Below are 72089 nucleotides of genomic sequence, written 5' to 3'. Positions count from 1 at the left end.
GGAACTAGAGAAGCAGGAACAAGCCAAACCCAATCCCAGCAAACAAAGGAAATAACCAAGATCAGAACAGAACTAAATGAAATTGACACAACAACAACAACAATAAAAAATACAAAACATAAATGAAACAAAAAGTTGGTTATTTGAAAAGATAAATAAAATTGACAGACCATTAGCAAGATTAACCAAGAAAAGAAGAGAGAAAATCCAAATAATCTCACTAAGAAATGAAACAGGGGCTATTACAACTGACACCACTGAAATATTAAAGATTATTCAAGGGTACTATGAACACCTTTGGCACATAAACTAGAAAACCTAGAAGAGTTGGACAAATTCCTGGAAAAATACAACCCTCCTAGCTTAAATCAGGAAGAATTAGATACCCCAAGCAGACCAATAAAGCAAGCAGCAAGATCGAAATGGTAATACTAAAATTACCAACAAAAAAAGCCGAGGACTAGACAGATTCACAGCAGAATTCTACCAGACATTCAAAGAATGTCTTCTTTCATTCAAAGAAGAAATGATACCAATCCTTTCACACTATTTCACAAGACAGAGAAAGAAGAAACCCTCCCTGATTCATTCTATGAAGCCAGCATTACCCTAATACCAAAACCATGAAAGGACATAACCAAAAAAGAAAACTACAGACCAACACCCTTGATGAACACAGATGCCAAAATCCTTAACAAAATACTATCTAACTGAATCCAACAACATATCAAAAAGATAATCCACCATGATCAAGTGGGTTTCATACCAGTGATACAGGAATGGTTTAACATACGCAAGTCAATAAATGTGATACACCCAATAAACAGAATTTAAAAAAACTCACATGATTATATCAACAGATGCAGAAAAAGCATTCGACAAAATCTAGCATTGCTTTATGATTAAAGCTCTCAGCAAAATAGGCATACAAGGGACATACTTTAATGTAATAAAAGCCATCTGTGACAAACCCACAGCCAACATAATACTGAATGGGGAAAAGGTGAAAGCATTGCCTTGAGAACTGGAACAAGATGAGGAGCCTACTCTCACCACTCCTCTTCATCATAGTACTGGAAGTCCTAGCCAGAGCAATCAGACAAAAGAAGGAAATAGAGGAAATCCAAATCGGTAAGGAGGAAGTCAAACTGTCACTGGTTGCTGACGATATGATCTTTTGCCTTGAAAACCCTATGGACTCTTCTAGAAAGCCCCTAGAACTGATAAAAGAATTCCGCAAAGTTTCCAGATACAAGATTAATGTACACAAACCAGTAGCTCTTCTATACATCAACAGCTACCAAGCAGAGAATCACACCAAGAACTCAACCCCTTTTACAATAGCTGCAAAAAACAAACAAACAAACAAACAAAAAACTTAGGAATATACCTAACAAAGGAATCAAAAGACCTCTACAATGAAAATTACAAAACACTGCTGAAAGAAACACAGATGGAGCCAAGCACAGTGGCGCATGCCTATAATCCCAGCTACTCGGGAAGCTGAGGCAGAAGAATTGCTTGAACCCGGGAGGCAGAAGTTGTAGTGAGCTGAGATCACACCATTGCACTCCCACCTCAGCGACAAGAGCAAAACTCCCTCTGAAAAAAAAAGACCAAGAAAGAAAAGAAATCATAGATGACAGAAACAAATGGAAATACATCCCTATGCTCAAGGATGGGTAGAACCAATATTGTGAAAATTACCATTCTGTTAAAGGCAATCTACAAATCCAATGCAATCCCCATCTAAATACCATCATCATTCTTCAGAGAATTACAAAAACAATTCTAAAATTAATATGGAACCAAAAGAGAGCCATGTAGCCAAACCAAGGCTAAGCAAAAAGAACAAACCTGGAGGCATCACACTACTTGATTTCAAACTGTACAATAAGGCCATAGTTACCAAAACAGCATGGTACTGGTTTAAAAATAGGCACATAGACCAAAGGAACAGAAAAGAGAACCCAGAAATTAACCCAAATACTTACAGCCAACTGATCTTCGACAAAGTAAACAAAAACATAAAGTGGGGAAAGGACACCCTTTTCAACACATGATGTTGAGATAATTGGCGAGCCACATGTAGGGGAATAAAACTGGATTCCCATCTCTCACCTTACACAAAAATCTACTCAAGATGATTAAGAACTTAAACCTAATTCCTGAACTATAAAAATTCTATAAGGTAACACTGGATAAACCCTTCTAGACACTGGCATAGGCAAGGATTTCATGACCAAGAACCCAAATGCAAATGCAATAAAAACAAAGCTAAATAGCTGCGACTTAATTAAACTAAATAGCTTTTGCATGGCAAAGGGAACAGTCAGCAGAGTAAACAGACAACTAACAGAGTGGGAACCCTGACCCTGACCCCTGACCCCTAACCACTGACCCTGTCCCTAATCCCTAACCCTTAACCCTAACCTTAACCCCAACCCCAACCCTCACCCTCACCCTAACCCAACCCTAACCCCAAATACCTAACCCCTAACCTCTCTTAACCCCTAACTCTAAACGTTGACTCCTAACCCCTAACTCTGACCCCAACTCCTATCTCCAACCCCTAACCCTAAACTTAACCCCTAACCCCTAACCCTAACACCAACCTTAACCCTAGGTTCGTTACTACGTTTGTATTGACTATGACTATGTTGATAATTATGATCGCTGTCTCAGGGCTGCACGGCAGCGAGGGGATTGTGGATCTTATATTAATGTTCTTTTATTGCGGCAGTGCATTAGCACTACAGGTGCTTGTTACATAAGCAATGAGGGTGTCATATTTTGCGTGTCATGTCTGCATTAGGAATGCTGCATTTGTCTTCCGAGACTGCGGTGTGGATCTCGCACTGCGGCCGCCTCGCCTTGGCAGGGGAGAACCTCGGTGGGCAGGATTCAGAAGGGCTTTTGGTTTCCGGTTTTCCACACTGAACCCTTCTAACTGGTCTCTGACCCTGATTATTCAGCGCTGCAAACAGGAAGGATTTTATTCACTGTCGATGTGGCCCCGAGTTGTCCCAAAGCGAGGCAGTGCCCCCAAGGTCTGTGCTGAGGAGAACGCTGCTCTGCCTTCGCGGTGGCTCCCCCGGTCTGTGCTGAGCAGAACACACCTCATCCTGTGCTGAAGAGAACGCAGCTCCGCCCTCGCAAAGGCACACAGCGCCGGCGCAGGGCACCGAGAGGCGCACCCGAACCCGAATCCTAACCCTAACGCCGTCCTAAGAGCCCTGGAGAGACCTTAGGGGACAAGCATTAAACTGACACTCGAGTCCGTAGCCGGCTCTGCCAAAAGACTTGGGGTGGAGGTGATATGAGGGCAGGGGTCAGGAAAGAAAGCGTTCTGGTTTTAGACCCACAGGAAGATCTGTGAAGCGCAATTGGGTAGAGCACATGTTGCCTGGTGTGCGCTTGAAAAAAGCCTAAGAAGAGGGGGCGTCTGGAAGGAACCGCGACGCCAAGGGAGGGTGTCCACCCTTCCCACTTCAACACCTGGAAACATTCTGGAAAGTTTCCTCAGAAAGCCAGAAAAATAATAATAAAAAAAAAATCCAGAGGGCGGGGAGTGGGGGGTGTGGCTAATGGGGCTTTACCGGGACTATCTGTCTTAATCCTCCAAACAACCCTGCCATAGCAGCCCATCAGTCCTCTGAGACAGGTGAGGAACCTGAGGTCACAGGAGGACACCCAGAAGGTCCAAGCAGAGCCCCCTAGGCCCCCCACACCTCCCCCCGTGCCAGCTCCAACCCCAGCTTTTTCACTAGTAAGGCACGCCTGCTGCTGGGCCACGCCCACTCCCCCAAGCGGGAGTTTGATAAACAAACTGTTAATTATTATTACCTATATCTGGATGGGTTATGAGTGAATTTTTTTAAATTTATTTTTATTTATTCTTTATTTATTTTTGCGGAGACAGAGTCTTGCTCTGTCACTCAGGCTAGAGTGCGATGGCATGATCTCAGCTTACTGCAACCTCCACCTCCTGGGTTCGAGGAATTCTCCCACCTCAGCCTCCCAAGTACCCGAGACACAGGCATATGCCACCATGCCCAGCTAACTTTTGTATTTTTAGTTAGAGATGCGGTTTTGCCATGTTGGCCAGACTAGTCTTGAACTCCTGATGTCAAGTGATTTGTCCATCTCTGCCTCCACAAGTGTTGGGATTACAGGCATAAGCTACTGCACACAGCCTAAAATATATTTTTATTTTCAAAAATTGTGTGGTATGCATGAGTTTTATAGCAAGAAAAAATTATAATTTATTTTGAATTAAATTCCATTTTTTTAAAATTAAGCAATTGGTGAGCTGGAATTTTAAGCTCCACAAATGACCAATAACTTATTTGATTCCCTTTTAAACCTGTTGTCCGTTTTAATCACTCATATGGAATCATTCATATGTTTTTACTTAAAATCTAAACCAAATAATGAAGTAACTTTAAATTGTTAGATTTTGAATATGGTTCAGTTGGATGTAAAATGTAACTATTAGGAAAACGATCTGATTTTTTTTAGCAAGTGATATTCTTTCTTTCTGAGAGCATTTCAGAAATGTTTCTACCTAACGAATCATATTTTAAAATTAACACTTGTAATTCTTTTTTCTTTTTAGTTTCCTGCCTGCGATGGTTCACATAATAAACACAATGAATTGACAGGACATAATGTGGGTCCACTAATACTGAAAAAGAAAGAAGTATAATAATAATATTATAACAATATTTTCTCATTCTTTGTGTATAGAAAATTTTAAAATGGTGGTCTTAATTATTACTACTGGTTGAACAAATATTTCTTCCAATTTATTTTCTTCCTGCACTACTGTTTGTATTTGATCCTTTGTCTATTCAGTCTCTTAATTAGAAATTAAATTGTCAAGCCTCTTATTCTGATTTCAAAGAATTAATGTATCTTCCAACAATAAAATCACTTCTGATTTTAATCTAGGAAAACCTAAATTGTGGCTATGGATCCAAAGCTGTTTGTTTCTTTGAATATCAATATTTTCAACAGGATCTTGTATTTAAAATTCCCACCTACATTGTTAAATATGTTATTTTTTCATATCTCTTTTGGTTTTGATAATCTGAAGTGTTTTTTTCTCCTTTTGGCCTTCCAAACTGCATTTGTTTAGGTGAATTAAGAAAAATATTGCCATCAAGAATTACTTGTGTTTTCACAGAGATAGACTCTTTGCTTTATAGAGGTTGTTGGGTATTTAATATGAATATCCCAGCTTTAGAAAAGAGTAAACTGGATACAAAAAGTTCCATTGAAGAACAATTATTTACAGTAAAAAAGATTTGTTTACTTTACAAAAGGCTTGTGTCTGCTTCTGTGTGTGTATATTTTAAACTGTTTGACTCAGTGAGAGCTGGGGTGGAATGGCAAGAACACTTACAACCTAACTCATGGGCTGCTGCAATTTGAAGATCAATTGGTAATAAATATAAGACATATTAATTCATATTAAAATAGTTCAATGTTCAAAATTGTGGTTACGTGGACATTTTTCTCTTTTTAACACTATAAACCATTAAAATACAGTCATCCCTTGTATACACTGGGGACTAGTTCCAGGGCCACACATATACCAAAATCTGCCCATACTCAAGTCTCACAGAAAGTCTTGCAGAACCCATATGTAGAAAAGTTGGCCCTCCAATTGACCCTCCGTACACATGAGTTTCACATCCCATGCACAAATGCTGATCTCTATGACCTCACCTGCATTTGATTGAAAAAAGTATGCGCATAAGTGTACCCACCCAGTTCAAACCCATGTGTAAGGGTCAACTGTACGGAAAAGTTTGTGAAATAAATGTACCGGAGAATCTTTAAAATTTTTGTGCTTTTTAATCCTACTATTATGAGTCTTTTTAGTTTCATCTTACATTACTACTCTCATAATAGCTATCCTTAGCCAGGTGCCATGGCACAGGCCTGTAGTCCCAACTGCTGGGAAGATTGAGGTGCGAGGATGGCTGCAGTGCCGGAGCCCAGGAGTTCAAGGCCAGGCTGGGCAAAATAGTGCTCTGCCTCTGCTGGACTCTGTAGGGAATCCTTTCTGTTCTGAAAGAGTTACCATTTAACCCTCTTCACTGAGTACATTTCTGAGACCTTGCTAGGCACTATGGAAACTGCTTAGTTGAGAAAAGACAAATACAAAAGCTTTTATTTAGTCTATTTAAGATACAATTTATTCAGTTCACTTTGCTTTCTTTTTATAAGAAGGTACAAGAGGCAGAGGTAATCCTTCTAGAAATAAAACTAATTGTTATTGAGAACTTGTATGTACCAGACAGTACATTAAGCATGGTACTTGTGTTTTTAATTTATTACATGTAATGTCAGTAGGTTCAATTATATGATCAGAACATCTTCATGACCAGCAGCATGTATTTTAGAGTTAGAAATGTAGTCTGGATTCTGAGAAGTTTTACAAGGTGTATGTCCAAAATTATTGTTCTTTCCTCACATGTCAGTGGGGGTTAAATACAGCATTGCTCTCACTTCTTTGACTCTGGGCACTTTTTTGGATACATTTTCTTCAACACTGTTAAGGGGCCTCACTGTCAGATTAACCAATTATTTTTCCACAGTTGGTCACCAGACTTTGGAAAAAATCCAGCTCGCCAAAATTTTGGATATCCTGGTCTGTGGTCATGAAATTCTTTTCTTTTTGTAAAATCTGTCACTGCATCTCACAGCAACTTGTTTTCACACTTGTTCTAGTCATTCCCATAACTTAGATTTTAGAGGAGACAAATTTACTAAAAATGAGGAGACTAAAATGAATGACCAACTTTGAATTTTGTCAAATAACATTGAAAATGAATTATCTCATAAAAGGTAATTTTAATACCCCAAAAGTAAGATGGTTATACTCTCAGAATAAAGACTTTTTCCCTGCCACATTTTCAGTTGTTAAAATATGCTAAGAGCTATGCCCATATCTTTTCCCACCTGTGCAAATTTTTCAGAAGCCTACAGTTGGTAGTAAGCTGTTGCTTTAATAACTCTTTTAAATAAGCATTATTAGCAGTTTCCATTACTTCTTGTAAATTTACACAATTTTATCTTGTCCATCTTTAAAAAATAGATATCTAATAACCAAATGTATTTGAATTGATACAGTATAAGTAACTTGTAGAACTTGAGGATAAGTGGTAAAGGAAAAAAAAAGTAACTTGACTCTTGAAATACGTCTTGGGTTTCTAGAGCCTTCAAAATACAGCCCTGTTGTTACTGTGTCACATTATGATTGTTTTGAGGGCTACTTCTGCTTACCTAGGAAACTACTCATGCCTTACTCAGCAAATGAGCACCAACATTACATAAACATCAGGTATCCAAAAGTGTTAGCAGGCTTGAGGTATGAATGATTCATTCATATGGGTAATTAAGCAAGTTGAATTATGGAAAGCATCTCACAATTCACACAATTCAGCTTTGAGTTCAATGCCAAATATGATGATTCATTAAGTTGCCTTTGTATTTTGTAACCTAATTTGTTAATAAGTTACAGGAAGCCAATTAAGCCAGCTGCTGATCTATATAGTACTACCTTCCTCATTGTGATTCCATAGTCTTCCAATAGAAATGTGCTATCAGAATCTGTATAAAGAGTTTGTAAATTGCACTATTTAACAAGGTTCTTAAAAATTTAGGTGGATGTTTTATTTGATACCTACCAAAGAAACTTAACTGATTGTATAACACTTAACCCATTTAGAATTCAGTTGTGGCAGCATAACCAATCTGGAGAGACCAGGGGAGATGTTACTAGTGCTTGTACTTTATTCAGAAGTGATTGCCTCATTGGCTTGGTGCAGTGACTACACACCTGTAATCTCAGCACTTTGGGAGGCTGAGGTGGGTGGAGTACTTGATCTCAGGAGTTCCATACCAGCCTGGGCAACATGGTGAGATCTCATCTCTACAAAAAAATACAAAAATTAACTGGGCACCAGTGGCACACCCGTAGTCCCAGTTACTCGGGAGGCTGAGGCACAAGAATCTCTTGAGTTGAGGAGGCCAAGGTTGCAGTGAGCCAAGATTGTGCCACTGCACTCCAGCCTGGGCAACAGGAGTGAAACCCTATCTTAAAAAAAAAAAGGATTTTTTTCTTCATCTAATCAAATTTATTGGGGCAGAAATCAGTACAAAGTTCATAGGACAGGAGGAAACCAATATAAACATCTCAGCATTGTAGGAAATTTAACCCATGGAAAGCAGGGCTGAATTAAAGACCACTTTGAAGGCCAGGAAAAGCAGATAATTTAGATATAGTCAAAGTATGAAATTATTGATAGATCCAGAACAAGGGAATGATGTATGTGTTTACATATTAGATCTACTTTATTAACAATTTTCCCTCTGTTAAACTAATATCGACTAATAGTAGTCTAGGTAAGTCAAGTTCAAATTGAGTGGTAATTGAAAAGTCTTCCTTTTTAAAAATTTTTAATGGTAGAGGCAGCAGCTACGCAGAGTCTACTTATTCTTACTTCACACAGAATTCTAACAAGTTAGGTTATCTGTTTTCTGCTTCCTAACAAATCACAAGTATCGAAAGGGTCTTGCAGAAGGGGTGAACTATAAAATGTGACAGCTGACAGCAAGGCATGGGAACAAAAATAAACTTAAGGTGAACATTAAAAGCATAGCAGCTTGAGACAATTTATAGGATTCTGCATACAACCGTCTCTGAGGACATCACTGTGATCAAATTATATAAGTGATGTTTAGTAATGAATTGGAATCAAGATAAGTAGTATGTGTTACTTAAAAAGGCAGTATATGTGTTGCATTCGGTGGCAACAATTTCCCCTTAGCTATTTAGTTAAAAGCTTAGTGCTTAACATGTTGGAAAATGTATGCGTAAAATATATTGACTTATTCCTTGATGATTGGAGGCTTTATCACAGGAAGTTTTCCCATCCAATTGAAACATTTTTCAAGCTTAATGACTATAATTTACTACATAATTTATTTTGTTAAAGTTTGAGGAAAACTAAATAAAGAAGTAGCAATTTAAGTCATAATAAATTTTGTTAGATGACTTCTTCCACTTTAGGGGGAATTAAAAATCTTGTTTAAAAACCATATGTGCAGCAGTTCTGTGACCGCCTCAACACCTAGTTGGCCATATAGTCCCTTTGCACCACAGAGGTTGGAGTATAGAATATGCCCAAAGCTGTTTTGTTTTGTTTTAACTATGCTGCATCATCTGAGGTTGTGTTAACATAGTTTGTCCTAATAGTCTTTTACTGGAAAGTTGCTATATTTGATTATGTTCAGCAAGTAAACTAATTTTATCTACTTTCATATATTTTGAGACAAAGTCTGGCCCTGTCATCCAGGCTGGAGTGCGGGGGCGTAATTGTACCTCACCACAGCCTCAGCCTCTTGTGCTGAAGTGATCCTCCCACCTCAGCCTCCCAAGTAGCTGAGACTACAGTCATGCTTCATCATGCCCGGCTAATTTTTTACTTTCCTAAGAGTCAGAGTCTCACTATGTTACCCAGGCTGGTCTCGAAGTCCTGGACTCAAGTGATCCTCCCTGCCTCAGCACTCCCAAAGTGCTGGGATTGCAGGTGTGAGCAACCATGCCTGGTGTTTTATCTTTTGCAGAAATCCAATTTAGTTAAGTCATGTTGTAGCAAGCATCATTTTCATATAAAAAGTGTACAGTTCATATTATTAGCAAATGTATTCTGTAATTTTATATTAGTTATGGTCTTGAAGGACATTGAAAATCTGTTCAGAAAGACTGTGTTTTTCAACCAGAGATGACATCACTCTAACTTTCCTTTGGTTTAAATGCTTGATTCTTTGCTTACAAAATTTCTGTTTTGAACAATTATGGTGAGAAAGTATATTTGTGATACTGTTTTCTTAGAACACTGTTTTCAGATGGATCAGCCATAATGTTAACACATTTCTGATCTCTATTATAAGGCTGTAATTTTCCAAAATAAGATAGAAAAGGAGAAAAGGGTAGTACATTTCATAATTACTGAGATGAACCCTGTACTAGTGAGAAAATAAAAATGCCAAAAATTTATTAAATTTTCAGATTTCCTGTAATTTTCCATCACTATCTCTCATACATTTCTCTGCATGATCACACTAAAGATATAAATTAATCATATCCATTCAACAAATCAAGAAACTCAAAACTCACAAGTACAATCTTCAACTCTGTAGAATTCTACCAAGAAGTAAAATAAGATGAAGGTAGAAAGATTCTCTTTGAGGGCCAGGTGCGGTGGCTCACACCTGTAATTAATTCCAGCACCTTGAGAGGCCAAGGTGGGCAGATTGCCTAAGGTCAGGAGTTCAAGACCAGCCTGGCCAACATTGTGAAAAGTCGCTCTACAAAAATACAAAAATTAACTGGGCATGATGGCAGATGTCTGTAATCCCAGCTACTCGGGAGGCTGAGGTGGAAGAATCACTTGAATCCAGGAGGCAGAGGTTGCAGTGTGCCAAGGTCATGCCATTGCATTCCAGCCTGGGCCAGAGAGCAAGACTCCATCTCAAAAAAAAAAAAAAAAAAGAAAAGAAAAAAGAAAGATTCACTTTGAAATGCTGCATGCAACTATATGGCCACACATTGGAAAATCTAGAGGAAATGGGTAATTTTCTGGAAAAATATAAATGACCAAAACTAATCCAAGAAGAAATTGAAAATGTTAGTAGACAAGTTACAAAGAAGAGAATGTAAAGTGATTTTTTAAATCCATAATTTAAAAAGTACTAGGGTTGCAAGAAGGATAATTCCAATGTTATTTAAAGTATCCCAAATTTTTTAAAAAAGAAAAACCAATTCATTTCACATAGGCAGTGCAGCATTAATATGAAAACCTGATAAACATAAGACAAAACTATAGGCCAGGTGCCATGGCTTACACCTGTAATCCCAGCACTTTGGGAAGCCAAGGCAGGTGGATCACTTAAGGTCAGGAGTTCAAGACCAGCCTGAACAATATGGTGAAACCCCATCTCTACTAAAAATACAAAAATTAGCCCAGCATGGTGGTGCATGTCTGTAATCCCAGCTTGAACCCAGGAGGCAGAGGTTGCAGTGAGCCAAGATCACGCCACTGCACTCCAGCCTGGGTGACAGAGCAAGTCTCCATCTCAAAACAAAAAAAACAAACAAAAAAAACAAAATTATAGACCAATCTGACTTATACATGTGAATGAATATTCTAAATAAAAACCCAGCACTGTTATCAATAATTGCAACAACAAAAAAGAGTAATGCAGTATGCAAAGAGCATTGTATTTCAGGAATTCATGGGTATTTCAATATCAGTTAAGTATATTAACACAATTACATAATTGACATCAAAGAAGAGGAAAATGTGATTATATCAATAGATGCTGAGAGGGCTATTGTTAAGATTAAACATCCACTCCTAATGAAGATTCTTGAGTAAAATAGAAATTGAAAGAAAGTGTCTAAACATAGCCATTATTTAGGAAATGCCTACAAAACAAGTATTTTAAATCCTAAAGGAACATTTCAATTAAAACAAGGAACCAGTAGGAATAGCTGCTGTCATTATTTGTTATTAAAGATTATCTTGGAGGATCCATGAATGTAACAAGATTTTTAAATGAAATAATCAGTATAAATATATAGAAAACTTTTTGTGGATATGATTATATGCCTAGCAAATCATAGAGATTAGGAAAAACAGAACTTTCAAATATTTTAAAGAGGAATATTGGTAAGGTATTTGGAAATAAGATCATAATACAAAATACATTAGCAATAAGCACCTTGAAATGCTAATGGTAAAAATATTCACAATAACAAAAATAATAAAGGTAAAATAAATTTACCAAGAAAGAAGATCTATAAGAAAAAAACTATAAAAATGTTAACAAAAGCTATTAAATAAGAAACACATGGGGCTAGGTGCAGTGGCTCATACCTGTAATCCCAGCACTTTGGGAGGCTGAGGCAGGAGGACTGCTTGAGCCCAGGAGTTCAAGACCAGCTTCGGCAAATTGTGAAACGCTATATCTAAACAAAACAAAACAAAACAAAAAACTAGTTGGGCTTGGCGCATGCTTACAGAACCAGGTACTTGGGAGGCTGAGGTGGGAGGTTGGGGCTTCAGTGAGCTGAGATACCACAACTGCACTCCTGCCTGGGTGACAAAGTGAGACCGTGTCTCAAAAAAACAAACAAAACTCTTGTAAAAACATGAATCTCCTAAAATTATATATAAATTCAATTAAATTCACATTAGAATCACAAAAGCATTTTAAAATTGGATTAAATTATCTTAAAGTTCATGTAGAAGAATAGTCAGAAAATTGTACCCAAAAAAAGACTATTGAGAGGAACTTTTCTCACCAGATATCAGCACCTACTATAGAACTATTGGAATTGATCAATTAAGAAAAACAATTGTATTAATTAAGAATAAGCAAGAGTAGTAAAAAATTGAGAATCTACATGTAGATGAAAAATTAATATATGAAAATAAACAATTCAAAGAAAACAAAATTGGACCCTCAATTTACACTGAAGGCTTTGAAGTGATACATAAAATGATTTTTTAAATGATTTAAATACGTACATAAATGGAGAGAGGAAGGGTGGGAGAGAAGCGGGAGAGAGAGAAAATAGAAGACTAAAGACAGGAACACCTATGTGGAAAAAGATAACACTTAATGACAAAATATGTTTTATGTGAATATCAGTTATACATAATAAATGTTGGGGACATTGCATTGTGGGTTACAGTAAAGCATTAAAAAACAGAGTAAGTGAACAAAAAAAGGAAAGAAAACTACCAAATTCCATGTATGATACCCCGTTTTGAAATTACATAAATTAAACATGTGTACACATAAGAAAATTTTAAACATTAAAATTTTGTTAACAAAATGGATTTGATAACACGAAGGCCATTGATGACCTTACCCACAGCAGCTTTGTTTAAATGGGGATTAAGGATGGAGCAAAATTTTTATTAGAACACTTTGAATAATGAATTAGCAAACTACAATAAACTGAAATCTTACCTACCAAATAATCTCAGTAAAGGAAACAAATCTAAAAGAAATGAATAAAACAATTGTGAGCAAAAAAGGATAGAGTCACTGCATATAATGTAAATGAGACAAGGATGGCCTCTGTGTATTGGCGCCTAGGTTATTTCTTCACAGCAAGCTGAAACCCATTAGCTCAAAAACCAACTGGCACCAAACTCAAATTTTTAAACATCCAATTGTGTTAAACATAGCCCAGACATGCAGATTTGTAGGCATTTAGAGCCTGCCTGATTTACATGCCCTGGGAAACTACGTCCAAAATCTGCTTGCCACAGATAAACTCTAGGCTGTAAAGACCCCAAGCTGCTTCTGCTCTTTGGAACTCTGTGAACTACAGACTCCATGCCATGCTGCTGAGTGATATTACTGAGACATGAAAGCCTCCTCTCTGATACTTTCCTCCCTCAGGAGTTCCTTTGCCCTCCTCCCCTTCTGAGTGGTGGCCCCCTTGTCTCAATCCTCTGGTCCATCTCTTGCTGTGAAGGCCTTCCCCAGGATACAAACCTGACAAGAGATCATCCAGATAAAGCCCATGTGTGCTTCTGTCACATCATTTTCTATATTTTTCTAATTTTTTTCTAAACTTTTCTAATTTTTTCTTAATTTTTATAAAATTGTGGATACCTAATAATGTAGTCTCAAAATAAATAAAGCCAAAATTAGAATTGGAAAGAGCAATAAAAAAATCTACACAGTGAGAGATTTTAACATTTCATTTTTAGTAATTGAATAAATAAACGTAAAATTAGTAAGGCTAATCAACAGTTAAAGAATTTCTATTCTTTTCAAGCACACTTGGAGTATTTACAAAAATTGACCAGATATTAGGCCTAAAGGTAGTATCAAATGTTTACATTGGTATCACAAATGTGCAATAGCACTATTAGAAATCAATAACAAAAACTTATCCAAAAGCAATCCATGAATTTTAGAAACTACAAACAGCTTCCAAATGATTCATGGAAGCAAGAAGAAATTATAATAAAAATTAGAACATGCTTAAAATTGAATTAAAATGAAAAGATTACCAATCATTATATATGTAAAATAACTGAAGCAGTACTTAGAGTGAAATTTACCAGAAGTAATTCACATTCATGGGAAGGACAACAGCATGCATTTAGAGACTTGTCCAAGATGTATATTAGTTCTTTGACTCTCTGTCCTAATGTAGTCCAGAGACGTGAGCTGTCTGGACATTCTGTAGCATGTTACATTTGTCCATTTTATTTACCAGTTAAAATAGACTGGGTAAGAAATAGTATGCTGGATGGCCTAGTGAGACACATGCATCCCTGAGAGAGAAAATCATCTGAAGATTTAAGGACCTGTGACATCAGTCGCAGAAGATTTTAGGGGGCCCATTGGTCCCCCTATACTAAGGAATACTGTTCTGACACATTTGCTGAGTGACACAGAAGGCTTCCACCTTTGACAAAAGCTTAGGGCAGAAAAGGCCTCTGCAGCAGGTCCAGGATACAGGGCAAGCAGCCCTACTGTTTGAGCCATACAATCTAGTAGGCTCTATGGTATTAGAAGTATATGCAGTTGGAAAAAGCACCATGTAGAGTTTATAGCAAACCCTAATAGACGATTCACACATAGTCTTGTGGGGTTCACTAGCATGGTCATGCTATCTGCAAGTAATTGTATATTGTATAAATATATAGCATAATTGTGTACTTTAATAGCTCCTAGCATGCTACTGCACCTAGGTAGAGATGGATTATCTGACAACAAATATTAAGTGACCATGTGGCTAAAAGTTCCCACCATGAGTTTGGTTTTGTTAGATCTACCAGATCATAAGGACAGGCTGGCCCAGCAACAAATCACAATAAAATAGAAGTAGCACATTGAATTAGTCCATTTTCACATTGCTATAAAGAACTACCCAAGACTGGGTAATTAATAAACAAAAGAGGTTTATTGACTCACAGTTCCGTATGGCTGGAGAGGTCTCAGGAAACTTACACTTATGACTAAAGGCAAAGGTGAAGCAGGCACCTTCTTCAGAAGGCAGCAGGAGAGACAGAGAGCAAGAGGGGATGTGCCAAACACTTTTAAACTATCCACTCTCATGAGAACTCACTCAATATCATGAGAACAGCATGAGGGAAACTGTCCCCATGATCCAGTCACCTCCCACCAGGTCCCTCTCTCTACATGTGGGGATTATAATTTGAGATGAGATTTTGTAGGGACACAGAGCCAAACCATATCACATCAAGGATTGGGCATGAGAAAGACTAGAGGACACAAGTAAGCAGTATGATCAGGTGATCCAGGTCCCCACATTATCCAAATTGTGACAATAGATTCTCTCCCTCAGCTGGCAACTCTGCCTATGTGGGAGTTCCAATATTGCTAAAGGAGGAAAAAAGCTAAGCTTGTTCATTGGAAGATCAACTCAGGATGCGGATGTAAGTAAAAAATGATAGCAACCTACTTCAGCTATGGAAAGATAGCAGTAGATTAAATCCTCCCAAGGATGGTTCAACATATATGAATCAATAAATGTGATATACACATTAACAGAATTAAGGACAAAAACTATATGAATATCTCCATGGATGCAGAGAAAGCATTTGACAAAATTCAACATCTTTCTGTAATAAAAACTTTCAACAAATTAGGTATCAATGTCCACATAACACAATAAAGGCATATATGATAGGCCCACAGCTAACATCATACTCAATGGTAAAAAGTTGAAAGCTTTTTCTCTAAGATCAGAACCAAGATGGATGCCCATTTTCACCACTTCTATTCAAGTTCTAGCAATTAGTCAAGAAGAAGAAATAAAGGCATTAAAGTCAGAAAGGAAGAAGTGAAATTGTCTCTGCAGACAACATGATCTTAAATGTAGAAAACCCTAAAGAGTCCACCAAAAAAAACTGTTGGAACTAGTAAATTAATTCAGTAAAGTTGCAGGATGCAAAATCAACATAAAAAAACGAGTAGAATCTGTATACACTAACAATGAACTATCTGAAAAAGAAATCAAGAAAGCAATTTCATTTATAATGGCTACACAAATACTTAGGAATTAATTTAACGAAGGAGGTGAAAGACCTGTACACTGAAAACTATAAAACATTGGTGAAAGAAATTGAAGAAGGCACAAATAAATGGAAATATATCTCATCTTCATGGATTAGAAGAATTCATGCTGTTAAAATGTTCTTAGTACCCAAAGTGATCTACAGATTCAATGTAATCTCTATCAAAATTCCAATGATATTTTTTATGTAAACAGAAAAAAGTCCCCAAATTCATGTGAAACCACAAAAAACTCCAAATAGCAAATTGTGAGCAAAAAGAACAAAGTAGGAGGCATCACATTATCCAGTTTCAAAATATACTATGATGCTATAGTAATCAAAAATATAACATGATACTGGCATACAAACAGATTGGTAGACCAATGGAATAGAATAGAGAGCCTCAAAATACATCCACGTTTAAGGCCAATTGATTTTCAGTAAATATGCCAAGAATACACAATGGGGAAAGGACAATCTTTTCAATAAATGGTGTTGGGAGAACTCCACATGCAGAGAAATGAAATTAGACCCTTATCTCATACCATATACAAAAAAAAATAACACAAATGGACTAAAGACTTAAATATAAAACCTGAAACCATAAATCTACTAGAAGAAAACATTCAGGAAAAGCTCCATGAGACTGGTCTGAGCAATGATTTTCTGGATATGACCCCCAAAGCACAGACAACAAAAGCAAAAATAGACAAGCGGGATTATATCAAACTAAAAAGCTGTGCAAGCAAAGGGAGCAATCAATAGAGTAAAGAGATAGCCTACAAAAAGGGAGAAAATATTTGCAAGCCATACATCTGATAAATGATTAATATCCAGAATATATAAAGTATTCATACAACTCAATAGCATGAAAACATATAACCTGATTAATGAAAGGGAGGCAAAGTACCTGAATAAACATTTTTCCAAAGAAGACATACAAACGGCCAACAGGAATATGAAAAAATAACCAACATCACCAGTCATCAGAGAAACGCAAATCAAAACCACAATGAGACATCCCTTTTAGAATGGCTACTATGAAAAAGACAAAAGATAACGTGTTGGCAAGGATGTGGAGAAAAGGGAGCCTTTGTATACTGTTTGCAGGAATGTAAATTAGTACAGCCATTATGAAAAATAATATAGAGGTTTCTCAGAAAGTTAAAAATAAAACTACCATATGATCCAGCAATCCTAGTACTATTTATATACCCAAAGAAAATGATTCAATATGTCAAAGAAAAATCTGTACCTCATGTTCATTGCAACATTATTCACAATAGACAAGATATGAAATCAACCTAAGTATCCTTTAACAGATGAATGATTAAAGAAAATGTGGTGTATATATACATAATGAAATATTGTTCAGCCTTAAAGAAGGAAATCCTGTCTTTTGTAATAACATGGATGAAACTGGAGGACATTATTTTAAGTGAAATAAGCCAGGCACAGAGAGATAAATGCCATGTAATCTCGCTTATACGTGGAATCTAAAAAAGTCAAACACATAGAAGCAGAAAATAGAATAATGGTTATTAGGGGAGGGAAGGAGGGTAGAACTGGGGAGATGTTGGTCAAAGGATACAAAAATTAAGATAAGCAGGAAGAATGAGTTCAAGAGACCTATTGTACAACATGGTGACTACAGTTAATAACAATGTATTGCATACTTGAAAATTGCTAGGACAGTAGATTTTAAGTGTTTTCACCACAAAAGAAATGATAAGTATGTGAGGTAACACATGTATTAATTAGCTTGAGTTAGCCATTTCACAGTGTATCCATATTTCAAAACATCAGGTTGTACACTACAAATATATACAATTTTTGTTTGTATATTTAAAATTTTTTAATATTTAAAAATTCAACTCAAAAATAAATTCTTGGCCAGGCACAGTGGCTCACACCTGTAATCTCAGCACTTTGGGAGGCCAAGGTGGTGGATCATGAGGTCAGGAGATCGAGACCATTCTGGCTAACATGGTGAAAACCCATCTCTACTAAAAAAGTACAAAAAAAATTAGCTGGGCATGGTGGCGGGCGCCTGTAGTCCCAGCTACTTGGGAGGCTGAGGCAGGAGAATGGTGTGAACCCAGGAGGCAGAGCTTATAGTGAGCTGAGATCACGCCACTGTACTCCAGCCTGGTGACAGTGCAAGACTCTGTCTCGAAAAATAAAAAAGTTAAAAAAAAATTCAGTAGGCAGAACTTTGCACTACGCACCTTGTCATTCACTTTGCATGGAAAGAGAAGAGACTCAAAGTAAGAATGTACTGACTCATGGTCAAATGGCTTGGCTACAGGTCAGGGGGATGGAAGGAGAAAATTTGGAAGACTGGAGAAAAAGACATCTGAGAAAAGGACATATGGGTGGACTTATGCGGATGTACAAAAAGTATGAAGATCTTTGTTTCACATGTTAACACCTACAAGAGGTATCTATCAACAACCAAGGAGAAAAGTGACTCAGCCAGATGATGTTAGCCAACCTCTTCCATTGGCCAGCTCAGTACTGGCACAATAGGTGAATAAATATAGTGACAAGGATGGAGGCTATGCAGAGGCCTAAAGAGCAGAAGTCTCCACTGACTAAGTCTTATCTAGCTACTGCTGCTTCTGAATGTCAAAGTTGTCATCAAGACAGAGCAACACCGAGGCCTCAAGATAGCATCATCCCTCAAGGACACCAAGTAGCCACATGGTGGCAAGCTGAATGCACTGGATTCTTTCCATCACAGGAAGGGTAATGATTCATCTTGGCTGGAACTGATACTTATTCTGAGTATGGATTTATCTTTCCTACTTACATGGCCTCAACCAGCACCACTATCCAAGGGTTGACAGAATGTTTAATCCTCCAATATGGAATCCTACACATCCTTGCATTGTACTTTATAGCACTGTATAAAGGGAATGTACTTTGTAGCACTGCAGTTGCAGTGGTGGACACATGAAAATGCATTTCAGTGATCCTAATACAAATCACGAAATCACAACAACTAGAAGCTGTCAAACTGATGGAGTGATGGAACAGCCTCCAGTAGCCCTTTGAAGCTGCAGGGATGGGATACAAGCATATATCCTAGATCAGTAACCATTATATGGTCCCATGTCACTAATAGAAAGAGGACCATGGATTGAAGAAAGAGTAGCACTATTTACCGTCACCCCCAGGGATTCACTTGGGAAATTTCTGCTTCTTATCTCTGCAATTCAATGCTGTTACACAACCGAAGTAGACAGGAATGTGTTTGGCAGCCAAGGGATGTTTAAGTACTCCCTTACTAAATTTTGATTGCTCAATTTAAAAGGACAAGTCTAGTAGCCATGGCTACTACACCCCCCTCTCCTATCACCAGGTAAGTGACCTAGACCAGTGGAGGTGCTAGCTGAGGGTAAGAATGTAAACCTGATAGTACCTGTATAGTAGGAAAGGCAGATGATCAGTTTAGGGTGAAAGACCAGTTGAAGAGCCAAGGAGCTATTTTTCCCTCCATGAATGTTACTTCCACATTTCCCCAGCAAAAGAAACCAACCAAAATCCTGGAGGAGCTATTCCTAGATGGAGAGAAGTTATATGAAGTCATGGATCCAAATGACACGAGGGATGGACAGAGTAGTGTCTTCTGTGGTGTGTAGTCCAGGCCTCCCTGCAGAATGGAGACCCTCATTCCCCAGCTTCCTTAGAGTGCTGTCTGTTGAGGGCACATGACTAAGTTCATGCCCTAGGAATTGCCCTCAGGCCAAAAGAAACTGTGTAGTAGAAGTCACATCCTTGGGGCAAGAACTTAATTTGAATTCATATTGATTGTTGTCAACAGAATTTTAAGTACTGTATGGTATGTGCGTGAAAGGAAAAGAACATTTGAAATGAGCTAATGTAGAGTGGATCTACTGGGGAACTATTGGTGAATAATGATGATGTGGTCAGTGAGGTTCACTGAAGTTCACAGGGTTATTTGAACAGAAAACAACTGGGAGAGGTGGATCTGACACTCAGATTGGGGGACTGCACAAATAATAAGGTATCTGGGCTTCAGTTTTCTCATCTAGAACATGAGGGACTAAATGACTGCCAAGTATCTTCTAGCTTCTATATTCTGTAATGCTTAGGTACTCTGCAGAATATTAAAATGAACAGCACTGGGAGATAGCCCATGGGCTTGAAAAGTGAGGAAAAACAGAAACTGCCAGAGAGAGTTTGTTAAAACCTTAAAAACCTGCACATGGCTGTTTATAACAGTTGTATTCATAACTGCCAAAACTTGGAAGCAACCAAGATATCCTTCAGTAGGTTAATGGCTACACAAACTGTGGTACATCCAGACAAGGGAATATTATACAGCACTAAAAATAAATCAGATATTAAGCTAAGAAAAGACATGGAGAAGACTTAAATGTATATTGCTAAGTAAAAGAAGCCAGCATGAGAAGGCTATATATTGTATGGTTCTAAGTGTATGACTATCTGGAAAAGGCAATACTATAATGTAGAAACATCAGTGGTTTTCAGCAATTTGAGGAAAGTAAGAGAGGGATACATAGGTGGAACACAGAGAATTTTTATGGTGATGAAACTATTCTGTATGATACTGGTGGATATCTGTCATTATACAGTTGTCAAAATTCACAGAACTTTACAACACAAAGAGTGAACGCTAATGTAAACTATGGACTTCAGTTATAATAATGTATCAATATGTATCAATTGTAACCAATATACCACATTAATACATGGTGTTAATAATAGGGTAAATTGTGTACAGAGGTAGGGATTGGGTGGAGAGTGGGATAGGAAGGTAATGTTACACGGGAACTCTGTGTACTTTCTGCTCATTGGTTTCTGTAAACCTAAAATTGCTCTAAAAAACAAAGTCTACTAATTTTGAGAAATTTGATGAAAAATGAATATTCATGTAGTACCAAGGTATAAACTCAGAGATCACTGGCTAATTACAGAGGAAAATATACCATTACAATATAGACATCTGGCAATCACCACCTTAATTTAGGAATGAAAATTAGCATCACTGGCAGTGGGACAACCAGACATAAACTTCGTAATGTGCCACTATTGGAAGTATACGACATCACCTTTGAATGATTCTGGCCAAAAAATTTAACCTGAATGTAACCAAGTCTTTAAATTTAACTTCAAACTTCAGAAAATTGAGGGGATAGACAAACAAACTAAATGAAACCATGAACAGTCCCACAAATCCAGAATGTGAGATATTCTACGTGCCAACTAGCATGGTTCCTTTAAAATGTCAATACCGGCTGGGCACGGTGGCTCGCACCTGTAATCCCAGCACTTTGGGAGGCTGAGGAGGGTGCATCATGAGGTCAGGAGATCGAGACCGTCCTGGCTAACATGGTGAAACCCTGTCTCTAGTAAAAATACAAAAAATTATCCAGCCGTGGTGGCAGGCAACTGTAATCCCAGCTACTCAGGAAGGTGAGGCAAGAGTATCTCTTGAACCCAGGAGGCAGAGGTTGCAGTGAGCCAAGATCACGCCACTGCACTCCAGCCTGGTGACAAAGCAAGATGCCATCTCAAAAAAAAAAAAAAAGTCTATGCCATTTAGCAAGGGATTAAGTATGGAGAAATCTACTGGATTACAAAATAAGAGACAAAAACAAAATGCAGTGTCCAGTTCTCGATTGGATCCTGGCTTTTAAAAATTGCTATAATTGGGAAACAATTAAGAAAATGTGAATCATAGGGTGTAATTATGCAAACCTAGATGCTGTATATACGTATATTTTTGAGACAGAGTCTCACTGTGTCACCCAGGCTGGAGTGCTGGTGCGATCTCAGCTCACTGCAACCTCAGCCTCCCAGGTTCAAGCAATTCTCGTGCCTCAGCCTCCTGAGTAGCTGGGATTACAGGCACCTGCCACTGCACCAGGCTAATTATATTTTCAGTAGAGACGGGGTTTCGCCATGTTGGCCAGGCTGGTCTCAAACTCCTGACCTCAGATGATCTGCCCACCTTGGCCTCCCAAAGCGCTGGGATTACAGGCATGAACCACTACATCCGGCCCTATATATTTTCACTTATTTATTTTTTTTTATTTATTTTTTATTTTTTTTTTTTGAGACGGAGTCTCGCTCTGTCGCCCAGGCTGGAGCGCAGTGGCGCGATCTCGGCTCACTGCAAGCTCCGCCTCCTGGGTTCACGCCATTCTCCTGCCTCAGCCTCCCAAGTAGCTGGGACTACAGGCGCCCGCCACCACGCCCGGCTAATTTTTAGTATTTTTAGTAGAGACGGGGTTTCACCGTGTTAGCCAGGATGGTCTCGATCTCCTGACCTCGTGATCCACCCGCCTCGGCCTCCCAAAGTGCTGGGATTACAGGCGTGAGCCACCGCGCCCGGCCCACTTATTTATTTTTTATAAGGAAAATCAAATGTTCCAGCACCACTACTGAGCATCAGTCATTTCCTCTACTTGAGCTGCAATGCCAATATCAAGGGCCATATAATGTTTATCAAGTTTCTATATATGTTCCAGTTTAATCTTATGAGACCACCACAGTGTAGATGGTCGACTAGTTGACTGAAATGTGTTACATGGGGCATGACTGTTTATATTTGAAAATATTTGGGAGTTGAATAATTTTAAGGAATTACTGATAACTTGGTGTGAAAGGATAAGGGAATTGTGGTTATGCAAGAAAATGGCTTTAGTTTTTGAATATGCAGGCTTAAGTATACAGAGGCAAATTAGCATGATGCCTATAATTTACTTTTAATTCAAATTGAAAAATTACATAAAGAAAACTTGACAAAATATTAACAATTAATGGGATTTAGGTGGTGGTTATGTGGGTGCCCATTTTTTCTACCTTTCTGTAGGCTCCAATGTTTCATAATTAAAAGGGAAAAATGGGGCCACAAGAGAAGGTACAATTAAACATTAATGGGTCCCTTCTCCCAAGCGGTTAGTGCTGAGAGTGTGGAGTGTGTTCTCCAGGATCAGCACATATTTATTATCTTGAAAAATCCATTCCCCCGAAAAAAATCCCATGAAAAAAACTTAAAAAAAAAAAAGGTTTCTGTTTTAACACCGGTCACCCCTGCAAAACACTTTACAAAAAAATCCTTGTCTTCACTGCCACAGACATTTTCCTTTTCTTCTTGTATAAGTTTACCCGGTGAGGCAGCCGAGAGCGACCCACCCGCCCCCTCGCAGCTCCGAAGCAGCTTCAAGAAGGAACAGGATCCCGAGGCCTGGACGCTGGACCCTACACCGCCACCCTCGTCCCAGCCCTCTGCGGGTCGCAGTTCCTCGGCCGTGGAGTAGTTTTGGATTCCAGGTGATTTCGTCTTTGTGCGCTGGCCCAGGCTTCCGCCCCAGCCCTTACTCTCCTTTCACGGAAAGCTCGCAGCCTGTGGCCCTACCGGCAGACAGGTGAAGAGGTGAGCCCAGCGTCCCAGCCAACCCCTGTCCTCGCACCGCACATGACCAGGCCTGCTGGCCGGTCCTCTCTATCCCGGGCTACAGGAACCAGATCACCGGCGCTCCTTGGGAAACGCAGGATGTGGAATGTGGTTAAGACCCCATGAATTTTGATGTTATAAAAGACTAGCCAATACACACTAAGTGGTCTCGGTGTGATCCATCACTCCGCAAAAATGGAGTGGGCAACATGTTCATAAAAAAATTGGACAAATCTATTGATTATAAAGCATTGCATGATACATCTGCTTTTGGTAACATCTTTTTGTTGCAGAAAAAACCAGGTTCTTGTCATACCACCAGGAAAAGGCACGCAAACACTTGAAGGGTGAGGGGGAACGGAGTTTATTGGGTGGAAAGGAAAAAGCAAAAATAACTCTCAGCAAAGGGAGAAAGAGTCCTGCTAGCAGGTTTCCCGCCTCATAGATTAAATCCTAGGTCACTACATGGGAACAGGCCAGACTCCTCTCCACTGCACACCGCACAAACTTCCCAAGGCTCCACCCCGTAATCCCAGTGCACAGGTGGGCATTATTCAGAATCAGTGAGGAAAGGGCGGCTTCAACCAGGACCTGCAGTCCAGTTTATCAGCCTTCAGGCTGTTTTAGTCTTGAAGGTGGTGTTTTACCAGAGGACCCTTGGCTGCCTCCTGTCTCTATCACTTTCACATTAGGTGCTTTGTGGTGAAAATGGTTTCAAGGGTGATGGCATTGTACATTTTGAGACACAGAAGCAGCTGAAAGATCTATTCAAAAATGAAATGGATGCTTCTAAATGATAGCAAAGTCTTTGTTGGATTAAGTCTTGTAAACAATGAGAAGCAGAACTCAGAGTTAAAAAGTTCACCAATGTTTACAGGAAGATTTTTGGAGAAGACATGGATGGTAGGTGCCTTAAAGATCTCTTTGGCAAGTTGGGATCTGTCTTAAGCGTGATAGTAGTGGTTAATGAAAGTGGAAAACCCAAAGGTTTTGGATTTGTCAGCTTTGAAAGGCATAAAGATGCGCAGATGAGATGAACAGAAAGAAGCTCAATGGAAAACAAATTGATGTTGGTCAAGCTCAGAAAAAAGTAGAATGGCAGATGGAACTTGTGTGCAAATTTGAAAAGATCAAGCAGTATAGGATCACCAGATAACAAAGTGTTAACATTTATGCAAAAAATCTTGATGGTATTGATGAATGTCTCTGGAAAGAACTTTCTCCACTTGGTACAATCACCAATGCAAAGGTTATGAAGGATGGTTGTCACAACAAAGGGTTTGATTTGTGTATGTTTCTCCTCTCCAGAGGAAGCAACTAAAGGACTTTCAGAAATGAATGGTAGAATTGAGGGCACTGAGCCATTGTATATAGTGTTAACTCCATGGGAAGAAAAGCAATGAAGAGCACCAGGCTCAGCTCATTAACCAGTGCAGTATGTGCAAAGAATGGCAAGTGTAAAAACTATGCTCAACCTGGGAATCAGTCCCTATCAGCCAGCACCTTCTTCAGTTGACTTCATGGCAGTTATCCCACAGACTGAGAGCCATGCTGCAAAGTATTCTCCTAGCCAAACTGCTCAACTAAGTTCAAATCCTCCCTAAATTGCTCAGGGTGCCAGACCTCATCCATCGAAAAATATGCCTAAGCCACTCCTAGCTCACTACATTTAGTAGTAAGAGACCAGCTTCTTCACAGCTTCCACGAGTCATGTCAACACAGCTGTTGTAACACATCGAAACAGACAATAGGAGCACATCCTGCAGTTGCCGCTACTGCTACTACAGATACTCCTGCTTTTTGTACCATTTCACAGTATAAATATGCTATGGAAGCTCACAATCCTCAATGGCATTTTCATGCACAGCCCCAGGTTACCTTGAAGCAGCCTGCTGTTCATGTAGAAGGTCAAGAACCTTTGACTTCCATGATGGCATCTGCTCCTCCTCAAAAGCAAAAGGAAACAAGTGAATGGCTGTTTCCTCTTCTTCAAGCCATGCCCTAGTCATGCTGGTAAAATCATTGGTATGTTGTTGGAGATTGGTAATTTGGAACTCCTTCATATGCTTGAATCTCCAGAGCCTCTCTATACTAAGGTTGACAAAGGTATAGCTGTACTACAAGACCACCAAGCTAAAGAGGCTGCCCAGAAAGCAGTTAATGGTGCCACTGGTGTTCCAATTGTTTAAAACTGATCAGGGACCACAGAAAGAAACTTGAGCATCACTGAAGAAAAATATCTCAATATCAAAAACCTTAATACTATGGAAAAAATTTGTAAAGTATAAAATAAATTTAAAAAGGAAACTTTGAACTTTACATACCAAGCAGATGTCAGATCTAACAAATGCAATGATAGTCCTAGATTACTTATTGATTTGAAAAGAAAAAATCCTCCCAAAATAATAAAATATAGAAACACTGTAATGCTTTTCAGACTCTGTGATAATTTTCAGCAAAGTATAAAAATTTAAAGCATTCCTTTAATTTTGTAATTCATTAGTGTGGAATAGCTAAGAACGTCACTTCTGCTTTAAGTAACAGAATTGATAACTGAGCAAGGAAAGGTAATTTGGATTATAAAATTTTGCTTTAATAAAAATTCCTTAAACAGTGAAAAAAATAGGCAAAGATACAAAAAAAGTTTATAAGAAACAACAATCTTGTATTTATTTGTTTTTTATTTTATTTTATTTTATTTTATTTTATTTTTTTGAGATGGAGTCTCACTCTGTCACCCAGGCTGGAGTGCAGTGGTGTGATCTTGGCTCACTGCAACCTCTGCCTCCCAGGTTCCAGTGATTCTTCTGCCTCGGCCTCCCGAGTAGCCGGGAATACAGACACCTGCAACCATGCCTGGCTATTTTTTTGTATTTTTAGTAGAGACAGAGTTTCACCATGTTAGCCAGGATGGTCTCCTTCTCCTGACCTCCTGATCCACCCGCCTTGGCCTCCCAAAGTGCTGGGATGGTGTGAGCCACTGTGCCCAGCCTTATTTGTTTAAATACTATAAACACTAATATCATACACATGGTTAACTGGTTGTAATTTTTAAATTATATTAATAAATTCTTATAAAAACTTTTTATAAATAAAAAACTTAAAATTTCAAATAAATAACAACATCTGCCACACTACCTTAAAACGGCGACTATTTCAGTATTATAAACATATATCACAGACACTTAGAGAAAGTTCAATAAATAAAGAATAAAAAGAATAGGTACAACAATTTTCCCCCTAATCAAAAACACAATTCCTCATTTTGAAAATTATTTCTTATCTCTCTTTTATTAAAATAAACTTTCTACTTTGAAATCTAATCCTCTTGTGAATGTAAAATACTATCTTGTAAATATGTATATATACACATATATTTTTTTTTTTTGAGACAGAGTCTTGCTCTGTCTCCCAGGCTGGAGTGCAGTGGTGTGATCTCAGCTCACTGCAACCTCTGCCTCCTGGGTTCAAGCAATTCTCCTGCCTCAGCCTCTCCAGTAGCTGGGACTACAGGCACGCAGCACCACACCCGGCTAATTTTTTGTATTTTTAGTAGAGATGGGGTTTCACCATGTTGGCCAGGATTGTCTCGATCTCTTGACCTCATGATCTGCCCGCACTGGCCTCCCAAAGTGCTGGGATTACAGGCATGAGCCACAACACGCTGCCTATATTTTTATTTTTTTATAAGTGACAATGAGATGTCCTCATGATTTAAATAGTAGTCAAAACACTGGCACAGTTTAAATTTTTAGAATTTGAGTACCAGAATTACAATATTTGAAAATGGAGTCTGTACTTTGTTGTAAAACTATAAACAGAAAATGTCACTAAAACAGTAGCTATTTTATCTTTTCCCAGAGTTATTCTCCCAGAGTGTATTTTCTAAGAGTTATTTCCCAGACGGTTTTAGAACTTTTGGAAGTTTCGGTGATGTATTCTGTAAAAGCCTTTAGTCTTAATAGGAATAACACATAGTTTTGATTGCCTTAAATTTTAATTGCTTCACTTGGCAAATTTATGTGTAAATTTCATATTCTGTGGTATTTTAATATCTTGCTTGTGAGAAGAGGAAAAAGAGGAATGAAAGTAATATTCAGTCCTTGCATTGAGCTTTTGCCAAAGAAGTCTAAAGAATTTCTAAAATGCCATTCAATAAGGCCATTTTAGAAGTGTTTATATGACTCTTATAACTTTAAAATAAAGAGTCTTGAAGTTAACTAAAACTCACTTTGCTTGTGATGGGTTCTACATTAACATGGCAGATTTAATCAGCCAGAATTAAAAGGCAATTCTATATTACTAAGGAGAAGAAACTGCCACATGACAGTAGTCTCCAAATCTTTCATTTTTGGAGGCTGCCTTTTATGTCTAGATTTTAAAATACTAATTGAAAAAAATATAGTTTACTTCCATTTGTGATTTAATTTTATTTCTATAAATAAAAATATAGATAGTGTTTCATCTAAAAACCGCTAAACCAGACTTTCATTTTAAGGGCATGGCAGAAATAAGGAAAGACTAACTTGGTTCTATTACTTAACATATTATTTATTCAGGTAGTCACCAAAACCAGAATTTAAAATCTATTCGGTTAACCCATTTAAAGTTGATGTGTTTTACTCCCTTTTTTTTCTTTTTGTAGTGATCTTTTTAACTGAATTACTGGACATCATAGGGAGTTCTACTCCTCCTATTTGGAAACTTAGGCTATCTTACCAAGTTCAATATTCAAAGTTTTTCTTTCTGCCGTTAAGTTTGTTTAATTTTATATTAAGCTCAATTTGTATTATGATATCAAATTCAGCCTGAGGGATTACTTTAAACTTTCCTAGGGTATTTACAGATTTAATTTGTTCTTACAGTATGTAAATACAAAGACAGCATTCCATTTAATATTATTTTTATTAAATTAACTTTGGAGTAAAAAGTCCAAGAAAAGCCCTGTACTGAAATCACATGTTTACTAAATCCTGGATTTTCTGTACAGTCCCTACATATTTCTACTTTAAAATTCTTCTGTCATGTGAAATAATTCATTAAAAGAAGCAGGCAAATGATGACAGGTAAACTTTTTAATGATGTTCTAATGTTGGCAATTGCAGTTTTATTTTGCTTGGATCATAATGGCGTGTAAGCATTTTAGGCCCCAGAATGCCCATAAGTAGAGCTCCATTTGGAGCTGTGATCAAGATGGCTAAAAATGCTGCTGTCATCCCATCCTTGGTATATGGTTCCAAGTGGGGTGCGGAGACTGTTGCTGTTTCTAGAGCCAGAGGACCTAACACAGCCTACATTTAGGGGTAAAACTGGGGCATAAAGAAAAATATTAAACTGAGTTAATATATAATGTAAATGGCTCTGTTAAAATAAACAAAATCTAGTACTAGACTATTAGAAAAAAAAGTACTCAGTAATTTTCATAAGTTACTCATCAGTTCCATGTTCTTCCTAGCAAATATATGTGGAGGAAGAGTACAATAGTGACAAATCAGCATACAAACATTTTTCGGCTGATTTTGCACTCTTGTCCTCTCAGTGTTCTTCTATTCGAATATCTCTTTTGAGTGTTGCCCTCATAACACCAGGAGTTCTAACGAAACCGGTTTTGCTTAGTTGCCTTTATCGTGTTCCAGTGGTTTTTGACTACAAGAAGACAAAATAAAATATTAAGTTTTCTTATGGTTCTCTAGGATTTGTTGCCCTTCTTCTCATTGTTCTCCTTATTCAGGGGGCACTGGGTTATAGCAGAACTGACAGCAGGCTAGGAATCTAGCAAACTGGGTTTGAATTCTATTTTTGCTGCAACCAGGCTAGTGACCTTGTACAAATGACTCACACTCTCTAACCTTCTACTTACTTACGTGTAAAACGAAGAACAAAATACTTATCTTACTGGACGGTTGTGAAAATTAAATATTAGGATGTGAAGAATACCTGGCACAGAGTAGGTATTCAGATAGTAGTAAGTTTCTTTCTCCTTCACTCCTCATCCCCTGCCAGGTCAGAGATTGAGTTCCTTTGAAGTTTTTGTTTTAGAATGACTCTACTGGGTCACAGGTTTTTTTCCCTAGTTACCTTCTACCACATTATTTTTAATAACATAAAGCAAATTTCTTGCTAACTCTCTTTCCTTGTGTTTAATAACTAGGCATGAAATTGCCTTAAAATTTGGGGGAATTAAATACCAATATATAACATATTTTCTATGGAGTTGCAAAGTAACAACATAATAGTAGAAACATTACCTCTGATATGGAACATTATGGCAAAAGAACCCCTCAATTTAAGATCAATTTCTATATCCTAAATCAATAATTTAAAATGGTATTATTTTTATATCATAACTTTTAATGTACTGAACATGATCCAGTATGCTGGAGGATGCTAGGGAGAAAAAAATAATCATGCAGAAAACCACCTTGAAAGAATCTTACAGTTTAGAAGAGGATTTGAACATAAAAGAACTGCCAACAGAAAAAACAAAAACAAAAACCAAACCCATTGACTTTTAAGAGATGATGACGATAATGGTGAAACTAGAAATAATATTTTTATAGTTATATGGCATTCATCATATGTCAGGTATCATTCTTAAAGCTTTCCATTTATCAATTCATTTAATTCTTATGACAACCTTATTATGTGAGGACTTTTATTAGATGATAAATGATTTCCTCCTAGTGACTGAGATTTAATATTATTCTTTAAAAAAATCCAATTGCCAAGCTGATCTTACATTTGTAAATTAAATTATTTATTTACTCTCCTAATAGCTTCTATTTTTCCAGTCTAATTTTTATCAGTAACTCAAAACTAAGGAACAAGAGAAAGCTGATCCTTAGCCAATTTTATTTTAGCAGCAGAGAACGGCGGAAGAGGATAAAGGTGAAAATAATTTAAAATTGAAATTTAAATATTTGTTGATCGTATTTACTTGTGACATTATTGTTATCTATTATTGCTGTTGTGACTCTACTTGTATAAATAATTAATTTTTTATGTCTTGCAGTTCCTGGTATCAGCTTGATATTCTTTTTGTAGAAGCTAGCCTGGAGCCAGCAGACAGGAATAGGCAGAAGCAGAATAATACTGCAGGACTCGAGTGAGTGGTCTCTTTCCTCATACCTGCTTTTCTTTTTTCCCTGCTTTATGAAAATTATGAAATAATGAAACAAAATTGCAAGAGTATTGTTGGAAGGAGAGAGAACAGATACTCCTTTTGCAGATTTATTATTCCCTAGAGTAGACATTAAAAATAAAAAGTTATTATTTATATTTCTTGAAGGTAAGATAAAATAACAGCATTGTTTTTTTAACTGAGCACCACCATATGCCAGAGAGAGTGCTAAGCACTTTACATGGATTATCTCATTGAATCCTGACAACACTGCTAAGAAACAGATACAGTCATAGACTTCATTGTAAGATGAGAACACTGAAGGACTGAGAGACTAGAAAATAATTTTCCTGAGGTTATAGGCAAGTAACATGGTATTCAAAACAGGTAGTCTGGCCCTATGGACCTGCTTTTCTAACATGATAATAGAGGTTTTTTTGCATGAAAATTTAGGAGCTTCTGTTTTGGAATAACAACTAAGAAAAGAGTCACAGGAAATTAAGGTATATTATGCTGCCAAGTTAAACAGTCTAACAAGAAGTAGCAATATATTTTAGTAGGAGGAGAATATCCTTGAATAACAGGGCAAAATTACAAGGTTTCCCTTTCCGTTCATTCATCCTTGCAGGCATGCAATACGTATTTGCCTCCTGCATGTCAGGCACTGTGTTAAGTGCCAGGGAGAAATAATGAAAAACAACGGCAACAACCAGACACTGTCCCTGTCCTTACGTAGTCTATCAAGGGGGCGGGGACAGGGATTTAGCCATTAACCAAATAGTATACAAATAAATGTGTAATTAAAAAAATATATGTGCATTTGTGTGATGGAGTGAGTGGCAAGGTAGGAAAAGTATTTTTTAAAAAATCAATGTGTCTCTATTTTACTTTACTTTTTTTTGCGACAGGGTCTCACTTTGTCACCCAAGCTGGAGTGAAGTGGCGTGACCTCAGCTCACTGCAGCCTCAACCTCCTGAGTTCAAGCAATCCTCCTTCCTCAGCCCCCAAGTAGCTGTGACTACAGGTGCGTGCCACCATACCTGACTAATTTTTTTGTATTTTTTGTAGAGATGGGGGTTTTACCATGTTGCCCAGGCTGGTCTTGAACTCTTGAGCTCAAGTGATCTGCCTGCCTCAGCCTCCCGAAGTGCTAGGATTACAGGCATGAGCCACCATGCCTGGCCTGTGTCTCTACTTTTTAAAATCATAACATTTAGCTTTGTTATATTCGGCAAAATATAAAAACTCCAATTTTCAGATATATTCTTATTATACATTTTAGGAAAATAAAAAACATATTTTCATAAACTTAGGAAGTACTTATTGAAAGAATACCTTTTGATTTCAAAATAATTGCTTTTAAAACTGAGATTTCAAAAGGTTACATTGGCTGGGCCCAGTGGGTTATGCTTGTAATCCCAGAACTTTAGGAGGCTGAGGCAGGAAGATCACTTGAACCTAGGAGTTCAAGATCAGCCTGGGCAACATAGCAAGACCTCCTCTTTACAAAAAAATCAGAAAGAAAAGGCTAGGTGCAGTGGCTCATGCCTGTAATCCCAGCACTTTGGGAGGCTGAGGTGGGCGGATCACTTGAGGTCAGGAGTTTGAGACTAGCCTGGCCAACATGGTGAGACCCCATATCTACTAAAAATACAAAAATTAGCTGGGTGTGGTGGTGTGCACCTGTAATCCCAGCTACTGAGGAGGCTGAGGCAGGAGAATCGCTTGAACCTGGGAGGTGGAGGTTGCATTGAGCTGAGATCATGCCACTGCACTCCAGCCTGGGCAACAGAGTAAGACTGTCTCAAAAAAAAAAAAAACTGAAAAAAAGCAGTTGGGTGTGGTGGCAGGTGACTGTGATCCTAGCTACTCAGGAGGCTGATGTGAGAGGATTGTTTGAGCCCAGGAGGTTGAGGCTGCAGTGAGCCGTGATCATGCCACTGTACTCCAGTTTGGGTGACAGAGTGAGACCTGGTCTCAAAATGAAAATAAAAATAAAAATAGAAAAAGGTTACATTGAGTTTCTTTGTTTGTTTTTGTTTATTTATTTATTTTTTTGAGATTGAATCTTGCTCTGTCACCCAGACTGGAGTACAGTGGTGCCATCTCAGCTTACTGCAACCTCCGCCTCCTGGGTTCAAGTGATTCTCCCATCTCAGCCTCCTGAGTAGCTGGGACTGGTTACGTTAATTTTAATGAATAGTTATGATCAATCAAACATTTAAAAAGTAAGGATAATAGCTCATATTTTGTGATTGGAGTAACATTTTTCATTTTAAATTTTAAAAGCATCAAAACAAAAGCATTAAGCAATAGGCTTAATATGTTCTTACCTGCACTGTAGCTTTGGGCATCCATGCTACAGCAATAAATATTTTCTCCTTAAAACTAAAACCAGCAAAGCACATCAATAGATATGTGGTTAAAATCTGAACACATAATGCCAAACTCAAGAGTGGCAACAGATATGCCTACAACAGATGAAAACAAACATAAATAACAAAATATTTGTGAAGAAGTGTTCTTTATGCCCAGGAATATGATTTCTAAAACTTTTGAAAGCATTTTAAGGCTATCGTCTCTTCATGTGTTTAATTTTTACATAAAACAATGATAATAAAAAATGAATATGATGGAGGATTCTCTGTAAAGTGCAAGACAGTATCTGATGGTGGAGGTTCCATGAAAAATAAGACAGATGACATTTATACAATTCTGAACTAATAGACTTTTTTTGAATACTTTTATTATTATTAATAATAATTTACTTTTTGAGAAGGATTCTTGCTCTGTTGCCCAGGCTGGAGTGCAGTGGTACAATCTCAGCTCACTGCAACTTCCGACTCCCAGGTTCACGTGATTCTCCTGCCTCAGCCTCCTGAGTAGCTGGGATTATAGGCACGCACTACCACACCTGGCTAATTTTTGTATTTCTAGGAGAGATGGGGTTCCCCATGTTAGCCAGGCAGGTCTTGAACTCCTAACTTCAAGAAGTGTGCCCGCTTCGGCCTCCCAAAGTGCTAAGTTTACAGGCATGAGCCACAATACCCAGCCAATAGTTTTAAATGAAAGTACTCAAAAAGTGCTGATCGTATCAAATATGTTCCCTCAGGAAAGAAATCTTATATTTATTTCCTTAGATAACTCAGGGAAGATATTCAGGGCTGTCCTTGGTTTAAAAAAGAAAGAGCACACAGTGTAAAGGAAGAGCAATATGAAAATATGACACTGTATCCACATGTGTTTCTGAAGAAGGTCCTTGTAGCCATTCAAAGATATATTGTAAATAAAAATAAATGCATTTATAATTTTCTTAAATATTTTTGAATTTCATATTTTTTGTGCTCTATTTATTCTTACCAACAATATTTGATTCAAGCGGTGAAACAGATACTTCTGCTCCAACTAAACCAAAAAGAAGTGGTTGAAAAATATCCCATACATTTGTAATAATCTTTTGGACTTTCATCTATAGAAAAGAGAAATATATTTATAATTATTTTGGCACATAAATATATTTCAGAAAGTTAAGTTTTCCCTCACCTTTTTTTCACTTTTTAAGTATTTTAGAGATGGGGTCTTGCTCTGTTGCCCAGGCTGGAGTGTAGTGGCATAATCTTAGCTCACTGTAGCCTTGAACTCCTGGGCTCAAGTGATCCTCTCGCAGTCTCCCAAGTAGAACTACAGGTGTGTACCACCATGCTGGGCTAATTTTTAAATTGTTTATAGAGACGGGGTCTCGCTATATTGCCCAGGATGGTCTAGAACTCCTGTCTTCAAGTGGTCTCTGGCTGTGGCCTCCCAAAGCACTGGCATTATAGGCATGAGCCACCATGCCTGGCCTAAAGTCACTTAACATTTAATAAATTTAAGACACTTTATTTTAATAAAAATGTTAAACTTAATTAATAAAAACTGAGCACTTCAATAGTTTAACTTAAACACTTAGGTAGAATTTGATTAAAAGAAACTCACAAAGCAATAAAATAATACTATTTGGCCATTTTGTCACAGAATAAGTGATGTCCTTAGGGTTCTAGCCATGTTTCGTATGAGTTCCAGATTTTGTCTCTAAGTTAACTGAACAGAGATAGAACTACATCATGCCTGATGAGAACATACCCAGTTCATGCAAACATTTGGGATCTCAGAAGGAGGTTGGGAAGCCTTCCACTAACAACCATCCTGGAACTCAATCCCATTAAAGTGAATCCTGATATATATAGCATATACTACTAGGAAAAACAATTTGGAAGTCTACTAGGCCTGCTTCCAAAGAACCCATGTTGAATACTTTAAAGTTACTTTTTCCTTAAAACAAAACAAAACATACATTAGATTCTCATTTAGCTGCCTATCCAGCTTCCCTTTCTGGAAACGAATGCCTCCCAGTACTACTTCCCCAATTAAAAGGTTACAGGAAAGGCCCCCTATTGGCCTACATTACTCTGGCTCTTCTCCAGGAATTTGGATGAAGAGATTTCAGTCTCAGTCTGGGTTTAATTTTTTTTTTAAACAGAAGATACATAAGAACTTTGATGTCTCTTCCTTGAGGCATAAACTATCTTCATAACTATTTCCCTTATGACTGTGTTTTCTGATCCCCACTTATTATAGTTTAAAAAAAGAAAAACGATGTTACTACTCTTTACAGCATAATTATCCTGTTTGTTACTTTTAATCTTTAAAACTTGTTTTAGTTCTGTGTCTTTTACCATTTAAAAAAATTCTAGCAGTTTTAATTTTATTTATTGATTTGCATTTCATTCATTTCATTTCTTTTATAATTATGATTATATAAGAATACTAAGCAAAATGCCACTATGATTTTTGATTAGGGAACTTCTCAAGCTGATTCTAAAATTTATCTAAGAAAGAATATGTGTAGGAACAGCCAAAAAATACTTTAAAAAGAAGTATAATCTATATTAGATTTTGACACATAAAAGTGCAGTGATTTAAAACAGTGGTGTTGGCATAGAAATAGAGAAGTAGGATTAAATAGACTTCAGAATTAATATATATGGGAGAATTTAGTTCATGTTAAAAAACTGAATTATTAATGAATTGGTCAATAAATAAACAATTTGGCAAAAAATGACTGTCTAGTTTATGTGCATATATATGTATGTACATATTCATCACATGCAAGTATATATGTGTGTCTGAATATGTATGTATATTTATGTGTGTATATATATATATATATATATATATATATACACACACACACATCAGGCATGATGTAGTTCTATCTCTGTTCAGTTAACTTACAAACTGCATGTGTGTGTGTGTGTGTATATATATAGTTTGTAAGATACACATATGTATATATGTATAACCTTACCTCACAGCATTCACAAAGATAAATTCCAGATAGATTAAAAGACTAAATGAAAAAACAAATTAAACAAACAAAAATTACCAAAATATTAAATGATAATACACAAAATAGTATATCTTTGTAATGTTTATATGTTCTAATCTTCAGGGAGAAAGTCCTTCTTAAATGAGATGCAGAATCCAAAATCAAAAAAGGAAAACCCAATAGGTTTGGTCATAGGAAATTTTACTTTCATACACCAGACACCATAAACAAAGTTGAAGATAAGCAAAAATTATATGCAATATATACATAACAAAGGATCAGTAGCCCTAACACTAAGAGAAACTATAAATTAGAAACAAAAAAATAAATAACCCAATAAAAATGGTCAAAGAAGATCATAGGTATTTTAAAAAGAATATATGAAGAGAAGCTTACTATACTACTAATCAGAGAAATGTAAATAAAGAATAACAACATCACATAATTGTAAGAAACTATAAGAATTGGATGGTGAGGTCATTTAATAGTAAAAAGAATAGAACTAGTGATAATCTCAAGTGCTGTTGATGAGTTAAGGTATTAGATATTGTTGTGCACTGTTGGCAGAATGTAAATAACCAAAATTTTTGAAGGGATGATTTAGCAGTGTCCATCAAAATAAAACACAGATCATTTCCAGCCAGGTGTGGTAGCTCATGCTTGTAATCCTAGCACTTTGCAATGTCAAGTTGGGAGGATCCCTTGAGCTCAGGATTTTGAGACCTGCCTGGGCAATATAGATAGAGACTCTGTCTCAAAAAAAAAAAAATCATTTCTAGGACTCTATTCCTACAGATGTACCTGTAATCCCAACACTTTGGGAGGCCGAGGCAGGAGTATCACCTGAGATCAGGAGTTCAAGACCTGCCTGGCCAACATGGTGAAATCCCGTCTCTACTAAAAACACAAAAATTTGCTGGGCGTGGTGGTGCGCGCCTGTAATCCCAGCTACTAGGGAGGCTGAAATAGAAGAATCACTTGAATCCAGGAGGTGGAGGTTGCAGTGAGCCAAGGTTATGCTACTGCACTCCAGCCTGGGTGACAAGAGTGAAACTGTGTCTCAAAAAAAAAAAAAAAAAGACATGAACAACACTGTTTATGACAGCACTGTTTGTAAATAACAAAAAGTGGAAACGATCTTAATGTCTATAAATAGAATACTGGTTACTTAAAAAAATGTAAAGGGGTTCGATATTTGACAGTGGTGGGGAATAAAGAAATCTTTTACATTTTATTCTATATGTTTTATTCTTTTACAAGCATTTCTATTTTTATTATTTATTTGTTTGTTTATTATTATTTTGTGTGTGTGTGATGGAGTTTTGCACTTGTTGCCCAGGCTGGAGTGCAATGGCATGATCTCAGCTCACTGCAGCCTCCGCCTCCTGGGTTCAAGCAATGCTCCTGCCTCAGCCTCCTGAGTAGCTGGAATTACAGGTGCCCACCACCACGCCACCATGCCCAGCTAATTTTTGTATTTTTAGTAGAGATGGGGTTTCACCATGTTTTGGCCACGCTGGTCTCAAACTTCTGACCCCAGGTGATCTGTCCACCTCGACCTCCCAAAGTTCTGGGATTACAGGCATGAGCCACCGTGCCTGGCCTTTTACAAACATTCTTCATGGATTAATTGTATAATTAAAATTTCAATGAATAAAATAATTAGATTGATATAAGTAATATAAAAATATTATATAAAACTTGGGAAAAAGAGAAGCCTGATGTGATTAACTCAACTTCTGATTCCATATTAGTATATATCCAGCTGCTTTTCCTAAATATTTTATTTCCTCGATTGATTCATACACTTTCTTGAGGATAGTAAATCTTTTGGAATATTTTCCAACCAGAATGAGGGGATTTCCTAAATATATGTAAAAAATTCAGTTGTCTTAGCTTTTAAAATATAGCATATTAAAAATATTCACCTTTTCTTGGGACCATTTTGTCCCTGCAATGAAACTCAACACTAGTGTGCATAATCCTCCAGATCCATGTAAACCAATACGTTGGCTGCCTAAGACAGCAGAAACACACGTAGTCAAAACAAGGAATCCTCTCTTCAATGTAAGTTTTTTCTAGAATTAGATAGATATTTAGAAATTAGTTTATATTAAATATATAATACAAGATTTGACATTATCTATTATATATGCTTGACCCTTTGATATTATGTCTTTAAATGTTATATTAAATGTCTAAAATTTTGATTTTCTTTCTCACCATACATTTTAGTAGACTTACTACCAAGTAACAAAATTTCCAATTAGTAACGTTTCATCTTCTGCCACATCTCTGATACTAGTATCAGTAAAATGGTTTAAGTATTACTTTAAGTGAAAAAGAAAAGAGACCCATAAAATCTCCAGTTTCATATAACATACCCAATGAATTTTTTAAAAATATTTGAATTACTCTTTGGTCAATATGTTACAGCTAAATTTGGATGGAAATTACAGAAATACAAAAGTAATGGCATGTTTTCCTTTAAGGCAGGAAATGGCTGTTTGAGTGTTGCCTTTGTCAAAGGATAGCAGGAGTGAATTTCAGTCAGAAAATATGCAGAAATAAATGGGAACCTATCTCCCCCTAAAATGTTTAAGGGGAAATTATCAAACATCAATAGGCAATTTAGTAGAGAAAGGGAAAGTATAATTCAGAGGGATACTCTGCATTAAGTATATTTTTTGACATTCCTTATTTGCCAAATCAGGAAGCAGAGACTTTAATCAAAGCCATTGACCTGTATCAATCACTGCTGTGCTCAGTTTTAAATACAGAGTAGGCATTGGAGGCTAGTTTTAGAAAAATAGAGTTAAGTATTAAATTTCATGGATCTTACCAAAGTTTAATATTTTGAAAAAAATGTCTAATACTATACTTCTATAAAATAGATTTTGTATTTACCTGGTCTTCACTTGGAAAATATCGAACAAAAAGTCCCAAAACAATTCCTGCCAGCAGACTAATACATACATTCCTTATAGAGGCTATGGCATTATTAAGCATACCACCTGTAGGGGCACACAATAAAAAAAAAAATTCACAAAGAAATATTTTCACATACACTACATATCAGAAAAGCAAATCTAGGTGGTTCATGAAGAAAAGTAAGCATTTTATAGAACAAATATGTGCAAATGGCCTTTTTATAGTGACATGTATGAAAACACATAGATCTATTTAGTACATTAACTATATACTCTCAAATAATTTAATATATACACACAACTCAGAAAAGTCCATTATATAAATAGGCCAGAAAACAAAGACTTAACAAGCACAAGATGCTCCCCTTACATAGCCAATTTAAAAGACAGATTGAGGTAGTCCAGGTGCAGTGGTTCATGTCTGTAATCCCAGCGATTTGGGAGGCTGAGGAGGGTGGATTACATGAGGTCAGGAGTTCAAGACCAGCCTGGCCAACATAATGAAACCCCATCTCTACTAAAAATACAAAAATTAGGTAGGCATGGTGGCACACAACTGTGGTCCCAGGTACTCAGGAGGCTGAGGGAGGAGAATCACTTGAACCCGGGAGGCAGAGGTTGCAGTGAGCTGAGATCATGCCACCACACTCCAGCCTGGGTGAAAGACTGAGGCTACACCTCCAAAAGAAAAAAAAAAGACTAAGTGAGGTACAAGAATGGAGAGAGACCGAAACACTTGTGGCACTTAGCATATGGCTGGTAAGGGCTATATTAACAATTCTTCTTTGATGTACTATATGAAAAAAAAAACAAATGATTTTAACATGAAAAGAACAATGTAATAACAACATAAAAAATTTTGTTCCAGGGTCAGTCGTAGGAACATTCAAAGGTCATTTAAGATTTCAGTATATTTAAGTTTCTGCTTTTGGTGAAGAAAAAAGAAAAAAAATACAAAAGATTCCAGTATATTTTATATTAATTAATATTAATATATCCATACTTGTAGTTCATTGTAATAAGTAAAAAGCAAAAAATAAAAAACAGAATGAGTCACACAAATAGTTCAGTTAAGCTCTGGGTAGTGGATTCAATATAGTACGTAAGTATATTTTTAGATATATTTTCTACTAAATATAACAGGCAGTACATGGTGGGCTCACACCTTTAATCCTAGCACTTTGGGAGGCCAAGGCAGAAGGATTGCTTGAGCCCAAGAGTTGAGACCAACTTGGGCAACAGAGTGAAACCCCATCTTCACAAGAAAATAAGAAATTAGCCTGGTATGTGGTGTGTGCCTATAGTCCAAGTACTCAGTAGCCTGAGGGAGGAGGTCCTTGAGCTCAGGAGTTCGAGGCTGCACTCTAGCCTGGCTGACAGAGCAAGATCCTGTCTCAAGAAAATAAAATATAATAAAAATAAAAAATAATATAAACAGAGTGATGTCAGCCAGATGGTGGAATGGGAAGCTCCAAACCTTGATTCTCCATAAAGATACCAACTGAAAAACAATATATGGTCTAAAAGCCTTTATGGAGTTCCATAAACCATTAAGAAGTTGTAGTAGTACAGACAAGTGCAAAGCCAAGAATAGTGGCATTGAACAAATAAGAAAAGCTGTTGCATTATACTGATGATACCCCTTCCCCAAGCTCGAACAGGTTGGTTTGGCTGGGAAGCACTCAACTTGCAGCTTCTCTGTTAGCAGGGAAAGAGAAGACTGAAACGGAATAGTTTTATGAGGTTACCTGAAGCTCTCTCACTCTCTCTAACTTGACGCCCAACTGGCATACTTTGGATGCATGGGAGCCACTGGGAATAAAGGAGAGGTCAGAGATGATGCAGCACCAGGGAACCTGCAGTACCACAGACAGATACCAGAAGGAGCAATAGCTCCAGAAAAAGAAAATGGCAAACCTCTACTTGGGATGTTGCAATATATAAACCCAAAGAAGATGCATTCCCAGAAAAAGTTTGAGAGGCTGCTGGAACCTATAGCCATGTTGATTCAGGTATGAAGGTCTTCCGTATGAAGCCAGCTGATAAAAACTGGGAGAAGTGGCAGTTTTTTCAAACGCCCAAATATTGGCAAAAATAAATAAAAAATAAAAAATAACAAGACATAAGAAGAAACAGAGAAACCTGATGACTAAATTAAAGGAGCAAAATAAATCTCCAGAAACAAACCCTAAAGAAATAGGTAAATGAGTTACCTGACAAAGAATCCAAATTAACTCTCTTAATGAAGCCCAGTGACAACAGAAATAGACAACTAAGTGAAAGCAGGAAATAATTCATGAACAAAATGAAAATATTAACAGAGATAGAAACTAAAAAAAAAAAAAAGGAACCATACAGAAACTCTGGAGCTAAGGAATACAATAGCTCAATTGAAAAATTCACTATCGGAAATCACCAATAGACTGTGTAACTGCCCAATGGGTTCACCTCGTGCCCTGCTTAGACAGAGCTGATTTATCAAGACAGGGGAATTGCAATGGAGTAAGAGTAATTCAGGCAGAGCTGGCTGTGCGGGAGATCAGAGTTTTATTATTACTCAAATCAGTCTCCCTGAGCATTCGGGGATCAGAACTTTTAAAGATAATTTGGCAGGTAGGGGCTTGGGAAGTGGGAACTGCTTATTCATCAGGTTGGAGATGAAATCATACGGGGTTGAAGTGATGATGTTTTCTTGCTGTCTTCTGTTTGTGGGTGGGGTGGCATAACTAGTTGAGCCATATTACCAGTCTGGGTGGTGTCAGCTGATTCATCCAGTGCAGGGTCTGCAAAATATCTCAAGCACTGATTTTAGGTTTTACAATAGTGATGTTATCCCCAGGAGCAATTTGGAGAGGTTCAGAGTCTTGGAGCCGGAGGCTGCATAACCCCTCAACTGTAATTTCTAATGTTATAGCTAATTTGTTTATCCTGCAAAGGCAGACTGGTTCCAGGCAAGAAGGGGATCTTTTTGGGAAATGGCTATTATCAACTTGGTTTGAGAGTCAAACCATGAACTGAATACCTTACCAAAATTAGTTCATCCTACTGCCAGGAATGAACAAGGACAGTTTAAATGCTAGAAGCAAGATAGAGTTGATTAAGTCTGATATCTTTTGCTGTCATAATTTCTTCAGTTATAATTTTTGCAAAGGCAGTTTCAATAACATCAAGCAGAAGAAAGAATCAGTGAAACGGAAGACTAGTCATTTGAAATTATGGAGTCAGAGGAGCAAAAGGGAAAAGGAGTGAAGAGTGAAGACAGCCTAAGAGACTTACAGGATGCCATCAAGCAGACCAATGTATGCATTATGAAAGTGCCAGAAGGAGAAGAGAAAAATAAAGGGGCAGAGAGCCAGTTAAAAAAATAATGACCAAAAACTTCTCAAACTTAAAGAAGGAAATGGACATACAAATCCAAGAGGCTCAAAGAACTCCAAGTTGGATAATTTGCAAAAGACCTACAATGAGACACATTACAATCAAACTGTCAAAAGTCAAAGACAAAGAGAGAACTTTGAAAGGAACAGGATCAAAACAACTTGTCACATACAAGGGAGATGCCATATGGTTATCAATGGAATTCTCAGCAGAAACTCTACAGGCCAGAAGAGAACGGGATGATATATTAAAAGGGCTGAAAGAAAAAAAAAACTGTCAACCAAGAACTGTATAGCCAGTAAAACTGTACTTCAAAAATGAAGGACAAACAAAGAGTTCCCCAGAGAAGTAAAAGGTGAGGGAGTTGATCACCACTAGACTTACCTTACAAAAAATGTTAAAGGGAGTCCTCCAAGTGGAAATGAAAAGGCATTGGATAGAAATACAAAAGCATACAAAATATAAACTTCTTTGGTAAAGGTAAATATATAAGTGAACATAGAATCCTTTAATACTCTAATGGTGGTAAGCAAAACACTTTTTTTCCTTTACTTTTTTTTCTTTTTTTTTTTTTGAGACAAAGTCTTGCTCTGTTGCCCAGGCTGGAGTGCAGTGGTTTGATCATGGCTCACTGCAGCCTTGCAGTCCTAGGCTAAAGCAATCCTCCCACCTCAGCCTCCCGAGTGGCTGGGACTACAGACATGCATCACCACACTCAGATAATATTTTTAAATTTTTAGCAGAGACAAGGCCTTGCTGGTCTCAAACTCCTAGGCTCAAGCGATGCTCACATTTTGGCCTCTCAAAGTGCTGGGACTACAGTTGTGAGACACCACACCCAGCCTGTAATTCACTTTTAATTGAAGCATAGAATTTAAAAGGTAAAAGCATAATATTACTGTATTAAATTATGTGAATAAACAATATAAAATATATATTGTGTGACATTGATAACAAAGTGAAAAGGAGGTGTAAAGAAGTAGTTTTTGTATGTTATTAAAGTTAAGTTGTCAATTTAAAAGATTATTATAACTATAAGATGTTTTCATGTAATTCTACAGTAACCACAAAGAAAAGACCTACAGAAGATACACAAATAAAAATGAGAAAGGAACCAAAGCACGTCCCTACCAAAAAAAGAAATCAGTGAAACATAAAGGGAGGCAGAAAGAGAGGAAAAGTGGAAAAAAGATACCTGCAAGACATGTATAAAACAGTGAACAAAATGACAATAGTAAGCCCCTCCCTATCAGTAACTACTTTAAATGCAAGTAGGCTAATTTTCCAATCAAAAGACAAAGAATTGGCCAAATGGATTAAAAAAATCTAAATATATACTATATGCAAGAGACTTATGTTAGATCTAAACACACACAAAGGTTGAAAGTGAAAGGATGGAAAAAGATATTCAATGCATTTGGTAACCAAAAGAGAACAAGGATGGCTATACTTAGACAAAATAAGAGTTTAAGTCAAATAATAGCACAAGAGACAAGGATATTACATAATAATAAAAGGGCCAATTGACCAAGAAGATATAGCAATTATAAATGTATATGCAACTAACAGTACAGCATCTAAATATATGAAGCTAACATAGACAGAATTGAGGGGTAACATAGATAACAACATCATAATAACAGAAAACTTCAATATTCCACTTTCAATTATGGATACAATAACCAGACAGAAGATCAACTGGAAAACACAGAACTTGAACGACATTGTAGACCAATTGGACCTGTCTGACATATACAGAACACTTCACCCAATAATAGCAAAATATGCTTTCTTCTCAAGTACATACCAAGACTTTTCCAGGATAGATGGCATGCTAGTCCACGAACAAGTTTTTAAAAATTTAAGAAAACTGAACTCATACCAAATATCTTTTATGACCACATTAAATGAAATTACAAATTCATAGCAGAAGGAAAAAGGAAAAGTAATAAATATGTGGAAATTACAAAAATATACTCTCAACCAATTGGCCTGTGTGGTTAATATTAATTGTCAATTTGATTGAGGGATCCTCAGATGCCTGATGAAGCACTGTGTGTGGGTATATCTGTGAGGGTGCTGCCACAGGAGAATGATGGATGAGTTAGTGGACTGAGAGAGAAAAATCCATCCTCACTGTGGGTAGGCATCATGCAATTGGTTGCAAGTGTGACTAGAACAAAAATGCAGAAGAATGGGAACATTCAGCTTGCTTGGATTTCTTTTTTATGCACTTTCTCTCTCTTCCAGAGCAGTGTGCCTTTTTCTCCTCTTGCCCTTGCACATCAAACTCTAGGTTCTTTGGCCTTTGGACCCTGGGACTTGCATCAGCAGCCTTTTGGGAGCTCTCAGGCCTTGGGCCTCAGACTAGTGGCTGCACTGTCAGCTTCCCTGGTTTTGACTGGCTTCCTTGGGAGCCATGCTGTAAGCTTCTCTCATTTTCCAGCTTATAGATGGCCTATTGTGGGACTTTGCCTTTGTAATTATGTGAGCCAATTCTCCTTAATAAATTATATTTCATATACATGTAAATATATTCTCTTTTAGATGCATGTATATGTATCTCTATTATCTATTATCTATATCTATATCTATATCTGTATCTATATCTATTTCTTATTGGATCTGACCCTCTGGAGAACTCTGATTAATACATAGTCAAAGAATAAGTCACAAGGAAAATTAGAAAATGTCTTGAGACAAATAAAAATGGAAACACAACATTCCAAAGCCTGTGGGATGCAGCAAAACGAATATGAAGAGGACAGTTTATATATCTAACTACCTACCTTAAAAAAGAAGAAAGATCTAAAATCAGCAACTTAACTTTACACCTCAAGAAACTGGAAAAAGAAGAACTCAACCCAATGTTAGCAAAAGGAAGGAAATAATAAAGTCTAGAGCAGAAGGCCGGGTGCAGTGGCTCACGACTGTAATCCCAGCACTTTGGGAAGCTGAGGCAGGTGGATCACCTGAGGTCGGGAGTTCGAGACCAGCCTCAGCAACATGGAGAAACCTGTCTCTACTAAAAAATGCAAAATTAGCCAGGCATGGTGGTGCATGCCTGTAATCCCAGCTACTCTGGAGGCTGAGGCAGGAGAGTCACTTGAACTGGGAGGCGGAGGTTGCAGCGAGCGGAGATCACGCCATTGCACTACAACCTGGGCAATAAGAGTGAAACTCCATCTCAAAAAAAAAAAAAAAAAGGGCTAGAGAATAGAAAAACCCCAATGAAACTAGTAGTCGTTTCAAAGTTCAACAAAGTTGACAAATCATTAGTTAGAATATTTAAGAAAAAAAATAATGAAGACTCAACTTCTTTTAGGAACAAAAGAGAAGACACTGCAACAGATATTTACAGAAATAAAAACGATTCTAAGAGTCTACTATGAATTATTATATACTGACAAGTTGGATAACCTAGGAGAAATGAACAGATTCCTAGTAACATGCAAGTTACCAAGACTAAGTCACAAAATAAAAAATCTTAATAAACCTATAACTAGTAACTGAATCAGGAATCAAAAACCTCCCAGCAAACCAAATACCTGATAAGGGGTTAATATCTAAAATATATACAGAACAACAACTCAATAACAAAACAACCTAAATGAGAAATGGTCAGTTGACTTTACTATGGTCCAAATGTTCTCCCAATATTCATATGCTGGAGCCTAATATTCAATGTGATAATATTAAGAGGTGGGGCATTTTGGAGATGATTAGTTCATGAAGTCATAGCCCTCAGAAATGGGACTAGGGCCTTTATAAAACAGGCTTAAGGGAGTTTGTTTTCCCTTTTGAACATGTGAGGACACAGAGAAGGTGCTATGTATAGTGAACATAGTGACCTCACCAGTCACTGAGTCTGTTGTAGCCTAAATCTTGGACTTTTCACACTCCAGAATGCAAGAAATAAATTTCTGTTGTTTATAAATTACCAGCCTAAGGTATTTTGTTATAGCAGCAGGAATGGACTAAGATAGACTTGAATAGACATTTTTTCCAAAAAAAATACAAATGGCCAACTAGCATATCAACCCAACACTACGTGGAAGCTGCCAAGCCTTGGGGATTGAACTCTGAAGCAATAGCCTGAGCTGTACATTGGCTCCTTTTAGCCATGGCTGGGACACAGGGCACCAAGTCCCAAGACTGCACAGAGCAGCAAAGTTCTGGGCCTGGCCCACAAAACCATTTTTTCCCTCCTAGGCCTCCAACCCTGTGACAGAAGGGGCTGTCCTGAAGAACTCTGACATGCCCTGGAGAAAATTTCCCCATTATCTTGTCAATTAACATTTGGCTCCCTGTTACTTCTGCAAATCTCTGCAGTAAGCTTGAATTTCTCCCCAGAAAATGGGTTTTCTTTTCTATCACATCATCAGGCTGCAAATCTTCCAAACTTTTATGCTCTGCTCCCTTTTAAACATAGGTTCTAATTCCAAACCATATTTTTGTGAATGCATAAAACTGAACACTTTTAAGAGCACTCAGGTCATAAATTGAACACTTTGCTGCTTACAAATTTCTTCTACCAGATGTCCTGGATGGGTTCCAAGATGGCCAAATAGGAAGAGTTCCGGTCTGCAGCTCCCAGCATGATCGACACAGAAGATGGGTGATTTCTGCACTTCCAACTGAGGTACCTGGTTCATCTCATTGGGACTGGTTGGAGAGTGGGCGCAGGCCCACAGAGGGTGAGCTGAAGCAGGATGGGGTGTCGCCTCACCCAGGAAGCACAAGGGGTTGGGGGATTTCCCTTTCCCAGCCAAGGGAAGCTGTGACAGACTACCTGGAAAAACAGGGCACTCCCGCCCAAATACTGCACTTTTCCCAAGGTCTTAGCAACTAGCAGACAAGGTGATTCTCTCCTGTGCCTCGCTCAGTAGGTCCCACACCCATGGAGCCTTGCTCACTGCTAGTGAAACAGTCTGAAATCCATCTGCGAGGTGGCAGCCTGGCTGGGGGAGGGGCGTCAACCATTGCTGAGGCTTAAGTAGGTAAACAAAGCGGCCAGGGAAGCTTGAACTGGGTGGAGCCCACTGCAGCTCAACAAGGCCCATTGCCTCTAGACTCCATGTCTGTGGGCAGGGATAGCTGAACAAAAGGCAGCAACTTCTGCAGACTTAAACATCCCTGTCTGACAGCTCTGAAGAGAGCAGTGGTTTTCCCAGCATGGCGTTTGAGTTCTGAGAATGGACAGACTGCCTCCTCAAGTGGGTCCCTGACCCCCGTGTAGCCTAACTGGGACACACCTCCCAGTAGAGGCTGACAGACACCTCATATAGGCAGCTGCCCCTCTTGGACGAAGCTTACAGAGGAAGGATCAGGCAGCAATATTTGCTGTTCTGCAGCCCCCACTGGTGATACCCAGGCAAACAGTGTCTGGAGTGGAACTCCAGCAAACTCCAACAGATCTGCAGCTGAGGGTCCTGACTGTTAGAAGGAAAACTAAAAAACAGAAAGGAATAGTGTCAACATTAACAAAAGATCATCTACACCAAAACCCCATCTGTAGGTCAACAATATCAAAGACCAAAGGTAGATAAAACCAAAAGGATGGGGATAAACCAGAGCAAAAAAGCTGAAAATTCTAAAAATCAGAGCACCTCTTCTCCTCCAAAGGATCGCCACTCCTTGTCAGCAATGGAACATAGCTGGACAGAGAACGACTTTGACGAGTTGACAGAAGTAGGCTTCAGAAGGTTGGTAATAACAAACTTCTCCGAGCTAAAGGAGGATGTTGGAACCCATTGCAAGGAAGTTAAAAACCTTGAAAAAAGATTAGACGAATGGCTTACAAGAATAAACAGTGTAGAGAAGACCTTAAGTGACCCAATGGAGCTGAAAACCATGGCACGAGAACTTTATGACTCATGCACAAGCTTCAATAGTCGATTCAATCAAGTGGAAGAAAGGGTATCAGTGATTGAAGATCAAATAAATGAAATAAAGTGAGAAGACAAGGTTAGAGAAACAAGAGTAAAAAGAAATGAACAAAGCCTCCAAGAAATATGGGACTATGTGAAAAGACCAAATCTATATTTGATTGGTGTACTGGAAAGTGATGAGGAGAATGGAACCAAGTTGGAAAACACTCTTCAGGATATTATCCAGGAGAATTTCCCCAACCTAGCAAGGCAGGCCAACATTCAACTTCAGGAAATACAGAGAACAACACAAAGATACTCTTTGAGAAGAGCGATTCCAAGACACATAATTGTCAGATTCACCAAGGTTGAAGTGTAGGAAAAAGTGTTAAGGGCAGCCAGAGAGAAAGGTCAGGTTAGCCACAAAGGGAAGCCCATCAGACTAACGGCTGATCTCTTGGCAGAAACCCTACAATCCAGAAGAGAGTGGGGGCCAATATTCAACATTCTTAAAGAAAATAATTTTCAATCCAGAGTTTCATATCCAGCCAAACTAAGCTTCATAAGTGAAGGAGAAAATAAAATTCTTTACTGACAAGCAAATGCTGACAGATTTTGTCACCACCAGGCCTGCCTTACAAGAGCTCCTGAAGGAAGCACTAAACATGGAAAGAAACACCCGGTACCAGCCAGTGCAAAAACATGCCAAGTTGTAAAGACCATCAATGCTAGGAAGAAACTGCATCAATTAATGGGCAAATAACCAGCGAATATCATAATGACAGGATCAAATTCACACATAACAATATTAACTGTAAACCTGAATGGGCTAAATGCCCCAATTAAAGGACACAGACTGGCAAATTGCATAAAGGGTCAAGACCCATCAGTGTGCTGTATTCAGGAGACCCATCTCATGCACAAATTCACACATAGGCTCAAAATAAAGGGATGGAGGAAGATCTACCAAGAAAATGGAAAACAAAATAAGGCAGGGGTTGCAATCCTTGTCTCTGATAAAACAGACTTTAAACCAACAAAGATCAAAAGAGACAAAGAAGGCCATTACATAATGGTAAAGGAATCAATGCAACAAGAAGAGCTAACTATCCTAAATATATATGCACCCAATACAAGAGCACCCAGATTCATAAAGCAAGTCCTTAGAGACCTACAAAGAGACTTAGACTCCCACACAATAATAATGGGAGACTTTAACACCCAACTGTCAATATTAGAAAGATCAACAAGACAGAAGGTTAACAAAGATATCCAGGACCTGAACTCAGCTCTGCAACAAACAGACCCAATAGACATCCACAGAACTCTCCACCCCAAATCAACAGAGTATACATTCTTCTCAGAACCACATCTCACTTATTCTAAATTTGACCACATAATTGGAAGTAAAGCACTCCTCACCAAATGTAAAAGAACAGAAATCACAACAAACTGTCTCTCAGACCACAGTGCAATCAAATTCAAACTTAGGATTAAGAAGCTCACTCAAAACTGAACAACTACATGGAAACTGAACAATTTGCTCCTGAATGACTACTGGGTAAATAACAAAATGAAGGCAGAAATAAAGACGTTCTTTGAAACCAATGAGAACAAAGACATAATGTACCAGAATCTCTGGGACACATTTAAAGCAGTGTGTAGGGGGAAATTTATAGCACTAAATGCCCAGAAGAGAAAGCAGGAAAGATCTAAAATTGACCCCCTAACATCAAAATTAAAAGAACTAGAGAAGCAAGAGCAAACACATTCAAAAGCTAGCAGAAGGCAAAAAATAAGATCAGAGCAGAGCTGAAGGAGACAGAGATACAAAAAACCCTTCAAAAAAGCAATGAATCCAGGAGCTGGTTTTTTGAAAAGATCAACAAAATTGATAGACTGCTAGCAAGACTAATAAAGAAGAAAAGAGAGAGGAATCAAATAGATGCAATAAAAATGACAAAGGGGATATCACCACTGAGCCCAGGGAAATAAAAACTACCATCAGAGAATACTATAAACACCTCTACACAAATAAACTTGAACATCTAGAAGAAATGGATAAATTCTTGGACACACACATCCTTTCAAGACTAAACCAGGAAGAAGTTGAATCTCTGAATAGACCAATAACAGGCTCTGAAATTGAGGCAATAATTAATAGCCTACCAACCAAAAGAAAGTCCAGGACCAGATGGATTCACAGCTGAGTTCTACCAGAGGTACAAACAGGAGCTGGTACCATTCTTTCTGAAACTTTTCCAATCAATAGAAAAAGACAGAATCCTCCCTAATTCATTTTATGAGGCCAACATCATCCTGATACCAAAGCCTGACAGAGACACAACAACAAAAAAAGAGAATTTTAGACCTATATCCCTGATGAACATTGATGCAAATATCCTCAATAAGATAGTAACAAACTGAATCCAGCAACACATCAAAAAGCTTATCCACCATGATCAAGTTGGCATCCCTAGGATGCAAGACTGGTTCAACATATGCAAATCAATAAACGTAATCCATTACATAAACAGAACCAAAGACAAAAACCACATGATTATCTTAATAGATGCAGAAAAGGCCTCTGACAAAATTCAACAGCCCTTCATGCTAAGAACTCTCAATAAACTAGGTATTGATGGGACGTATCTCAAAATAATAAGAGCTATTTATGACAAACCCACAGCCAATATCATACTGAATGGACAATAACTGGAAGCATTCCCTTTGAAACCTGGCACAAGACAAGGATTCCCTCTCTCACCACTCCTATTCAACATAGTCTTGGAAGTTCTGGCCAGGGCAATCAGGAAAGAGAATGAAATAAAGTATATTCAACTAGGGAAAGAGGAAGTCAAACTGTCCCTGTCTGCAGATGACATGATTGTATATTTACAAAACCCCATCATCTCAGCCCAAAATCTCCTTAAGCTGATAAGCAACTTCAGCAAAGTCTCAGGATACAAAATCAATGTGCAAAAATCACAAGAATTCTTATACACCAATAACAGACAAACAGAGAGCCAAATCATGAGTGAACTCCCATCCACAATTGCTTCAAAGAGAATAAAATACCTAGGAATCCAACTTACAGGGGACGTGAAGGGCCTCTTCAAGGAGAACGACAAACCACTGCTCAACAAAATAAGAGGACACAAACAAATGGAAGAACATTCCATGCTCATGGATAGGAAGAATCAATATCGTGAAAATGGCCATACAGCCAAAGGTAATTTATAGATTCAATGCCGTCCCCATCAAGCTACCAATAACTTTCTTCACAAAATTGGAAAAAAACAACTTTAAAGTTCATATGGAACCAAAAAAGAACCTGCATTGCCAAGTCAATCCTAAGCAAAAAGAACAAATCTGGAGGCATCACGCTACCTGACTTCAAACTACACTATAAGGCTACAGTAACCAAAACAGCATGGTACTGGTGCCAAAACAGAGATACAGACCAATGGAACAGAATAGAGCCCTCGGAAATAATACCACACATCTACAACCATCTGATCTTTGACAAACCTGACATAAACAAGAAATGGGGAAAGGATTCCCTATTTAATAAATGGTGCTGGGAAAACTGGCTAGCCATATGTGGAAAGCTGAAACTGGATCCCTTCCTTACACCTTATATAAAAATTAATTCAAGATGGATTAAAGACTTACATGTTAGACCTAAAACCATAAAAACCCTAGAAGAATACCTAGGCAATACCATTCAGGACATAGGCATGGGCAAGGACTTCATGACTAAAACACCAATAGCAATGGCAACAAAAGCCAAAATTGACAAATGAGATCTAATTAAATTCAAGAGCTTCTGCACAGCAAAAGAAACTACCATCAGAGTGAACAGACAACCTACAGAATGGGAGAAAATTTTTACAATCTACCCATCTGACAAAGGGCTAATATCCAGAATCTACAAAGAACTTAATCAAATTTACATGAAAAAATCAAACTACCCCATCAAAAATTGGGCAAAGTATATGAACAGACACTTCTCAAAAGAAGACATCTATGAAGCCAACAGACACATGAAAAAATGCTCATCATCACTCGCCATCAGAGAAATGCAAATCAAAACCACAATGAGATACCATCTCACACCAATTAGAATGGCGATCATTAAAAAGTCAGGAAACAACAGGTGCTGGAGAGGATATGGAAAAATAGGAACGCTTTTACACTGGTGGTGGGAGTGTAAACTAGTTCAATCATTGTAGAAGACAGTGTGGCAATTCCTCAAGGATCTAGAACAAGAAATACCATTTCAACCAGCCATCCCATTACTGGGCATATACCCAAAGGATTGTGAATCATGCTGCTATAAAGACACATGCACACATATGTTTATTGCGGCACTATTCACAATAGCAAAGACTTGGAACCAACCTAAATGTCCATCAATGATAGACTGGATTAAGAAAATGTGGCACATATACACCAAGGAATACTATGCAGCCATAAAAAGGATGAGTTCATGTCCTTTGTAAGGACATGGATGAAGCTAGAAACCATCATTCTGAGAAAACTATCGCAAAGACAGAAAACTAAACACCACGTGTTCTTACTCATAGGTGGGAATTGAACAATGAGAACACTTGGACACAGGGTGGGGAACATCACACACTGGGGCCTGTCATGGAGTGGGGGGAGGGGGGGATAGCATTAGGAGATATATCTAATGTAAATGACGAGTTAATGGGTGCAGCACACCAACATGACACATGTATACATATGTAACAAACTGGCACATTGTGCATATGTACCCTAGAACTTAAAGTATAATAATAGAAAAACTACGACACTCTCCTACATACCATATCTGTACAAAAATTATAAATTTTAGATAACCATCCAGAGATATTTCTCTAATTCTTGGAAAAAATATCAACATTGAAAACATCAAAAAAATTAAACAGTTCTTTCTTCATCCAAAAAAAAAAAAAAGAACGATAGGGAATCCTCCCTAACTCATTTTATGAGGCCAGCATCATCCTGGTACCAAAGCCTGGCAGAGACACAACAAAAAAAGAGAATTTTAGACCAATATCCCTGATGAACATCGATGCGAAAATCCTCAATAAAATACTGGCAAACCGAATCCAGCAGCACATCAAAAAGCTTATCCACCATGATCAAGTGGGCTTCATCCCTGGGATGCAAGGCTGGTTCAACATATGCAAATCAATAAACGTAATCCATTACATAAACAGAACCAAAGACAAAAACCACATGATTATCTCAATAGATGCAGAAAAGGCCTTTGACAAAATTCAACACTCCTTCATGCTAAAAACTCTCAATAAACTAGGTATTGATGGGACGTATCTCAAAATAATAAGAGCTATTTATGACAAACCCACAGCCAATATCATACTGAATGGGCAAAAACTGGAAGCATTCCTTTTGAAAACCGGCACAAGACAAGGATGCCCTCTCTCACCACTCTTATTCAACACGGTGTTGGAAGTTCTGAAAAGTGGAATCAGGCAGGAGAAAGAAATAAATGGTATTCAGTTAGGAAAAGATGAAGTCAAATTGTCCCTGTTTGCAGATGACATGATTGTATATTTAGAAAACCCCATCATCTCAGCCCAAAATCTCCTTAAGCTGATAAGCAACTTCAGCAAAGTCTCAGGATACAAAATCAACGTGCAAAAATCACAAGCATTCCTATACACCATTAATAGACAGAGAGCCAAATCATGAGTGAACTCCCATTCACAATTGCTACAAAGAGAATAAAATACCTAGAAATCCAACTCACAAGGGTTGTGAAGGACCTCTTCAAGGAGAACTACAAACCACTGCTCAATGAATTAAAAGAGGACACAAACAAATGGAAGAATATTCCACACTCATGGATAGGAAGAATCAATATCATGAAAAAGGCCATACTGCACAAAGTAATGTATAGATTCAATACCATCCCCATCAAGCTTCTAATGACTTTCTTCACAGAATTGGAAAAAGAAACTACTTTAAAGTTCATATGGAACCAAAAAAGAGCCTGCATTGCCAAGACAATCCTAAGCAAAAAGAACAAAGCTGGAGGCATCACACTACCTGACTTCAAACTATACTACAAGGCTACAGTAACCAAAACAGCATGGTACTGGTGCCAAAACAGATATATAGACCAATGGAACAGAACAGAGGCCTCAGAAATAAGACCACACATCTACAGCCATCTGATCTTTGACAAACCTGACAAAAACAAGAAATGGGGAAAGGATTGCCTATTTAATAAATGATGCTGGGAAAACTGGCTAGCCATATGTAGAAAGCTGAAACTGGATCCCTTCCTTACATCTTATACAAAAATTAATTCAAGATGGATAAAAGACTTAAATGTTAGACCTAAAACCATAGAAACCCTAGAAGAAAACCTAGGCAATACCATTCAGGCCATAGGCATGAGCAAGGACTTCATGACTAAAACACCAAAAGCAATGGCAACAAAAGCCAAAATTGACAAATGGGATCTAATTAAACTAAAGAGCTTCTGTACTGCAAAAGAAACTGCCATCAGAGTGAACCAGGCAACATACAGAATGGGAGATAAATTGCAATCTACCCATTTGACAAAGAAAGAATTCAAACAAATTTACAAGAAAAAAACAACCCCATCAAAAAGTGGGCAAACATATGAATAGACGCTTCTCGAAAGAAGACATCTATGCAGCTAACAGACACAAGAAAAAAAGCTCATCATCACTGGTCATCAAAGAAATGCAAATCAAAACCACAATGAGATACCATCCCACCCCAGTTAGAATGTCAATCATTAAAAAGTCAGGAAACAACAGATGCTGGAGAGGATATGGAGAAATAGGAATGCTTTTACACTGTTGGTGGGAGTGTAAACTAGTTCAACCATTGTGAAAGACATTGTGGCAATTCCTCGAGGATCTAGAACTAGAATTACCATTTGACCCAGCAATCCCATTACTGGGCATATACCCAAAGGATTGTGAATCATGCTACTATAAAGACACATGCACATGTATGTTTATTGCGGCACTATTAACAATAGCAAAGACTTGGAACCAACCCAAATGTCCATTAATGATGGACTGGATTAAGACATGTGACACATATACACCATGGAATACTATGCAGCCATAAAAAAGGATGAGTTCATGTCCTTTGCAGGAAGATAGATGAAGCTGGAAACCATCATTCTCAGCAAAACTATCACAAGGACAGAAAACCAAACACCGCATGTTCTCACTCATAGATGGGAATTGAACAATGAGATCACTTAGACACAGGGCTGGGAACATCACACACTGGGGCCTGTTGGGGGGTGGAGGGCTGGGGGAGGGAGAGCATTAGGAGAAATACTTAATGTGAATGATGAGTTGATGGGTGCAGCAAACCAACATGGCACATGTGTACCTATGTATCAAACCTGCACGTTGTGCACATGTACCCTAGAACTTAAGGTATAACAACAACAACAACAACAACAAACGTTTCTTCTACCAGATGTCCTCAGTCATCTCTCTCAATTTCAAAGTTCCATAAATCTGTAGGGCAGGGGCAAAATGTCACCATTCTCTTTGCTAAAGCATAGCAGGAGTGACCTTTACTTCAGTTCCCAACAAGTTGTTCATCTCCAACTCGGACCTCCTCAGCCTGGATTTCACTGTCCAAGTCACTATCAGCAGTTTGGTCAAAGCCATTCAACAAGTCTCTAGGCAGTTCCAAACTTTCCCACATCTTCTGGTCTTCTTCTGAGTCCTCCCAACTGTTCCAAACTCTGCACATTACACAGTTCCAAAGTCACTTCCACATTCTCAGGCATCTTATAGCAATACTCTATTACCTCAGTATCAAAATCTGTATTAGTCATGGTTCTCTAGAGGGATAGAATTAGTAGGATATATATATATATGAAAGGGAGTTTATTAAGGAGAATTGAATCACACCATCACAAAGTGAAGTCCTACAACAGGCCGTCTGCAAGTTGAGGAGCAAGGAATCTAGTATTGGCTCAGTCCGAGTCCCAACACCTCAAAAGTAGGGAAACCGACAGGCCAGCTTTGAGTCTCTGGATGAAGGCCTGAGAGCCCCTGGAAAACAACTGGAGTAAGTCCAAGAGTCCAAAAGCCAAAGAACCTGGAGTCTGATATTTGAGTGCAGGAAGCATCCAGCATGGGAGAAAGATGAGGGCCAGAAGGCTCAGCAAGTCAGCTTCTCCTAACCTTCTTCTGCCTGCTTTATTCGAGCCATGCTGGCAGCTGATTTTATGGTGCCCACCCACACTGAGGGTGGATCTGCCTTTCCCAGTCCACTAAATAAATGTTAATCTCCTTTGGCAACACCCTCACAGACACAACCGGGAACAATACTTTGGATCCTTCAATCCAATCAAGTTGACACTTACTTAATATTAACCTTCACAATGTAATATTCATCCCATTTGTAATTTTTCTTTAATATACAAGCTCCTTGAGAACATGCACCATTTGATCTTGTCTCTCTGTTGTGTTGGGAGGCAGTGGAGAAGAGAAGAGTTAAATGTGTGGGTGTGGAGTGAGACTGTCAGATTTGCATCTTGGCTCCCCTACTTATTGGATCTCTGTCCTTGAGTAAATTACTTAACATCTTTCTCAGTTTCCTTACCTGTAAATGAGTGGTGACATATACGGAACTTAGAACAAGAGCCAAGCAAGTATTCAATAAAAGCTAATGTTGTTGCCTACTGTTTATTCTCAGTGTTTGGCATAGTAGCCAGCAAAAGGAAGAGGAATTTTTTTTTCCTTTTTTTCAGACAGTCTCCCTCTGTCACCCAGGCTGGAGTGCCATGGTGTGATCTTGGCTCACTGCAACCTCTGCCTCTTGGGTTCAAGTGATTCTTGTGCCTCAGCCCCCTGAGTAGCTGGGATTACAGGCCTGTGCCACCACACCCAGCTAACTTTTTGTATTTTTAGTGGAGATGGAGCTTTGCTATGTTGGCCAGGCTGGTCTTGAACTCATGTCCTCAAGTGATCCACCCGCTTTGGCCTCCCAAAGTGTTGGGATGATAGGCGTGAGCCATTGGGCCCAGCCTGGAAATATTTTTTTGAAACATGACTGATAACAATATTTTTTGAAAGAATGACAGATACCAATCATGAAGGAAAAGATTTTGACAATTGACAATAAAAAACTTTAACTTCTGAATGGTAAAAAGAGTGAGAAAATTAAAAGCCAAATTACAAATTGAAAAAACTAAAGTATATAAAACAAAGGTTTTCATTCTCAATTTAATGCAGAATCTTGACAAATCAAAAAGAACAAAAGGTGAACCCACCTAAAAGAAATAGGCAAAAAACTTTCAAGAAAAGCAGTTTACAAAATGCCAATGACTAATAAACATGGATATTTAACATCACTAGTATTCAAAGTACTTCATTTACAGAGATCCCTCCTTCACCTATCAAATTAGCAAAGATGAAAAAGGCTAGTAATACCAAGTTTTGAAGAGAGGTGAGAGGAAATGACAAGTTTATGTACCCTGGTAGGACATGATATTGTGGCAATATGTTTCAGAACACTCATAAACGTATACACCTTTTAGATCAACAATTACACTTTTAAGCTTAAGAAAATATGAAGATTAGGTACAAATATTTCTCTATATGTTCAACTAAGTATTATTTTTTTAAGTAAGAAAAACTTTTTGAGACAGAGTCTCACTCTGTTGCCCAGGCTGGATAGCTCACTAGAGCCTCCGCCTCCTGGGTTCAAGTGATTCTTCTGCTTCAGCCTCCTGAGTAGCTGGGATTACAGATGCCCACCACCATGCCCGGCTAAGTTTTGTATTTTTAGTGGAGATGGGGTTTCACCATGTTGGTTGGCCAGGCTGGTCTTGAACTCCTGACCTCAAGTGATCCACCCTTCTTGGCCTCCCAAAATGCTGGGATTATAGGTGTGAGCCACCATGCCCGGCCAATTTTTTAATTTAAAAAAATATTTTTATAGCAGCACAACTAAGCATTATTTTAATAGCAAATATTGGAGTTAACTTTAATTTTGAACAGGATGAGTAATCATGATGCAGCACATTGAATACTCTTTCATTAAGCTAAACAACTATTTAAAATGATATACAAACACATTTACTGAAAAGAAACATGTTTGTGATATACAGTTAAGTGTAAAACAATTCAGGTTATAAGAACATATTAGGCCGGGTGCGATGGCTCACGCCTGTAATCCCAGCACTTTGGGAGGCCGAGGCAGGCGGATCACGAGGTCAGGAGATCAAGACCATCCTGGCTAACACGGTGAAGCCCTGGATCTACTAAAAACACACAAAAAATTAGCCGGGCGTGGTGGCGGGCGCCTGTAATCCCAACTACTTGGGAGGTTGAGGCAGGAGAACGGCATGAACCCGGGAGGCAGAGCATGCAGTGAGCTGAGATTGTGCCACTGCACTCCAACCTGGGTGACAGAGCAAGACTCCGCCTCAAAAAAAAAAAATAAAAGAACATACTGGTCAATATTCACTGATTTTTATAAGAATATTTGACAGAGAGAGAGGGGTAAGGGAAGGGAAGGGGGAGGAGAGGGGAAGGGAAGGGAAGGGAAGAAGGGAAGAAGGGAAGGGAAGGGAATATGGGTGGGTTTATATCGAAAGGTTCAGAAGGAAATGATTCTTTTCTTCTGGATGTGACTATTGCAGATTTTATTTTTAACTTTTCCTCTTTTTCTTATTTATTTATATTTTCTTATTTTAAGAGAAACTATAATACTATATATATTACTTTTCAACTTAAAAATAGTTTAGTGCTTCAATAATACAGAAGACTCAAACATTGCAGATAATTAAAGCATTACTTAATGTGGAAATATTTAGTTTCACAATTTCTGTAGTGATATTCAAGACCAGATATCACCTTGGGAATCAGAACTGGTGCAGGAAGGATCTTGTCCTAACACTACCAAAAAGGCATATGGCTGTCCCAGCTCTGTATGTTTATGTCGTCTTATAATAGAGCAACCATTTGTTTATTAGGATGGCCAAAAAGGCACATTTCAAAAATGCCTATTAAAATATTAGTAGTACAAATAATACTGCTGCTTAATTTTTTCTAATGAGAACTGATAAAATTCAAAAGCAACATAAGCAGATAAATAGTAATAATATGGTTTATCAAATTAATTGTCACATGATTATTAAAGTGAGATCATGTGTGTTAAGTAGTGGTATCTTAAGCCACTGAAATATCTTCCTTGGTCTGGAATGAGCTTTCTATGGAGATTAAAAAGATGTTAAATTGAACAGTCTTGGTTAATAAATGAAGAAGCAAAGCCAGAAACCCTGTTTAAAGAACTAACAAAAAAGGTCATGAATGATCTGGTGGTTGTTATATTTTCTTGTTTACCTGAGGAGAAGACTATGCTCAAGCATGTATTGAATCCAGTGATAGCCAGAATGTCATCCATACTGCTAGCAGCCATTAGTAAGGTTGGAATGTCTTCCTCAACACCATATCCATTTTCTTGCAACACCATCGTGTAAAGGACAACAACAGCAAGAGAGACAGCACCTAGAACAGAACTGAAAGAAAGAATGAAAATTAATTTAAAAGCATCTTTTTAATCAAGTAGTGTTTTATAAGTACAAGTAGTTTATAATAAATGTATAACAAACATTGTTTAGAAGAATTTCAAATTTGAGTGAATGCAATTTAATGGTGATAAAACTTTTCATGCATTGTTTAGTGCTGGCTAAAATTTTATACAGACGTGGTTTAAAATGTTGGGCTAAGCACAGGTTGCAGCCTCTCCCTCTATTCCTAAATCCTTTGAAGTGAAGATGTAAAGGTCATAGAAAAATTCATAACCTAACTAGAAAGCAAAAGGTGAATCATCAATGGACAAGAAACTAAGTATATGCCAGAAAGATGAGACAGACAATTTAGCATTGAAAAAAGGAAACCATAAACCAAAATGTGTGTAAATAAGATTGCCTCAAAAGATACATGTGCTTCTAAAAGTGGTCCAAGCCCTGAAATGACAGATGCTGGGAGCAGGAGAGACCTCTGGGGAAACCAAATAGTTGATTATTTGGAGTAGCACTGTAAGAATGGTCAGACAAATCTACCTTCCACACATTTCCTACCTCTTGAGTAAATAAGTAAGGAAGGAAGGAACAGAGTTGTCTGCCCAAAAAAACAAGTGTGGCCACCTAAGTTACAAAGGCAAATGAGAACATTTCTGGAGTGGTTGATGACACCCATGAGGAATGGGGAGGCTCCTGCTCAGAATACCTTCTATTGGCATATCTTATCCAGAATTTCACCTCATCTCTTCTACATTTACTTTATAAAGTGTGAAGTATATCCTGTGTAAAAATGCTTTTGGTGCTCCTGCCAGAATCCATTTACCAGGTCAATGAACACATCTCCCAGTGCTTCTCGTTGGCTGCTAATATCTGCAGGTTTCTAGAACCCTTGTCCTGCTGACAAGCACCTACCTGGGAATACTAGAGAGGTTGTGCACCCCTCTACTTTCCCTCCAGACAGCATCTGCCAGTGACGGACTGATGTGAGATTTGCTTCCGGCTGTACAACTCTATGGCACAGTTTATGCTACAGATTTCCCTGTGGGCTCAAGAAGAGACTAGACTTCTCTAAGACCACATACTGGTCTAGTTCAGTGGTTCCTGAACTCTGCTGCACATTGTAATCACCTGTTGTATTATTTTTCTCATTTTGCTTAACAAGTCATCCCCAAACATAGCAGCTTAAAACAACAAATATTTATTGTCTTACGCTTCTGTGGGTCAGGAATCTGGGCATGGCTTAGCTGTATGCCTTGACTTAAGATTTCCCATGAGGTAGGGTGGGGTGGAGAAGATCTGCTTCCAAGTTTACTCATGTAGCCATTGCAGGCTTCAGTTTTTTCCAATGGGGTTTTCTCCACAGGGCTGCCTCAGGACATGGCAGCTGGCTTCCCCAGGAATAAGTGATCAAAGAGAATTTAATCCACAACATCAATTAAAAACACAAAGTATCTAAGAGCAAAACTGTGAAGACAGTCTATACTTTTATAAAAATTGTGAATATAATAATATAATAATTAAGATAATACCTGAATACTTAGAGAGACATTTCACAAGTGTGAACTAAAAAGCCCCAATTTGACCATTGCCCAACACCACGCCTGGCTAGTTTTTGTGTTTTTAGTATATACAGTGTTTCACCATTTTGGCCAGGCTGGTCTTGAACTCCTGACCTCAAGTGATATGCCTGCCTTGGCCTCCCAAAGTGCTGGGATTATAGGTGTGAGCCACCATGCCCAGCCAAAGCCTCAATAATATAAAGATGTAATCTCTCCCCCAAATGAATTAATCAGAGATACACCAATCAAAATCTTTGCAGGGACTTTTACTGAGCTTGACAAGCTGATTATAAAATTCATTTGGAAGAATAAGATCTTAGAATGAAAGATCAAGTAAACTTAAGAAAACCAGACACTGTTTTTGTAAAGGTGAAATAGTTAAAACTGAGTAATAGTGACATATAAATAGACAAAATAAATTGGAAGAAAAGAGAATACAAAGTGTGGAAACAAATCTATGGGATTTGTTACATCATAAATTGGTATTTTAAATCAGTGGGAGAAAGAAATCTTTCACAAATGGTGTTGAGATAACTATTTATGTAGAAAGAAATATAGATAGATCCTTACACATAATAAATGTTAAAAGCTCAAAAGGAAAAGTAGTAATAAGAAAATGTAGTGGGCTAGGCGTGATGGCTCACACCTGTAATCCCAGCACTTTGGGAGGCTGAGGCGGACAGATCAGGAATCTGAGACCAGCCTGGCCAACATGGCAAAACCAATAGCTGGGTGCAGTGGTGCATGCCTGTAGTCCCAGCTACTTGGGAGGTTGAGGCAGGAGAATCACTTGAACCTGGGAGGTGGAGGTTGCAGTGAGCTGAGATCATGCCACTGCACTACAGCCTGGGTGACAGAAAGACTCTGAACAACAACAAAAAAAAGATGTAGAATAATATATTTGTGATCATGAGGTAAAAAGGACCTTTTGAATGATACATACAAAGGCATTAGACATAAAAAGAGATTTTGATACATACAAAGGCATTAGACATAAAAAGAGATTTTGATACATTCAATTATATTAAAGTAGTACTTCAAAAGCAAGTTCAAAAGTACTATAATAAAGTACTACTTCAAAAGCAATTCTGCTCTTTCTCCCCCTTTTTCTCTTTTTCATTTTCAAAGTCAAGTGAACGGTGTTGTGTATTGGCAACTCTGTCTGTTGAAAATAACAAAATACACTTCTTAGAGTGAAAAAAATCATCACAAACAAAATTAAATATCTACTGATATTTGCAGTACATATAATTTACAAATGCATATAACAGATATAATTAATAAAGAAGACCAACTCAACAAAAAAATGGACAAAGATATGAACAGGCTAGTTACAGATAAGGAAAAGCTGAAGGACAACACATATATAAAAGATATTCAAGCTTGTGAATAATCACAGAAATGCAAATTAAAATAACAAAAATATGCCATTTTTTCAATTATCAGACTGGAAAACATTATAAAATTTAATAATATCAAGGATTTGCAAGGATTTTCAAGAACAACAGGTATGCTCATAAGCTACTGGTATTAGGGCAAATTAAAGTGGCCATACCGAAAGGATTTTGGCTGTATATATCAAACTAAAAATGCATGTAACCCAGGTAACTATTCTAGACAAACTTATATTTATGTAAAATGAGACAAATAAAATGCTATTTTTGTTATAACATTGTAAATAAAATCTGCTGTTGACATACAATGTAATCTTATACAATTAAAAGGAATAAACTACATGTGTATCCATCTTGAGATGGATAAACCTCGAGACTATTGTTGAGTGAAAAGAACAAATTGTAAAGTAAAATTTTCTTGGGTATGATTACATAAAAATGCACAAAATAATACTCTTTTTTTCTCTGGGTTCACAAACACATTTGTTAGAAGTCCAGAACATTATTTTTAAAGCTCTAGAATGATAACATAAAACTCATGAAGATGCTGCCACTCTGTCTCCAGCGGCACATGAGTGCACCCCACAGCACCATTGCCCCGGCTGGCACGTGCAAGTATGCAGAACACCCCCATCCCACTCCTGCCGGCACTGCACCCCTGCCAACACATGCATAACTGCTGTGTGCTGCTGCTGCTGGCACATATGTGTGAGTGGGGACCTTGCTACAATCACTACAGTGAAGCACTTTGGCTGGCACACCCCATCAGAGTGTTGTTGCCAGTGGACTGGGAACACCTTAGTACTTAACATTGAAGGGCCAGACAACAAATCTGTGGGTATGGTACCAGCCTTGCAAAGTTAGAGCATGCAGTTCAGGAGTGCTGAGCTGAGCCTTTGCCCCCTGAAATCTTCCAGAAATGAAGCCATTTGACTGAAACTACCTTGTGCCACAGTCAAACCCTCAAGGGCATTAAAGAATATAAAAAAGGAAAAAACTCCATCCAAAGGACAGTGAGTCAAAACATTAAAGGAACCTTAGCCCACACAGATGTGAAAGAACCAGTGCAAGAACTCTGGCAATGTAAAAAGCCAGAATGTCTTTCTATCTTCAAGTAATCATACTAACTCTCCAACAATGGTTGTTAACCAGGACTAAATGACAGACATAGATTTCAGAATCTGGATAGAAACAAAGATCATTGAGATTCAGAAGAAAGTCAAAATCCAATCCAAATAATCTAAGGAATCCAATAAGATGACATAAAAGCTGAAAGATGAAATAGGCATTTTAAGAAAGAACCAAACTAAACTGATAGAGCTGAAAAATGCACCTCAAGAATTTCATAATGCAATAACAAGTACTAACAGTAGAACGGACCAAGCTGAGGAAAGAATCCCAGATCTCAAAGACCACTTCTTTGAATCAACTCAGTCATATGAAAATAAACAACAAAAAAGAATGAACAAAACCTCTGAGAAATCTGAGATTATGTAAAGAGACCAAACATATGACTCAAGGCATCACTCAAAGAAAGGGAGAAAGAACAAGCAAGTTGGAAAACATATTTGAGGATACTGCCCACAAAAATTTCCCAAATCTTGCTAGAGAAGTCACCATTTAAATCCAGGAAATGCAGAGAATCCTGTGAGATACTATACAAGATGACCATCCCCAGGACAGAGAGTCATCAGATTCCCCAAGGTCAACATGAAATAAAAAAATATGAAAGGCAGCTAAAGTGAAGGGGCAGGTCACATACAAAGGGAATCCCATCAGGCTAACAGTGGAACTATAAGAACTATAAGATACTCTACAATCCAAAAGAAATTGGGGGCCTATATTCAGCATTCTTTTTTTTTTTTTTCGAGACGGAGTCTCACTCTGTTGCCCAGGCTGGAGTGCACTGGTGCTGTCTCGGCTCACTGCAACCTCCACTTCCCGGGTTCAAGCAATTCTTCTCCCTCAGCCTCCCAAGTAGCTGGGACTACAGGTGCACACCACAACACCTGGCAATTTTTTGTAATTTTAGTAGAGACAGGATTTCACCATATTGGCCAAGGTGGTCTCAAATTCCTGACCTCGTGATCTGCCCACCTCGGCCTCTCAAAGTGCTGGGATTACAGGTGTGAGCCACCACGCCCGGCCTTCAGCATTCTTAAAAAAAAAAAAAATACTTGGCCGGGTATGGTGGCTCATGCCTGTAATCCCAGCACTTTGGGAGGCTGAGGGGGGCAGAACACAAGGTCAAGAGATCAAGAACATCCTGGCCAACATGGTGAAACCTCATCTCTAATAAAAATACAAAAATTAGCTGGGCATGGTGGTGCGTGTCTGTAGTCCCAGCTACTCGGGAGGCTGAGGCAAGAGAATCACTTAACCCAGGAGGTGGAGGTTGCAGTGAGCCGAGATAGCACCACTGCACTCCAGCCTGGGGACAGAGCAAGACTCTGTTGCAAAAAAAAAAAAAAAAAAAAAAAAATCAACCAAGAACTTAATATCCAGCCAAACTAAACTTCATATGTGAAGGAGAAGTAAGATCCTTTTCAGACAAACAAATGCTAACGGAATCTGTTACCACCAGACATGCCTTACAAGAGGTCCTTAAGGGAGTGCTAAGCGTGGAAGTGAAAGACTGTTAATGGCCACCACAAAAATACATTTAAGTACATAGACCACTGACGTTGTAAAGTAACTACACAATCAAGTCTGCATAATAACCAGCTAACAACATAATGGCAGGACCAAAGCTATAAATACCAATATTAACTGTGAATGTAAACAGTATAAATGCCCTGCTTAAAACTCACAGAATGGCAAGTTGGATAAAGAAGCAAAGCCCAACTGTATCTGTTGTCAAGAGACCCAGCTCATATGCAACAATACCCATTGGCTTGAAGTAAAAGGATGGAAAAAAATCTACCAAGCAAATGCAAAACAAAAAAGGGTAAGCATTGTTATTCTAATTCAGACAAAATAGACTTTAAACCAACAACAATCAAAAAGACAAAGAAGGGCACTACGTAACGATAAAGGGTTCAATTCAACAAGAAGACTTAACTGTCTGAAAGATAAATGTGCTCAAAACTGGAGCATTCACATTCGTAAAACAAGTTCATAGAGACCTATAGAGAGACTTAGATAACCACAGAATAATAGTGGGAGACTTCAACATCTCACTGATGGTACTAGACAGATCATAGAGACAGAAAATGCACAAAGATATTCAGGACTTGAAGTCAACATTTGGCTAAATGGACCTAACAGCCATCTACAGAACACTCCACCCAACAACAACAGAATATATCTTCCTCTCATCTGTACATGGCATATATTGTAAAATTGATCACACTATCAGTCTAAAATTATTTTCAATAAATTAAAAGAAGCCCCTGAAATCATGCCAACCACACCCTTGGACTGCTCAGTGTAGCAAAAATAGAAGTCAACACTAAGAAGAACTCTCAAAACCATACAATTACATGGAAATTAAACAACCTGTGCCTGAATGACTTTTGGGTAAACAATGAAATTAAGGCAGAAACCAATATATTCTTTGAAACTAATTAAAACAAAGACACAATATTCTAGGCTCTCTAAGACACAGGCAAAGCAGTGTCAAGGGAAAAGTTTATCGTGCTAAATGCCCATATTGAAAAGTTAGAAGGATCTTAAATTAACAACCTAATATCATACCTAAAGGAAACAGAAAAACAAGAGGAAACCAACCCAAAGCTAGCAGAAGAAAATAAATAACCAAAATCAGAGCAGAATGGAATGAAATTGAGTCATGAAAAGCCATACAAAAGATAAATAAAACTAAAAGCTGGTTCTTCAAAAGAATAAATAAATTTGATAGGTCACTAGCTAGACCAATAAGGAAAAAAAAAGAGAAGATACAAAAGACACAATCAGAAATGGTAAAGTGGACATTACCGCCAACCACACAGAAATACAAAAAACTCTCAGAGACTAAGATGAACATGTTTATGCAAACAAAGTAGAACACCTACAAGAAATGGGTAAATTTCTGGAAACATACAACCTCCCAAGATTGAACTAGGAAGAAATTGAAATCCTAAACAAACCAAAAATGAGTTCTGAAACTGAATGAGCAATAAAAAGTCTCTGAGCCAAAAAAAAAAAAAGCAAGCCCAGGACCCAACAGATTCACAGACAAATTCTACCAGAAGTGTAAAGAAGAGCTGATACCAATGCTACTAAAAGATATTCTGAAAAAATGAGGAGGAAGGATCCCTCCCTAACTCATTTTATGAGGTCAGCATCATTCAGATATGAAAACCTGGCAGAGACACAACAAAAAAGAAAACTTCAGGACAGTAATCACTGATGATCATAGATGCAAAAATCCTCAACAAAATACAAGCCAACTGAATCCAGCAGCATATCAAAAAGCTAGTCCACTATGATCAAGTAAGCTTTATTGCTGGGATGCAAGTTTGGTTCAAGATATACAAACCAATAAATGTGATTCATCATAAAATAGAACTAAAAATAAAAACATCCCTTCTTGATATAAACCCTCAACAAATGAGTTACTGAAGGAGCATACCTCAAAATAATTGAAGCCATTTATGACAAACCCACAGCCAACTTCATACTGAATGGGAAAAAGCTGGAATATTCCCTTTGAGAACTGGAACAAGACAAGGATGCCCACTCTCACTACTCCTATTCGACATAGTGCTGGATGTCCTAGCCAGTGCAATTAGGCAAGAGAAAGAAACACAGACATCTAAATAGGAAGAATGGAAGTCAAACTATGCCTCTTCATAGGTGAAACACTTTTATACCAAGAAAACCCCATAGTAGCCTCTCGAGAGCTCCCAGATCTGACAAATGACTTCAGCAAAGTTTCAGGATACAAAAATCAATGTACAAAAATATGTAGCATTTCTATACACCAACAACATCCAAGCTGACAGCCAAATCAAGAATGCAATCCCATTCACAGTAGCCACAAAAAAACTACAAAATACCTTGGAATACAGCTAAGCAGGGAGGTGAAAATCTCTAAAATGAAAATTACAAACGAGTGCTCAAAGAATCAGAGACAATAGAAACAAAAGGAAAACATTCCATGATCACAGATAGGAAGAAGCAATATTGTTAAAATGGCCATACTGTCTAAGGCTATTTACAGAGTCAATGCTATTCCTATCATATCACCAATGACATTTTTCACAGGATTAAAAAAAAGCATTCTAAAATTCATTTAGAGCCAAAAAAAAAAGCACAAATAGCCAAAGCAATCCTAAGCAAAAAGAACAAAGTCAAAAGCGTCACACTACCTGACTTCGAACTGTACTACAATGCTACAGTAAGCAAAACAGCATGGTTATGCTCAGCAAAATAAATAATCAGCAGAGTAAAAAGACAACCTATACAGTGGGAGAAAATCTTTACAAACTATGCATCCAGCAAAGTACTAATATCCAGAATCTATAAGGAACTCAAAAACAGACATAGACCAGTGGAACAGGTTACAGAACACAGAAATAAAGCCACACACCTATAGCCATCTACTTTTCAACAAACTTGACAAAAACAAGAAATGGGGAAGGGAATCCCTGCTTGGAAATTGTGCTGGGATAACTGGCTAGCCGTATGCAGAAAATTGAAACTGGACTCCATACGTTTCACCGTTTACAAAAATCAACTCAAGGTAGATTAAAGACTTAAGTGTAAAACCCAAAACTATAAAAACCCTGGAAGATAGCCTAAGAAATACCATTCTGGATACAGGCCATTCTGGACATATCCTAGGAAATTTCAATTCTGGAAAACACTTTATGACAAAGATGCCAAAAGCAATTGCAACAAAAAACAAAAATTGACAAATGGGACCTAATTAAACTAAAGGGCTTCTGCACAGCAAAAGAAATCATCAACAAACAACCTATGGAATGGGAGAAAATATTTGCAAACCATGCATTCGACAAAAGTCTAATATCCAGAATCCAAAAAGAACTTAGAAAAATCAACAAGCAAAAATCTAACAACCCCATTAAATGCGCAAAGGACAGGACAAGACACTTCTCAAAAGAAGACAAACACGTAGTCAACAAGTATACGAAAAAATATTCAACATCACTAATCACTGGAGAAATGCAAAACAAAAGTGCAATGAGATACAACCTCACAGAAGGCAGAATGGCTATTATTAAAAAGTCAAAAAGTAATAGATGCTGGCGAGTTTGGGGAGCTACTCCCAGGTCTTTGGAAGGCTGAGGCATGAGAATTGCTTGAACCTGGGAGGCAGAGGTTGCAGTGAGCTGAGATTGGGCCATTGCACTCTAGCCTGGGCAACAGAGCAAGACTCCATCTCAAAAAAAAAAAAATACAGAAAGAGAAAGAAAGAAAAACCCACAGTCAACATTATACTGAATGGGGAAAAGTTGAAAGCATTCCCCTGAGAACTGGAACAAGACAAGGATGCCCACTTTCACCACTTCTATTCAACATAGTACTGGAAGTCCTAGCCAGAGCAATCAGACAAGACAAAGAAATAAAGGGCATCTAAATCAGTAAAGAGGAAGTCAAAGTGTTGCTGTTCCTGATGATATGATCATATGAGAAAACCCTAAAGACTCATCCAAAAAGCTCCTAGATCTGATAAATGAGTTCAGTAACGTTTCAGGATACAACATCAATGTACACAAATCAGTAGCACTGGTATACACCGACGGTGACTGAGCTGAGAATTAAATCAAGATCTCAACCCCTTTTAAAACAGCTACAAAAAAACCAAAACAAACAAACAAAACCAAAGAAAAAAACCCCAAGCAAACCAACTTAGGAATATACCTAACCAAGGAGGTGAAAGACCTCTACAGTGAAAACTACAAAGCACTGCAGAAAGAAATCATAGATGACACAAACAAATAAAAACACATCACATGCTCATGGATAGGTAGAATCAATATTGTGAAAATGACCATACTGCCAAAAGCAATCTACATCATCATTCTTCCCCGAGCTAGAAAAAGCAATCCTAAAATTCATGTGGAAGCCAAAAATAGTCTGCATAATGAAAGCAAGACTAAGCAAAAAGAACAAATGTGGATGCATCACATTGCTTGACTTCAAGCTATATTATAAGGCTATAGTCACCAAAGCAGCATAATACTGGTATAAAAATAGGCACATAGACTAATGGAACTGAATAGAGAACCGAGAAATAAAGCCAAATACTTAAGCCAACTGATCTTTAACAAAGGAAACAAAAACATAAAGTTGGGAAAGGACACCATATTCAACAAATGGTGCTGGGATAATTGGCAAGCCATATGTAGAAGAATAAAACTGCATCCTCATCTCTCACCTTATACAAAAATCAACTCAAGATGGATCAAAGACTTAAATCTAACACCTAAAACTATAAAAATTCTAGAAGGTAACATTGGAAATACCCTTCTAGACATTTGCTTAGGCAAAGACTTCATGTCTCAAAAAAAAAAAAAAGATTTAGGAGAAACAAGTCCCGAAGCCCTGACCCTAACACGCAAGGGTTAGTGGAGATGTGGGACTTCAACTCAGCTTCTCCGTTGAGTCTGGCTGTCTCCGGGACGCAGGCACCTGCTTGCACACCTCCACGGTGGCGATCCCGCCCCCTTAGTAGCGTCCTTACCTGGGCACTTCTTGCAGGGAAGCTCCTCTTGGCCCAGACCCTCGTCCTAAGCCCCGCGTGGTGGGGGAAGCGAAAGGGGCAGTGTGGGGAAGTGGCCGAGGGGTCGGGTCCGGGGTGGTCTGCAGAGAGGCAGGCGGCGGTGCGGAGCCGGGAACCACGCGCTCACCCGCGGAGTCGGACGGGCCCGGCGGGGTGGGCGAGACACTGGGAACAGCGGCCAGCTCCAGAGGGCGCGAGGCGGGGCGCGCGGGGCGGGAGGGGGGCGCTGCGAACGGGCGCGTGCGCGGTTCGTGTGTGAGCCCGCGGGGGCGCGCGCGGCTGGGGGGCAGTGAGGGTCGCCTCGGCGGCGAGCAGCACGGCGGGAACATGGCGCGCGGAACTGGCGCGCGCGCCTAGCTGGCGGGACGGTTAGCTCGAGGCGGACGCGGCCCGGACCCGGTGGATATGGAGCAGTCGCCGCTGTCGGCGCCCCAGCCGACCCAAGGGCCGAACCCCGCAAGGAGCTGAAGGAGGTGGGAGCCCCAGTCGCCGCGGGCGTCGGCGCCGGTGAGTGCGTGAGGGGCTCGGGCCGGGAGACTTTCTTTGTGAAACTCCGGCGGTGGGAGCCGGGCCGGGCCTCAGTGGCTGAGGAGTGCCTGTGAGGCGGAAGGCGTCTCGCAGTCCGGGTTCCATCCCAGCCGCTAGCCGTCAGGCGGCGGGACCTGGTCCGCCGCCTGCCTGCCTCAGTTTCCACGGGAGTGTGTGCGGGTGTGTGAGGGTGTGTATGGGTGTTGGCCTGCGCACACCAGAGGGGGGGTCGGTATACTGTCAGCGCCTAATGCGCGCGGCGACTCCCCCCTCCCCCCAGTCCCCGTGGGGCGGAACCTGGGGACTGGAGTCCACCAGAGCAGTAGGCGGCACCCGCGGGGAGACAGGTGTCCGCGCAGCCCGGGAGGCTCAGGTGCTACCTTTCCCTGGTGGGGTTTGTGAGGAGTGAGCTCTTCGTTCCCGGAGGCGAGCAAGTCTGTCGGTGGCTCATCACAGAGCGCTGTTTTGGAAAGCGTTCCACCCACCTCAGCTTCGTGCTGTGTTTGGGCCACTAGTCAGGGGGAAGGATGCTGAGCGACATGGACTTTAGAGGTGGGGCTCCCGCTGGACGGGATGGGTCTGGGCTCTCGAGCTTACCCCCACCCTTTCCTCCCAAACCCGTTAGAGCGTAGGAATCATTGGGAGCACCTTGTAAAAATGCCACGGATTGTGGCTCACCTAAGCAGGGAAGCCAATTTGGAACTTAAACAAGCTCCCAAGTTGTGATCAGTCAAGCTTGGCAAGCACTGTTTTAGAAAGTAGGCTTCCCGCAAGCAGGAGCCGGTTTTGTGTATACCTCACCATGGCATCTTGGTACCTGGCATGGTGCCTGGCACACGGTAGATGATCAGAAAATATCTGTAGAAAGTCTAAATTATTAGGGAGAGTGCAGCATAGGAGTTCTTGAGACATTTTCGGGAGCTTCTTGAGATTAATATCTGTCATTTGTTTTACAGTATATTTTTCTCAGCTCCCAACTTTCGTGGTTGTTTTTAATGCCATGTTTTCAGTATGTTCTAGGCAAAAGCAGGGTATATGTTGCTTAGTATACACTATCAACTAGGCCAGTTGTGGTGGCTCACTCCTGTAATCT

General features: G+C 38.5%; 2 pseudogenes; one reads left to right on the top strand and one right to left on the bottom strand.

Annotated features, from left to right (window-relative positions):
* Positions 1-19465: 19465 nt before the first annotated feature.
* On the top strand, positions 19466-25772 carry LOC129527343 (polyadenylate-binding protein 1-like; annotated as a pseudogene).
* A 2886-nt stretch (positions 25773-28658) lies between these two features.
* LOC129523582 (putative SLC9B1-like protein SLC9B1P1) lies at positions 28659-71174 on the bottom strand (annotated as a pseudogene).
* Positions 71175-72089: the final 915 nt, after the last annotated feature.

Source organism: Gorilla gorilla, chromosome 18 (genome assembly GCF_029281585.2).
Source record: "Gorilla gorilla gorilla isolate KB3781 chromosome 18, NHGRI_mGorGor1-v2.1_pri, whole genome shotgun sequence".
Lineage (NCBI taxonomy): Eukaryota > Metazoa > Chordata > Mammalia > Primates > Hominidae > Gorilla > Gorilla gorilla.
This window is presented reverse-complemented; position numbering and strand designations above follow the sequence as displayed.